The sequence below is a fragment of the Conger conger genome, chromosome 18 (genome assembly GCF_963514075.1).
Source record: "Conger conger chromosome 18, fConCon1.1, whole genome shotgun sequence".
Classification (NCBI taxonomy): domain Eukaryota; kingdom Metazoa; phylum Chordata; class Actinopteri; order Anguilliformes; family Congridae; genus Conger; species Conger conger.
In genome coordinates, this window is record NC_083777.1 from 15353625 (window position 1) to 15425713 (window position 72089).

The 72089-nt window shown below is 45.7% G+C and overlaps 2 protein-coding genes across 3 annotated transcripts; one reads left to right on the forward strand and one right to left on the reverse strand.

The window, feature by feature from the left end:
• Positions 1-2835: 2835 nt before the first annotated feature.
• On the reverse strand, positions 2836-37595 carry LOC133118621 (regulator of microtubule dynamics protein 2). Of its 2 annotated transcripts, none has more exons than XM_061228738.1 (11): positions 37525-37595; positions 35835-36223; positions 22281-22482; positions 22054-22156; positions 21048-21108; positions 9543-9618; positions 8679-8756; positions 7840-7938; positions 5642-5695; positions 5348-5428; positions 2836-4265 (listed from the first exon to the last, which is right to left on the reverse strand). In XM_061228738.1, exons 1-11 carry the CDS (start codon positions 37579-37581, stop codon positions 4212-4214), a joined length of 1254 nt encoding a protein of 417 aa, XP_061084722.1. In that variant the 5' UTR covers positions 37582-37595; the 3' UTR covers positions 2836-4211. The 2 variants fall into 2 exon arrangements, with proteins under 2 accessions (XP_061084722.1, XP_061084724.1); XM_061228740.1 differs by lacking the exon at positions 37525-37595 and adding an exon at positions 37394-37420.
• A 23030-nt stretch (positions 37596-60625) lies between these two features.
• On the forward strand, positions 60626-70298 carry cdc42ep3 (CDC42 effector protein (Rho GTPase binding) 3). Its single transcript, XM_061228549.1, has 2 exons — positions 60626-61186; positions 68471-70298. The coding sequence occupies exon 2, from the start codon at positions 68736-68738 to the stop codon at positions 69666-69668; it is 933 nt and encodes a 310-aa protein (XP_061084533.1). The 5' UTR covers positions 60626-61186; positions 68471-68735; the 3' UTR covers positions 69669-70298.
• Positions 70299-72089: the final 1791 nt, after the last annotated feature.

Sequence of the window (72089 nt, forward strand, 5' to 3'; positions counted from 1 at the left end):
CAATAAAAAAACAGTGACATTTGTGTCATGAAATATGATTGATGATATATTTTGTACTAATTGCTGTACAAATACTTGCAGGAGTGGTATACAAGCCAACGTTACAGCAGTTAGTACTTCTAACAAATCTAGGATGCTTTAGCAACATATGATATCATCAATCATATTTTATGACATAAATGACACTTTTGCTCACCTTGTTACTTTACATGAACTTTGTCTTGGTTTAGCACGAGTGGCCTACATGATATCTGTCATTGAAATTCAATAAAGCACCAGGTGCATCGTGCGAGGGAGGGGCAAAGCTGTTCTCCTGAAAAAGATGCCCGTGTGCCAATTGTGTTAGACTGCGTGCAAACCCCACCCAATTATCTCAAACGAATGCAACCATAAACCTAAGTAACAGTGACGGAAAGCTACATAATGCGTCCCGTCATCAAACAAGAAAAGAAAATAAACTGTTGCAGTGGGGAGAGCCATAAGGTTGATCTGAGGTCAATGCCTAGGTCTATGGCTTTGTCTCAAACGGACAACCACTGCCTGATTCTGAATGTCCTTCTGACATCATCACAAATGAGCTCTGGACATCCCAACAAAGTACAATAAAAATTTAACTGAAAAACTGAAAATTGTGAAAATGCTGCCTTTCAAATGCTATAGTACAGGAAGACGGGCTTAGCAGAACAGGCTGGTTTTAAGCAGGCAAGAGTTGCTCTTATTGCTGCTACTATAGTTCCTCACAAAGACACTCAAACTGCAAATAGGCTACCATGTCTTCAGCGGGTCACAGCTGGGAAGAGAAGGAGGAATTGATTGACAGAAATACATTAGTTGACTGGCAGTTGGTTCCAGATACCAGCCGTGGCAGCAACCATCCCAGAGGTGGATATCGGCCATGGGGGTGACTGACAAGTGATGTCAAGAAAAGACTTAACAAGAAGGACAGGAATATGAGGGACCACCCTGGCAGCCTGAGGGGGGCTGTTTTTGGATATTGGGCGGAAACATAATGAATCTTTCACTCACGGCATGAGCTGGAAGTGCCGAATCCCCCTCCAGTGGCCTTTAGCATAGCAAAGTGTTAATCACAGCTTGAGGTCATTGGCAACTATTTATTTACTGTTGTTTCTATGAAAACCAAAGACAGGAATGCGTAGGAGACAAGAAGGAGTGAGTAAAGAGAGAAGAAGAGAGATGCTACGCCAGCTACACATTCACAGACAGTACCATCACTGAAGTTAAAATATGGTCACGTTGAGGGAGGGGTCATGAAAAAAAAGAAAAGAAGCTGGATGCCCTCACAACAACCCTACGACTAATCCCTATTTATTTTATTTAAATTCATATTTGTTGTGAAAAAGACATTCCACCATTCTATCATCATCTAAACAAAACAAAACAATGTAACTGTATGCCAGTGAACTGTCCAACTGTCTATGATACTTTTACCTCAACCATTTCTACTGCAGTAATCCAAACATCGGTCCAAACATACCTATAAGTCAAGGAGCCATTCACAAAACGTTAATGTATAAAATACACACTGCCTGCTTGTGTTTTATTTTTGTATTTTTAAAAAGGTTTATTCAGTAAGTTCAGTAATAACTTAAAAGAGGGAAGCGGTGTGGAAGATCCAGGTGAAATAATGCTATGGTGCTGTGTTTAGTACAGAACAGAGCGGGGTGAGTAGCAGGAAAGGCTGCCGCGAGGGGGGGGGGGGGGGGTGGAGGAACGCAAAGGAGGTGCTGCAGGAGTTCCATCTCCTCGCCGCATCCAGGCATACTCCCAGCGTGGAGCATGCCAAAACAAAAGGCTAACTGCAGGGAGGGAGGAGGGGGTGGGGGGTCAGGTTAAAAATCGACCCTGGTTCCACCCCGTCCCCTCCCGGCAGGAGCACATTCACCCTCTGAGGTCAGGCCGTGAGTCCAGGTTGTCGGGAACATGGAGGCGGGCAGCAGTATGCAGGGGAGGCCAGACGATGACAGAGAGGCTGAGGCTTCCAGCAGCCCAGTCACACGCATGTTGTGTCATCTGATCAGCAAGAATCTTAGCTTAATCGGCCGCTACGTCTTCTTCTTTTTCAGCTGTTACCGATATGACCCCAATATTATTGTCCACCCCTAATGCCAACACTGCAGTGTATTGTTTGAATTTACAAATATTTGTAAGGGAGAAATCGCGTGTGGTTTTCCATATTTATCTCACGTCTCACATCTCACCTCAAGCCCACTTAAGACCCACATGTGGTTCCAAAACCACAGGCTGCAAAGTCCGAATAATATCAAGAACACCTGACAGACTCCAGCATGGCTCTGACACCACTAATCCACCACTGCGGACTGATAACCAACAATGCATATTTCACATTTAACCGTCAAGCAACGGCCTGCTCAAAACACCTGGCGCTTCTCACATTTGGAGTCCGACCAACAAAATAAATTGGGAAATAAACAGAACAAAATGAGGTTCAGTATTTCACTTTAGAATCGACAGAGAAAGTGTGTGCATTTATTGTTATGATTACTGCCAACATGACATGAATGTGAGGCGACATTGGCCCAGCCAGTGAGCAGTCGTCTGGCAGTCGGAGGGTTGCCGTGTTGATCCGTCTTGGGTGTGTCAAAGTGTCCCTGAGCAAGAGACCTAACCCCCAATTGCTCCTGATGAGCTGGTTGGTCACTTGCATGGCAGCCTATCGCCGTTGGTGTGCGAGTGTGTGTATGAATGAGTGAATGATAAGCATCAATTATACATCGCTTTGGATAAAGGCGTTATATAAATGCCAGCCATTCACTGGCATGCACACATAAACACACATACATTCACAGTCAGTAGTTGTGCAATATAGGCTTTATTGCAGCATGGATGCTTTTTAAAGAAAATGTTTGGTTTTGAAGATATAAAGTTTTGAGCTATAATTACTTTGTAATTTACAATTTCATTTACATGAGTATGCGTACCACTAAAAATACCAAAACTGTGTACATTCATGAACATTCCATTTTCCAACCTTCAAGTATTTCACCTATTGTATTTCGAAACAGTAAAGTAATTGGTCTCTATAAGAGTGATTTACAGGATAGTGCAAACAATAATAACAAAACAGCAATCAAATTAATACCACCCATTCCCCTTGTAACACAATTCAACAGACAGATGTTAAGTGTAAAGTTACGTCAAATTTCACTGACATGATTGCCCTAAAACCCTAATTTAAAATATTAAAAAATATTAATAAAAATCTGCACGACACAGCTACTTCTATTTGCTTCATGCCTGAAATCCAGGAAACATAATCGTCTGTTAAAAGTAAACCCAGTAGGGGCGAATATCAGCGCCTCTGGTCTTTATTTCTATACGGTATAGGCTGCTGATGTTTGACTTTTGTCATAGATGTTAAAGGGCGGGTCCTCAGCGGTTCCCTGCCGATCAGGGTGGGAGGAGGAGAAAAACCCCTCCTTGTGATAGGTCAGAATTCCTGCCTGTAACAAGCTGAGGACTTGAGCAACAAACTCCCCCTTAGTGCTCGCCTCAGTCACAAAACACACATCGACCAGGCTTTATATGGGGACACCGGGAACTGGAAACTGTCACCGACCGATCTTAAGTACCCAACAGACCTAGAATGTCCCTCAGAAGGTCGTCCAACAGCCAAATTGGACTCTTCCGAAAAACAAACAAGCTTTAAAAAAAAACTTCAAATGACAGTGGTGGCAGCCGATGAGACGGAAGGTTTCGCTCCAGCCGGCAGGAACCCACGACCTCCTTTACGATGCTCTGGGGAGCAGAACCAGAAACAGGATGCCATTGTCCCAGGATTTGGAGATAACGCAGACGTGAGATGGTCCAGGGCCAATCTCTCCCCGGCTCTTTCTCTCCTCCTGCCTTTTGTGGGAGCTGTAAATGGGAACAGGCGATGGCTCCAGTTCCCAGCCCGAAGAGCTGACGGAGTGCAGTCTGGCAGAACTGGCACAACCGTGCTTGTGACACCGGAGAAGCGCAGGGGCATTTCTCCCAGACATAACAGATCTTAGAGGATACGGCTGTGTCCATCCTACATTCACTACCCTGCACTGTCCAGTCCTGCACACAGCCTCCTGAAGGGCCCACTCTTAAACTGTTAAAAAAAAAAAAAGGATAATATTCTAAAAAAGATAAAGTGTAGTGTTCAGTAGAGGTCCCGGGAAGGCTGGCGGAGGGGAGACGTGTCCTCATGCACTAAGCGACGGAAGGAGAGAGTTCAGCTCATTCTGCGCCTCCTCATCCTGAGAGAGAAACAGAAAGAAAAAGAAAGAGAGAGAGAGATGAGGGGGTGAGAGTGCAGTACTGTATCCTAATGACTAAAGCACACTGCTCTGAATCTAGTGCCCTAATGATCACAGCACACTACACTGAGTATAGTGCCCTAATGATCACAGCACACTACACTGAGTATAGTGCCCTAATGATCACAGCACACTACACTGAGTATAGTGCCCTAATGATCACAGCACACTACACTGAGTATAGTGCCCTAATGATCACAGCACACTACACTGAGTATAGTGCCCTAATGATCACAGCACACTACACTGAGTATAGTGCCCTAATGACCACAGCACACTACACTGAGTATAGTGCCCTAATGATCACAGCACACTACACTAGTGCTCTTGCTCTGATAACTACAGCACACCGCCCTCAGGGTATTGTCAAAAAGACTGCAGCACACTGCCCTGAGTGTAGTGCCCTGAAGTCTGCCGCAGAATGCCCCGTGTGCTGTCCAAAAGACTGCAGCACAGTGCCAGCATTCCCCCACAGAAGCCAGGAAATCCCCCACACACGTCAAGCTCAGACTTGTCCGTTTGTCTCACCTGCTTCTCTCAACAACAGCAGCAGGATCCAGCGCTGTTGCACGCTTAATTACAGTCATTTCACAATCAGCAGTGTGAATCAGCGCTCGGCACTGCGGCAGCTGTGTTCCTGGAATATGGACTGGGGCTACGGGGCCACCGCTGTAGCAGTATGTCCAGGACTACAGCTCACAGGCCAGGCCAGCAGCCCACCAACAGCGGGGCCTGGGATCCAGATCCACGCCTGCAGCTAGATGTAGGCCAAGTGTAACCGAACCCAAAAGTCAACTGCGTCGACGGTTTTACAGGCATTTACCTGGCTGGTCTCGTTTTAGGACGGCAACCAAGTGTTCTGCCCGACCACTATTGTGCCAACGACTGAGCTAATGTTTGGATCAGGGTTAGGCCTTAATTCTGGTCGAAATTAGGCCTTCACCCCCTGACCCATCAGAGGAGTAAGCCTGGGTTCCACGTTCGGTCCCTTCGGGCTTCCAGGAGTGAGAGCTGTTACTCACCTCTTTAGAGACGGTGCTCATGGACGATGCCGCGTTGCACATTTCCAAGGCCTGCCTTCTCTCACCCAAGTCTTTGTAACACTGAGGAGAGACCAGACCACAAGCCTTAAACAAGGAACCAACAAACAGAGTTGTTCACTTTGTAGGGTGACTTTCACATGCGAATTTCATGTTGCGATGGACAGTAACAGTATGTTGCATGCGTTAAAGTATAAGTGTCAGGTGGGAGTGGGTTTGTGCCCACGCAGGAAACAAACTCGGCTGACGCAAGTGAAAGTGGAAGGTCCCCCTTACCTTGGCTAAAAACACGTAGTTGCATTTGGAATATTTTGGCTGGATTTCCTCTACCTGGAGGACACAAACACAAACACAAACACAAACTCAAATGAGCAGAAGAGACTGTGGACGGACCGTAAAGACCCATAACAAAGGAAACCCTGTTTCTTCATTTCCGTTTGACAGAGCGCTGAAGGGAATGGGACTGGCGGGGGCTTTCCCTGGGCTCTGGGCGCAGCGGCAGGTGTGCAGAGCTGCCAGGACCAGAGGAACGCTATGCCAGATTAGCATGAGAGAGCAAATCCCCACACGCACGCATGGACACGGACACACAAACACTCACACACACATACATACATACACACTCACACATATACACACAAATATACATACGCATACACACACACACATACACATATACATACACACACATATATACACACATACACACACACATATATATATATATATATATACACACACATAAACATACACACATAAACATACAAACACACACACACATATACATACATACACACTCACACATATACACACAAATATACATACGCATACACACACACACATACATACACACACACACACATATATATATACACACACATAAACATACACACATAAACATACAAACACACACACACATATACACACATACATACACATATACATGCACACACACACTCACACATACACACACACATGAATTCCTCATGACCTCTGTGGTGGACGTGCAATGTTGCACAGCGTGCGCTTTAAACAGGAGGCAGCACAGGGAGGGTAAGCCATAGGCTGCTCAGTACAGTAGCAGGAATAATGACAGGACAATGAAACATTACACAAGCACACCAGCTGCCCCTACAGACCCCCTTAACACTGTAACTGACCCCAGACCAGGCCCCCCCAGCAGGTAACAGCTGAAACGTGGGGAAGAGAGGCAGTGAGGGTTAACACAGCAGCCTGCAAGCCATCGGCAGCCTGCAGGCCACAAACACAGCCTCCTCGCCTGTCAACGAGACCCCCAGAGGGGGTTCTGCTATTCCCCCACAGCACAGACCCCCACAGCACACTGAGTCCAGCTACTAATTACAAGCATTCTAAATACTCAGTGCTTGTTAACACTTTGCACCAATAGGAGGAAAGAGGCTTCACGGTTCGCAACATATTTAAGCATGTATTTTTTTGCCCAGAGACTGGCTGCATACATTTTTATTTCCTTATCATTTCAATTTCGTTCAGCGTAAATCACGTAAATCACCAAAGTGGTAATTTTAGCTTCAGCAAAAATGAAAATAAATAAATAAATAAATAAAACTACTTATAAATAAATGCATTAGACTTTTTTCACAAGTTAGATTTGGCAACTTGGGGTTATGATTTTAGTGATCACAAATCTCATCAAACTGTGAAAGACTGCATCAAAAGGCAACCTCGGTTACCACAGGGCACCTTGGTCCAAACACGCTGGACTTTGACAGTGTGGCTCATTAAGCTACAGCTCATAGAGGGACAGCATAAACAGAAGTGTGTGCCGCTAATTTCAGACCCAGCCCTGGGTGCAGATGTTGGACAAGTCACCGGAACGTGTTTTCTGAAGCTAGACAGCCTTTTTTCAAAGTCCTCAGGCAAGGAGCAACAAGTCACAACACAAACCACTTAAATAAAATTGATGGGTAAAACATACGAGTTGTGAGCAAAAGTCTTGCATGGGAATCCTGGCCAGGAACGATCTAATTCCTCTATATAAACAGGTAGGCTGGGAGAACAAAGTCTGAACCCTCTGTAAATAGCCGGGGTTTGCTTTCAAGCCCGGTGGCTGGCACACAGCCGGGCACAGAGCTCAGCTGCCAGGGAGGAACATCTGGACGGATGACCCCAGGATCCAGAAGGTCACCGTATCCAGGTGTGCGCTGAGAGAGGAATGACGGTACGTACGCGAAAACAGATGCACACACACGCGCTTTTGCGTGCGCACAACAGGCCGGCCATGCATAACCATGCTCATGGCTTAGAGCTGAAGAGAAGGAAAACACACTCCACACTGAGCCCAAGAGTACAGAAGGCTAAAAGCCTGCGGTGCTAATAACTCAATATGTTGCAGGCACACAGTATTCCAGGATACTGGCACACAGTAGAACAGATAATAATTCATACGTGTCTGTGTGTTTGAGACTGTCCTGTCAGGCAGAGCACGGCAGTACCTTCAGGAAGTTCCTCAGAGCGTCATGGACGCTGGCGCTTGGTGGTTCTCCAAACAGGGTAGTAGCAACTTTCCTCTCCAGCCATGACAGCTGAGCGACCTGCATGCAACACAGAGACACAAATATTGACCACAAATGACCACTGCTCCACTGCTGCTCTGAACACTGCCCCACACTGCTGCTCTGACCACTGCTCCACACTGATCACTGCTCCACATTGCTGCTCTAATCACTGCTCCACATTGCTGCTCTGACCACTGCTCCACACTGCTGCTCTGACCACTGCTCCACACTGATCACTGCTCCACATTGCTGCTCTAATCACTACTCCACATTGCTGCTCTGACTACTGCTCCACACTGCTGCTCTGACTAATTTCTCTCTCTTAGTGGTTAGAGAACTGGGCTAATCACTCAGAGTCTGCAGCTTAAAATCTAATGTTGGGCAGAACTGCTCACCCTTAAGCAAAGTAACTTAACCCGCAGACTTGCACATCCATATAAAGGGAAAACACAATAAGGGGTGTAAGCCACTCTGCTATTTCAATGAAAACTATTTATTATCAAAAGCCTGCTTTCAATCGACCTTCACCATAAATGCAAATGTTACCAACTTTTCTTTGCAGTTAATGAGTGGATCTTGATTTGAGAGTATGCTGGCCAGATTGTGAGTGAAGAGTTAAGTGTGCTGAATGAATGTAGGTCAGACTGTTGCTGTGTTGATGGTTGTTGTGGGCTTGGCTGAGCTGTGGCTGGGAGACACGGGTACGAGGCTGTGTGAGCGCTTATTAAAGGAGCTGTCGTAAAGGTTAGCGCTTAGCGCTCGGCCCTGTCACTCACAGCGTAGCACCAGCGGCCCAGGAGGTAGTAAGAGAGGGGGTCCTGGGGCTTCAGCTCGATGGCTCTGTCCAGATGATCCTGAAGAAGATAAATAAGAGAGGGGGGGGTGTTACTGTCCGCCACAAGACGTCTGCTACTCTCTGACCCGTTCCACCCCGTCTCTCAATACCCACAGCTATTTCACAAGCATCTCTACACACACACACTTTCATAATAATGACCCACTTTCCTTCCCTCTCCTCATAGTTCTGTCACAGTGCTGCGCAGGTGAACAGGAGGTTCAGAGATATCTGACAGGTGAGACAAACGCTTTGTGCAGCAGCGCACTGCGGTGCCTTTGGCCCTGATGCACATGCTACACTGCCCACTGCCCACTGGCACAGCGACAGCCCTCCAATCCCCCAGTGACTCAGGTAAAAAACCCTCAACCCCTCAATTTCAGTTCCACTGACCGGGCTAAAGCGCTAAAATGTAGCCTGTACAGAGGATGAACTGCCTGTTCACTCACGGAAAGGCAAAGGCAGGACCAATCGCGCTTCGATTATTAATATCGCAATTCTGTAGCCGTGGGCAAAGCCGCCCTCACTGGCTTTGTTTGCAGGTGTGCTGTCGTGTGTCAGAAACAAGCGATGTGTTGTGTTTTACAGAGGGGCTACTGGAGCCATACCAGCGTGCGCCTCTTACAAACAAGGTCTTCCGACATGGAGGAGCAGGGCGCTCATTTGGCACTGTTGACGTTTCGAGACGATTCATCCTTTTTGAGGAGGTTGTGTAACAAAAGGCCGGGGAGCTGCCCCGGGCCCTAAGTGTGCTGGGAAAACCCCGCCTTACCTGCACTGCCAATCAAACTGACAAAACGCACACCTTGAAGAGATAGCCATTCTTTATCTTATTCTGCACGCTCTCGTACTCCGACATGAGCCCACATAATATGGCATACCTGCAATACAGATGGAGGGAGGGAGGGAGAGAGAGAGGGAGGGAGGGAGAGAAGGAGGGAGGGGGAAGGACAGAGAAAACAAATGAGGTATAAGGATAACATAAAAGCCATGTTTAAGCTGGGAGAGGAAGAGAGAAAAAGAAAATCAGGACGAGGTGGAGGATTCCATTTAAAGCCAGGTTTAAGTTCACTCACGGGCATTGTTCTGTGGAGAATATGAATGGGAGACATTGCGTAACACAAACACTTTGGCACACACTATCAGAACAGCACTGGCCACGGCCTGTACAACACATGGGCTAATGCACTGACAGGAAACTCCGTGTCTGTGTGTATGTGCTTCAAACAAGCTTGTGGGACGCATGTGTGAATTTCGAGCCTGTGCGAAGTGCTGAAATGTGAACAGACTGAATTATCCCACCGAAAGAGAAACTGACATCAATCAATAACAACAACCGCGTGAGCCGGTGACAAACGAGCACCGAGGAGTCACTCTGCCGCTCGGTCTGAAAACGCACAAACGGCCTGTTGTGTGATGCTAACCTCCGGGAACACAGGGCGCGCCGTGGAGCACGGGTCAAAGGGCAGAGGTCACAGGTCGGAGCTACAGGGCGCAGTGTGGAGTCGCAGTCTCCACAGATCTCCGCCCTCACCCTTCATGTGTCCCAACACACTTCCTCTTTGTGTAATAATTTAACATGGCTGCTTTAGCGTCGTGCCAGCTCGCAGTAATGAATCTGATTTGTGCGAGGCGTTTTAAAGAGGCGCTCAGCGTGAGGCCGTCGCTGCTGTTGAGTGATGCCCGCTGTAAGAGAGGAGGCGCGGGCTGATCAAAGCGCTCTTCTCCTCACAGACGCTAATCCTGCTGGTACTCTGTGTCAAACGGCAGAGGGGCACAAACACCTTTTATACAGAGATCGCGGGGTGAAAAGGTCATTATGGCAGGGGAAAGGGTGTGTGTGTGTGTGTGTGTGTGTGTGTGTATGTGCGAGCGTTCTCATGAGTGTGTGTGTGTGTGTGCGCAAGCGTTCTCATGAGTGTGTGCGTGCATGCGAGCGTTCTTGTGTGTGCGTGTGTATTAGGGGAATAAGAGGGGCATAGTGGTTATGCTGTCAAAGCTTCATTTGGCAGCATATGCTAACAATCTGGTATCTCCTTTTCACTTGGATGAACACACACAAATCCAGTGTAAAACGAAACAAAGAAATGTAAATAATAATGCATTTAGTGGCTTAATGAGTGTCAGCTTGACTTTTCCCCTGAGCGTGTAAGACACATGCAGATGACACTGTGCTGAGTGGAAAAAGGCTGGCGGTCCTGAGCGCACAGACAGGTGGGAGAACGGCTCTTCGCTGTGTGAAGAGTATTCCCCCGTGCCCCGTCTGCGCAGTTCAGCTGCAGAGTGAGGGGTAGAGGCAGCTGACAGCACAGGCCCTGGACAGCGTGATGGTGGCACGTTATATTCACCCTACCCTCATGAACGCACAAGAAAAACCGCGTACACAAAACAAAAGCAGACCATTTTTCTATTTTTGGATTCTGACAGTGCCCCTTATCAATACTTCAGCGAGCTGAAGTACAGCACAGCAAATCATCAGCACCTCACTTCCTGCACAATTCCTTCTGACTCTGAACTCATTTTCAGATGGGAAGATGGTGGCTGATTTGTGTTCCAGCACTGGTTTCACTGTGAGCAATAATAAAATAAAAACAACACAGGACTAACCTTTGTTCGTACGTTGTACGTCACTGTATATAAGAGCGCCAGCTAAATGCCTTGGAATGTAATGCAATGTAACCTGGGTCCGTAAGAAAGGGGGAAAACCCAAAGTGACACGCACTAGCCTTACAGGAAGGCTATTTGAAAAGGCTGGGACTGAGGTGCCGTTGTCTGGGGACTCTAGTTCCTGGAAGACAGAACTCCTCTGTTGGCTTTTCCTCCTGTCTTTGTTGAGGGCCTCGGTTGATGCTCGCCGCTTCCCGGACGACACAACGGCCTCTCTGTTGGGCGAGAGAGGCGGGACCCAGGAAACACCAAAGACAGATCCGACACCGCGGAAAGAACCGGAAAAGACTGCCTGGTCCGACTCGCTCACTCAGAGAGAGGCTGAAGGAACCTGTCAACCAACCAAACTTGGTTGCACAATAACGCAGCTCACACAGGAAACACCACCGAACAGAGAACCCCAGATGCCAAGTTGCCCACGCTGACTAAAATGCAAAGAGGCCTGCATAGAAAACAAAGAATGTTAATATTATCGAGCGCATTTGCAGCTGCACATAAGAAGGTGGTTAAAAACCCAGCGTGGGGCAACTCCAAGAAGACATACCTCTCTCTACAGCTACAACAGCTAATAAAAGAAGTATGCAATTTGTACAGCAGGCCTGTATATCTTATTTGACGTCACGAGGAGCGATAAATCAAGGGAGACAAGCTTAAAAACAATGGACATGCATTCCAGGGCGGCTCATAATCACGGCTCGGATCCTCATCCCAGCCGGAGCAGGCCCTGACTGGGACCGCGCGGCATTCATGTGGTCTCTTCAGGAATTCTCTTCCCTGGAAGTACTGTATTCAGTTCCAGCAGGTATTTGGCTGTTCCTGGATCGCTGGCCGTGGACCCCGAGGTCCCGGTACGGGCCCCAGGGCTGAGAGATGATTGCCTGGCCCGTGCTGTGCCAGGGAGTCCTGCCATTCGCCTCTTTGGCACAAGCACTGGTGAAAACAAACTCAGAAAGTACTTCAGACCCTATCCGGGTTGTTTATTCACTGGATGCGTATTCACGTAAGGTCTCCGCGTAGTGATGGAATCCTTTAGGGGGTCCCTCTGCGGAGTGGCCCCGGCTGACCCCGGATTTAAAATAAAGTCTAATATTCTGGAAGATTCTACCTCGTCCTCTTTATTGAAAAAACTCTCCACAACAGGCCTCCGCTTAGTGATGGAAGTCCTTCACCGCACTCCTGTGTGTTTATACTGCCAAACCCTGACATCCTATGGAGCAAATTAGATCAATGCAATATATTCTTCTTGATGCCAGGAATCATTTTTTTTGAGCTGGCTGTTTTCAGGTTTAGTTTCGCTATAAAATCCAGAACTAAAATCGGATTGGCTATTGTGTAGAAATACAGCAAGTAATAGTTGGATTCATTTTAATCACAGGCTGAATAGAAAATACCCATGTTAATGTGTTATTCTGTGAAATGATATATCACTTAGTTTAATAAAATGGCATTTTCTTTAATAAGGCAAAACATAATAGCTCAGATATCAAAATAAACAGATAAACGTTTGAGCTCAGTGCTCTCTTTTATGGATCCATTGTTCTCTGTTTTTAATTTGTGCATTAAAATGATTAACTTTCACAAGGTCCAAAAAATGAATGGGAGTGAATTGGGAGCATGACAACCAGCTAACGCATTGCGTAATGTTCTATCGGGTCGTCCTTTCGGGTCAGTGCGTATCCCTGCCCAAATCCTCACCCGATTAGCCAAACACAAAGAGGGTTAAGAGTCAAACGTTTGGCAGGGATTCAAAACTTCAAAAAAGTCGTACTTTTTTTTCTAAAGAGAGAGGACTCTGCTGAGGCCAAGCATTGTTATGCAAAAAGGGGAGGTGGACTTTCATTTCAGTGTGTGTGAATGCACACCAGAGTTCATGTACAAGACCAAAACTTGAGATTAAAGATTAACTGCCATTGCCAGGAGCTCTTCAATGGTGCAATTGGTGAGCGGTTTCCAAGGTAACGTCAGGCATCCTGGAGCCTTGCATTACAAAGCACAATTAGCGAGGACACAAAACAAATCCATAAATAAATACAAGTACTCCGCCTACAATCATGCTTTCCAGAACACATCAGCATTCTCCAACAGAAAATGGCTTCCTCCAGGACAGGAACAGATTATCCTCCATAATCTGGGGCCAATTTACTTCAACAAGGGCTACTTTACTGGGGATCCCAAAGAACTGAACTAATTTAAATATCTGTGTGGAAGTGCCCGTTAATATAATATTCTTTCTCACAGAAACTAAAAGGATGGTGACACAGTCAGGCTATAGACTTTATCTCCCTTTCATTCCTTTTCATGTTGATTCACATTGACCCATCCGATGAGAAATCTATCCCCTTAATATTTGGGGATGGGGTCACATTGACCCTTAGTCAGGTATTTGTGGATAATTCAAGGACGGCTAAAATCAGTGTGGGACAGGACATGAGGATCAGAGAGTAAGCATACAGATTAACACCCCCTTCAGATCTGAAATCAAACCTGCAGTCTTCCAGAGCCAACTGTATCCATGTAGACACACGGTAACACACACACTCTCTCTAGTTCACTCCCTGGGGCAGTCAGAAGGTCACAGAGGAGTGGTCAGCTGCATTTTCAGAGAAGACATCGTGACCTGATACCGAGAAGTTCATTGTGGAATTTCTAGTGGCCCGCCCCCAGCAAAGTATCCTCTCACTGCACTGGGGCATCAGTTTCTGCCCGCTTTACAATGAATACTGCCCCCTACTGGCACACTAACACTCCTCAGCCCAATTCACATTCAACCCTATTCACACTCAACCCTATTCTCTCCTTAGCCCTATTCACACTCAACCCTATTCTCTCCTCAACCCTATCCACTCAACCCTATTCTCTCCTAAACCCTATCCACTCAACCCTATTCTCTCCTCAACCCTATCCACTCAACCCTATTCTCTCCTAAACCCTATCCACTCAACCCTATTATCTCCTAAACCCTATCCACTCAACCCTATTCTCTCCTAAACCCTATCCACACTCAAACCTATCCACACTCCTATTAAACCGCATTCATTCAGAACCACAATGGGGCGTGAGTTCTGGAGAAGCAGTTCAATCAATCACCCAGAGGACGCAGGGGTTAACCATGCCTTCATAACACTGATTCTCATAACTCATCTCACGCTTGCCTTCTTGCCATTTCATTCCTCCAGCGTACAGAACCGTGTGCGGAGATTCCAACCGAAACGAAAGTGGGCACACCCTAAAGCACCAAATCAAGCACAGCGTACCTGTCCTTCAGTGGCAAAGCTCAACGGACGCTGGAAAGCTGCAAGGCTAAACGCCCTCACGTGACAAACGAACTAAAGATCCTCAGAGTAACACCCGGTGCTAACCCGCCCTCGGCCAACTAACCAGCTCTTAAATTTTACAGTCTGTCAAAGAATGTTGGAGGAGAGTTTAAAAGAAAACCACACTGGGTACATGATCTGGTAGAAAGGAATGAGAACTTAAGTAATCTTCAGTCGCCAGTTTCACAGAGGAGAGCTTTAAAAGGGTTAAAGAGCGACGGTGTTTGCTGTAGCGATCACACTCTCCGCTCACAGTTCTGTGACATTGTGAAGCTCTCTGCCCTGCTACATCAAAAGGCGTCTCGATACACGGAGACACACTGGTGATTTTCGTTTGGAGAGGGAGGGAGGGAGGGAGGCAACGTTTGCTGGAGATGAGATGAGAGCATCTAGAGTCTGAGGTTTCAGAAAGGAGTTTCTTTCAGATGCTCTCAGAAAAAAAGAAAATGTCCCTTTTTTGATTTACAGATCCTTGACACTATTACTTTAGTCTATATTGCACTGAATAGCTTGTCTCACAAACAGGTACACCCATGATATACAGTAGAACCAGTTCTACTATGCCTCCATGTACCAGAGTGTCAAACACGCATGGCAATGTGGTCTGTAGAGGGTGTCACCCATTTCATTTCGGAAGATTTATTGTGAAAACGCCGAGTGATCTCCTGCACTGAACTCTCACGCCCCCTGAGGCTGTAATTGTTTTGTGGACTCAAAGTGAAAAGATTTTAGGCCTGCGAGTCATTATTTACACAAAGTCCCAGCGTGGCGATCATCAATCAAACAGGCTCTTTACTGCCTCTTCACTTCCTGACTCATTCAGCTTCTTCCTGTTTCTCTTCACACTAGACATGACAGTGGCTGCTTCCAAAATCGCATACTAACTTACTATTTACTATGTCAAAATACTACATCCGAATCCATAGTTGCGTAAAATAGTATGCTAAAACTACCAGGATGTCATCCTATATTTGGTTAAATATCATAGTATGTGACCAATGGACAATACCAGTATCCAACAATGAGTCAAGATCTGAGTAACCAGGAGGGCAGTGTTCGAACCAAAGTGGTTACAGTGCATGAAACTCTAAAAACCTAAACATCCACTTACTGCCTAAAATGGATAAATATATATATATATATATATATATAAATGTTAGCCTAAATAACAGCACAGTAGCAGGAATCCTAAGTTACACATTACACTACGTTAGGCAGACACCTAGAGAGGAGGCCGAAGGGAGCCAGGGAATAGCATGTAGAAAGTGCCAATAACCTTCCCGTTATATGAAATACTACCCTGAAATATGATCAAGTGGAAATGTTTTCTTGAAAGCAGCACTGTGAAATCCAACATGGCCAACAATGCCTTTTCGGGCTCCAAGCCAGCAACGGCAATATCAACAAAAATACCTGTGACTCAATATAAACATTGTTTTACTACCTGACATTAAAAAAAAGAGTTGTTATGTCAGATCCTTCAAGACCTTTTCTGACGATTTTATGATTTTTTTCGCACTCATATATCATAAATGATAGCGTCATAGTATCGCATTAAGCTGTGAAATCAGGACATGGCAAGCTACTGAAGGCCTGAAGCAGAAATGAGAAACCAAGCTGAACAGTGTTCCCACACAGTAACGGGGCGTGCGTCTTCACCCCGTCAATCAAACACCATCCCTCCGCCCCCTTTCCCAGCTTCCCCACCAGATATCTCCGGAGACTGATTGGCTTGGTCACCGTGGTACATCGCATTACAGTCAGAGCAGACCAGTCCACCCTGTGCTACTCTACTGCCTGTATGGTGTGCTGAATTGTGTTCTGGTGCAAAATAGCAGCAGGTGGGTGTTACACATGGATGGAGGCAAATGTTCCCCACTTCACTGCAAAGCACCTTATAATCATGAGATGAAAGGCACGATAGAAAAGAAACGTTCCCAAAACGTACACACACACACACACACACACACAAGCAAGCAAGCACACACACACACACACACACAGTCCTGAACATCGTCCTGGCACCATCCTGCGTTAAACAGAGCGCAATCCGCACTGCAAAACAGTCGCACACATCCACCACCAAAAAATCCACTTTGTTCACCCCCTCCTCCCACGCCACCCCAATTTTCACCGCCGTCCCCCCGTTCCCTCACCCACCCGGATGCAGCAACACAATATCATCTCTACTCAACAACAACACGCGCAGCAACAAGCCATTAATCACGCGTGTTACTTACATGTGGCCGTCAGGCTATCTGTGGGAGTCCCTGCTGGCTCACATTCCTCAGGGGCCCGAGATGCTATCAGGGGGCCTCGCATGCGAGAGGGGGTCGGGCCCCGGCGGAGAGACCTGCGCTCCAGGTGTTCCTGATAAAGACGTCCCTCAGCCGGGGCGGGGAGGGTTACGCAACGGGCCCCGCGATAGAGAACGGAGCGTGCGGGAGAGGGAGAAGGAAGCCCGACTGCAGCATTAATCACGCCCGGGTCAGGTTTCACCATCGCCTTTATTGTGGTTCCAAGAGGAACATTTGGTGTGCCGGCTCAATCACGCTTATTTACGTGAAAGCTATAGGCGCAGAAGAGAGGACCAACGGATGCTCTCGACAGGCAGGGAAGCAGAGCGCAGAGCGCTGCCAGCTCGCAAAGTAAAACAGCGTGTGGGCTCACAGCCGACGACTTCTGGGCCCGCAGCGTGTTCACCAGTTCCGCATTTGGAATTGGACTAAAGGACCAGTTACTCAGTGTAGGTAGTGATCCCAAAGGCGTTATGCGCATAATTTAATAGATTAAAATGGCGATTCGGTCATAATGCAGGGTGCAGTGGTCAAGCCTGTGAGTCCGTAACCGGAAGGTTCCGGGCCAATATGGAAGACTGTGGCCGACCCCATAGGGAGAGGCCTGAATCTTTGGTTGTATGAATGGAGTATATTTTTAAAAAGCAGGGTGCAGTTCTGCAGTATGAACCATACCAGCAGGGCACAATGTGATTGGCGGTTGCATGGCCGAGGGGGGGGAGGGTCAGTCAGGGCCCTGGCTGCGTCATGGTGGGAGGAAGGCATGCGCTCATATCAGCAGTGCAGGAAGCTGTGGTAGGGCCCCGGGCACAATCAGACCCTTTTGACACTCTGCAGGCTTGCCCCCCGCCCCCCCCTTCCTGTCACTAAAGCCAAGGGAGGAATTGTCTGTTTGAAGTGTGCTCCGCCCCCCCTTGGAGACGATGGTCAGCTAATGAACGGTCTCCTCCCATAGCCCTGCAGACCAGATGCCTGTTCAGGACAGACCAGAACCAAACGACCGGACTCTTCTACCGTGAAGCCCAGCCCTTAACCGCGCACACACCCCCGCTCTGCTCGAACCAGCAGTCTCCACTGCGTGAACCATGCCCTGACACACACACACACACACACACACGCCCGCTCTGCTCAAAACGGCACAGTCTCCACTGCGTGAACCATGCCCTGACAGACACACACACACACACACGCCCGCTCTGCTCAAAACGGCACAGTCTCCACTGCGTGAACCATGCCCTGACACACACACACACACACACACACACACACACACACACACGTGCAACCACACACATTACATAATATCCTGCAAGGGTCTGAAATTCATCAAAAGCTCATATGGCATTAAGAAGTTCAAGATAAACCCAGAAACAACACTTGGGCGGACACACCAAACACGCTCTATAAACCAATTTCCAAACCACACCGGACATCACCTGACCCTTGAAATTAGGCTGCGATTGGATATTCAAGGTAAAAGACAGTGGTAAATGCTTGGCATTCTGACATGATACTTTGTTATGGTTCTCTCACTGACTGATAACCAAACATAGCACTTGAAGTGCTCAAAGAGTCCAGAGTAAAAAGACCGAATAACATTTTTTGAAAATGCTTTAGAAGTACAATAGGTGAGATTTTTTTGTTAAAACATTGTTACAAGACCATTGTAAATCCCTTCCTATCATTGAAAAAGGCTCACTGACATGTTGATTCAACCTCTGCCTATGTTTATAGTCCTTTTCAAAGTCAGCATGTTCACAGAGAAGGGCAGGGATAAACAGTGTTGTGGTTTGAGGGTGTTTGTTGCTGCGATTCCTCTCTTGATCGTTAGAAGTCCCATCTATTGTACCTTTAATGCTTTAATAAAATGTATCATTATTATTAATAAGCGGGGCAGATGAAGGGTTTCTTTCAAGGATTCTTTGTTCTTTTTTTTTTTAACCGGGCACTTTAGCTCTCGAGGAACTGGAGAGAAACCCAGTAACAGGACCAACCGGCTGGAGCACGCTGTCAGATGAGAAACAATCAGAGACAGCTCTTAACAACAGGCACTTCCTGTAGAATGTGTGTGAGCTGAACACTGTAACACACACATACGTCCTGTAGAGTGTGTGTGAGCTGAACACTGTAACACACACATACGTTCTGTAGAGTGTGTGTGAGCTGAACACTGTAACACACACATACGTTCTGTAGAGTGTGTGAGCTAAACACTCTTACACACACACATCCTGCAGTGTGTGTGAGCTGAACACTATAACACACACATCCTGCAGAGTGTGTGAGCTGAACACTGTAACACACACATCCTGCAGTGTGTGAGCTGAACGCTGTAACACACACATCCTGCAGAGTGTGTGAGCTGAACACTGTAACACACACATCCCACAGAGTGTGAGCTGAACACTGTAACACACACATCCTGCAGTGTGTGAGCTGAACACTGTAACACACACATCCCACAGAGTGTGAGCTGAACACTGTAACACACACATCCTGCAGAGTGTGAGCTGAACACTGTAACACACACATCCTGCAGTGTGTGAGCTGAACACTGTAACACACACATCCTGCAATGTGTGAGCTGAACACTGTAACACACACATCCCACAGAGTGCGAGTTGAACACTGTAACACACACATCCTGCAGTGTGTGAGCTGAACACTGTAACACACACATCCTGCAGAGTGTGAGCTGAACACTGTAACACACACATCCTGCAGTGTGTGAGCTGAACACTGTAACACACACATCCTGCAGTGTGTGAGCTGAACACTGTAACACACACATCCTGCAGTGTGTGAGCTGAACACTGTAACACACACATCCTGCAGTGTGTGAGTTGAACACTGTAACACACACATCCTGCAGTGTGTGAGCTGAACACTGTAACACACACATCCCACAGAGTGTGTGAGCTGAACACTGTAACACACACATCCTGCAGTGTGTGAGCTGAACACTGTAACACACACATCCCACAGAGTGTGTGAGCTGAACACTGTAACACACACATCCTGCAGTGTGTGAGCTGAACACTGTAACACACACATCCCACAGAGTGTGAGCTGAACACTGTAACACACACATCCCACAGAGTGTGAGCTGAACACTGTAACACACACAGTTCCTATAGAGTGTGAGCTGAACACTGTAACACACACAGTTCCTATAGAGTGTGAGCTGAACACTGTAACACACACAGTTCCTATAGAGTGTGAGCTGAACACTGTAACACACACAGTTCCTATAGAGTGTGAGCTGAACACTGTAACACACACAGTTCCTATAGAGTGTGAGCTGAACACTGTAACACACACAGTTCCTATAGAGTGTGTGTGAGCTGAACGCTGTAACATTAGCCTGCGTTTACCCTTTGCCCCTGTGCGTGTTTACACTTACACGCATTTGCGTGTCCGCGCCTGTGTGTGTGCGTGCGTTTGCGTCTGTGTGTGCGTGCGCGCATCTGGGAACGATGCCAGACACACCACTGGAACACTGACAGGGTGACTTACATTAGGGAACTAAAATAGAGTCTTTTTTCCTTTAAATAATAACAATGCAATAATGGCATGTCAGACAGAAACCCACATCACGCATGACATCGACATGAAAGAAACTCAGAGGTGAAAAAGACAAGGATTCATTATTAAATCATGCAACAGCGTGTTTCTGCATTTGACTACACATGTTCAGCATTAGTAAATCATTTATGTTAAAAATAAAGTCTAAAACAGAAACATGGAATGGTTTTCTCTAGAATGTGCTGTTCTTTTGCAAACATATTGTACAGAGAAACGGGGGGTCAGAGAGTCTCAGAAAAGAGGCCTGTGTGCTTCTGGACCACTGGGTGTTGAGGACCAGATCTAGCATGCACTGCTACCTTTGGCTATAGAGTCACAAGAAATTTCAGGTAAACTGGCACCACTGCATTGAACAGTTTAACCCCCAGCTTTTACATTCAAAAGATGAACTCAGATGTGCCTCAAGGGACACTGAAGTTCAAAGGTCAGAACCTGAGATGGACTCACCACTGATGGCTCTCTGCACACATAGGGTTCAACGTGATGGCCTCCGCACCCACCATCTTACCTGTGGGGGAAACACACCCATGCACACACGCGCACGCGCACACACACACACACACACACACACACACACACACACACAAAGGTTAAAGGTACATCAAGTCCATACAAAACAAATTGTCAAAGCAGGAACCTGAAGGATTAGTTTTATACTAAACACGTGTGTCATCTACATTTGTTCCATTAAAACATGATTCAGCAAAAATGTTTTTTTTTACAGTGACACAGACAAAAATGTGAGGCTTGGCATTTGGATGACTTTTAAATGTGCTTCAATCTAGATAATTCTACCCACCCTTGGAATAATCTAAGCTTTGGGTGTACCAGGTTCCTTTCCTTGGAAAATAGGGCTAGGGATAGTCCTGGCCGTTATTCACAAGCACCATTTACAGAATGTATTTTGGATGCAGGGAGATGGGACTCAATGCCCCCAGGGAAGAACAGATATGGGGGGATGACAGCCATGGGTTCTGGGGGAGAGTGGAGCAGAAGGGAACCTGTGTAGGTGTAATAGCTACGGGCGGTCACATGACCTGTGAGACTGCAGTATCAGTGCTCAGAGCATGGCCTTCAGGCACAGCCCAAGAGGCAGTGTGAAACAGGGATTAGTGCCGGTCGCAGGTAACGGGGCCTACAGGGTCAGTGTGCGTGGTCTGCGCGTGGTTTTTATGCACGGTCTGTGTGTGGTCTGTGCACGGTCTGTGCGTGGTCCGTGTGTGGTCTGTGCACGGTCTGTGCGTGGTCCGTGTGTGGTCTGTGCACGGTCTGTGAACGGTCTGTGCGTGGTCTGTGTGTGGTCTGTGCACGGTCTGTGCACGGTCTGTGTGTGGTCTGTGCACGGTCTGTGCACGGTCTGTGCGTGGTCTGTGTGTGGTCTGTGCACGGTCTGTGAACGGTCTGTGCGAGGTCTGTGCACGGTCTGTGTGAGGTCTGACGGGGCGTGGCTTACCAGCCTCCGCGTGGCTCTTCTTGTCACCGACATCGGTGGCCATGTCGTGTGCGTCCACGTAGGCCCGCATCAGGCGCCAGAGAAAGGACGTATTCAGCCCAAACTGCACACAAACAGCAGGCCACACCGTGAACGACCGCCCCCGGCACAATGCTGAAACTTCACACCACCGACTGCTTCCGGGTCAAACGAAGGGGTCATGGGTAACGCGGTCCTCTCTGCCCTACCTCCTCCTTCTTTCCCAGCAGCACCTGGAGCCCCTCCCTCTTCTGGCACTCGGAGCCCTTGTTCAGGCAGTCTGCCTGGTCCAGCAGCAGCGTGAGGTCATCCTTCTCCTCGCCGACGTCGCTCGGCTGAACCGCGTCTCCCCCGCCTTCGCCCTGCTCCTCCTCGTCCTCCTCCTCCGTGTCAGTGTGTGCCGTCACATACCTGAGAGCAGCCCAAGGGGAACACACACATTTTCCTGTCATTTTAAACACCATCTTCCAGAAAAATAACAAAACATCACTTCCTACTAGTAATGCAGGCAGCTGCATAGAGAGAGGCAGCTCATTCCTGGTACTTCAGACAAACTTCTTGTCTGTACTTCTTATCGGCTAAGAAAATAAACAATATTATATAACTGCTCCGAGCAGCAGGCTATGCTACGTTCAAAGCGCTGATCTGAGATCGGTTCAAAAGGTGAGACTGCACGGTGAAATTCCTCGAGCAAAACTTGACTCTGAAGTTTTTTTTTTATGCGTGCAGGGTTTTTAAAAAAGCAGACACCTTTCCAAAAGAGATTTTGACAGATCCAGTCTGTCATGAGCTCAGGCACATCAAACAAGTAAACAAGTGTACTTGTCTAAACGTATGGCTCAGTTCTATTTGCACAGGGTGCTAATTTCACATCTGATAAGACCCAGTGACGGCTCATAATTGACACCTGAGGGAAAGCCTTGCACTCATAGAGACTTGTTTACTTCTTCTGACAGACAACCCCACCATGCCTTCATTAAATTTTACAGTCTCAGAAGTCCCCTTTTCAATTATGGTAAATAAGCAATAACCTCCTCAGATCACACCGGTGAAAGGTGGGGAGCAGAAGGTGGTGGTGGGTAGGGGCGGGTGGGGGGGGGGGGGGGGGGATGTATTAATAACACAGTCAAGTAAATGAAAGACTTTGGGGGAAATGAGAACATAAAAGGATCCATTAAGTCTTGGCAGTGGCTCCATTTGCGTCATAAGCGGTTGAGGGAACGCTTGAGACTGGAAGCGATGGGTCTGTTACTAAGCAGAGGTGTTGAAGCAGACTCTGCAGAACCAGGCAGCTGGTTAAGGGGGGGCGGCCTCCCCTCCTTCCTATCAGCTCTGCAGGAGAGAGGAGAGCGCATAGCAAACGTTTGCCTCACCCCAACCGACAATTAAAATAGTCCGGCTCACACCGGTGGGCCAATAGGGTGAGCTTTCCTCGGTGGCAACCAGATGACACAATGAGACAACCTCACACCAGTCAAGCAACGGAATGAGGTCACCACACCGCAGTGAGCCAATAAAACTAGCCTCTGCGAGGTGATGTCTTTTGAATACAAAGTGCTCTGCAACGATTGTGCATTTTGACCTCGGATAAACAATGAAAATCACAAAACACAGAACAATGTAGTTTAATGCAGTTAAATAATAATAATTTAACTAATAATGCATTCATTAAATTAAGTAACTTTCTATTTCAAATAGTTATGTTTTAAAGTAAAGTATCTAACATTAGGAAGAATTAGCTAGGTTTTGTGTCAGCTAGCTGCTGCAGATGTGAACCTCTCCGTTGATGCATATGCTGTTAGTGAAGTTACTAGCTACCTATATCACTAGCCTTTACACAGGAATCTAGCTATGTACAGCAATAGCTACCAAGCTACCTGCGTTCTGAGCAGATATCTGAGCCACCATCTTAATTTCCCTGGATTTATTAACTGATCACACAGCTGTACATCTGGGCAGTTTACAGATTATATTATTTTAATTTTTAATTTTTATATTATTTTAATCCGCCGTAACACGGGGAAAATACTCTGAGAACACCGCGTGTTAAATCAGAACAATCCTCTCACCAGCACAACATGGCTGTGGGAGTTCATCATCGGTGGGGGTAATCTATGTGAGCGAAACCAACGGGCAAATGAATAGAAATAAACAGTGCACCTTCCCCACGGTGTATCAGGCTACAGGGGAAGTGCCCAGATCTGTTTTTTCCTTTTTTCAGCCGGTTTGTTGACAGGGTATGGGAACACTATCCTTTGAATGAGGGAGAAGAGGATTAGGCCCTGAAACATGCAGAGGCAGAGACAGGCTCGAGGACCGCGAATGTTTGCGCGAGAGCGTCAAGCAGCAGTGACCGTCACCAAAGCAAAAGGCTTTTTCACAACACAGCGGAAGAATAGCTGCCATGCCAACAGGCTCTAGTCCTTCACGCATTCAGTTCAGCTTATTCACCTCCCTCGTCGATGACGCACACAAACACACGCAGACGCAGACACACGTGCACACACAAACACAGTGTGTAATTAAAGTATTGCAGACCGGCTCCAGGTTATTATGAAAAGTACATACAGTTCACCTTGATCTGAAAAGGTAATGACAAGCTGCCCAGTTGGGCGGCCCCATCTTTACATGATCCTCGCCTCCCCACGCTTCCTGTTGCTACTGAGAATAGAACCCCATTACCCTAACACCCCCCACCCCCCGGCTGCATCCTGTCCCCCTGGCACCCCCAAATCCGCTCACAATAATGTCCCTTTGTGCAGGCCTCCTGGGGTATGCCTGCCCTCCCCTCAGCTAGCAGCTTTTCACATGATATCACACATGTGCACACGCACTAAGGTTTACTCAGGCCATAGGGCCTCCACCCAGGGAGAGAGAAAGAGAGAAGAGAGAGAGAGAGAGAGAGAGAGAGAGAGAGAGAGAGAGAGAGAGAGAGAGAGGCAGAGAGAGGCAGAGAGAGGCAGATGGAGGCAGAGAGAGGCAGAGAGAGGCAGAGAGTGACAGAGAGAGGCAGAGAGAGAGAGACAAAGAGAGACAGAGAGTGGCAGAGAGAGGCAGAGAGAGGCAGAGACAGAGAGAGACAGAGAGAAAGAGTGAGAAAGAGAGAGAGCAAAGCAAAGTAAGCAAAGCAAAGCAAGATTTTGACCAATGGGACAAAGACCAAATTGAAACCCTGCATGCAGAGTTTTGTAAAGAATCTCTCACAAACAATGCATGCAGGGCAGAATTAGGCCAATATCCATTATTAATCAAAATATAAAAGAGGGAAATCAAATTTTGGAAACATCTACAAAATAGTAACTCCAACTCTTGCCATTACAAAGCCCTGCAATGCCAAGAGCTGAGCAAAGGAAAGAGTCCTCTCACACAGCTGGTCCTGAGGCTCAGTTCACTAATCACCCCTTAAAGCTTCAGGACTGCATCACTGTGACTGAAATCAAAGATTAAGAACTACTTTGACGAAGTATGGGCTTAGTGAGATGTCAGCCTGGCCATGCTGACATCGCCAAACATGGCTTCCCAAGGAGGAAAGGCTGTGCAGACACTGCCAACTCAATGAAGTCGAGACAGAGCTGCATTTTCTCACAAAATGTGAAAAATCGAAATATGTACTTTCCCAAAAGTAATCAGACACACCCATCTGCCAGATAAAAATAAACTCCCCTTTCTCTTAGGAGAGGAGAAGAAGTGCCGCCAACAGTGGCGTAGTGGTTAAGGTACATGACTGGGACCCCGCAAGGTAGCCACAATAACAGCCGTTGGGCCCTTGAACAAGGCCCTAAACCCTGCATTGCTCCAGGGGAGGACTGTCTCCTGCTTAGTCTAATCAACTGTACATCGCTCTGGCTGTAATGCCTGTAATGTAATGTAATGTAACATCGCTGCCTGCCAGCATCTTAGAGACAGGGAGTCTCATCCCATCAGAATGGATAAAAAATGTGATCTCAGTGACTTTGACCATGGAATGATTGTTGGTGGCAGACAGGGTGGTTTGAGTGTCTCAGAAACTGCTGATCTCCTCAGATTTTCAGGCACACTAGTCTCTAGAGTTTGCAGACAGAAATGCCTTGTTCATGAGAGACGTCAGAGGAGAATGGCCAGACTGGTCAAAGCTGACAGGAAGGTGACAGTAACGCAAATAACCACACATTACAACAGTGGTATGCGACATGGCTCAGGCAGTAAGAGCAGTAGTCTGGTAGTCGGAGGGTTGCCGGTTTGATCGCCCGCCTGGGCTGTGTCGAAGTGTCCCTGAGCAAGACACCTCACCCCCAAATGCTCCTGAGGAGCTGGTCGGCGCCTTGCATGGCAGCCAATCGCCGTTGGTGTGTGAGTGCGTGTATGAATGGGTGAATGAGAAGCATCAATTGTACAGTGCTTTGGATAAAGGAGCAATATAAATGCCAACCATTTACCATTTACCATTGACCATTTGGTATGCAGAAGAGCATCTCTGAGCACACAACACGTTAACCTCTAAGTGGATAGGCTAGAGGTTTGGTTTCCCTTGGTTTTCCTCCTACCTCTCTGGTCGTTCTTACCAGGTGACTTGGAGGGGCTCAGAGTCTCTGACCCTCACCCCCTACAAACTGGAGTCCCGCAGGGCTCAGTTCTTGGTCCTCTCCTCTTCTCGCTATACACCATGTCTCTTGGTTCTGTTATCTCTTCCTATGGCTTTTCTTATCACTCTTACGCCGATGACACCCAACTCTTTATTTCCTTCCCCCCTGATACCCAGGTCACCACACAGATCTCTGCCTGCTTGGCTGATATCTCTGCGTGAATGACTTCCCACCACCTGAAGCTTAACCTTGCCAAAACTGAGCTTCTCTACATCCCTGCTGAGTCCTCTCCGACAATCGACCTCTCACTCACTGTTGAGGACTTTTTAGTTTCCTCCTCCCGTACGGCAAAGAATCTTGGGGTGACTCTTGATAACTGCCTCACCCTGGCTCCACAAGTATCCTCCACTGCCAGAACCTGCAAGTTCTTTCTCTACAATATACGCCGTATCCGTCATCTCCTGGCAGAGAAAGCCACCCAGCTCCTAGTCCAGGCGCTCGTCATTTCCCGCCTGGATTACTGTAACTCCCTCCTAGCCGGTCTCCCAGCTTGTGCCATCAAGCCCCTCCAGCTGGTCCAGAATGCTGCAGCCCGCCTGATCACCAGTCAGCCCAGGTCGGCTCATGTCACCCCGCTCCTCATTGGCCTCCACTGGCTTCCTATTGCCGCACGCATCCGATTCAAGGCCCTAGTGTTGGCATTTCAGCCTGCTAAGAGGACTGCCCCACCTTATATACAATCCTTAATCACTCCCTACTATCCAGCTAGACCACTCCAGTCTGCCAGCTCTGGTCTCCTTATCGTTCCCTCTCTATGAGCACCTGCCGGTCGAGCTGCACGTTCACGCCTGTTTTCCGCTTTGGTTCCTCAGTGGTGGAATGACTTGCCTACCACTGTCAGGACAGCAGAATCCCTCCCGCTCTTTCGACGCAGACTAAAAACACACCTTTTCAAACTGTACCTTAGTCCTCCCTCCCGATTTCCCCCGCCCCCCTTTCTGATATCCCTATCCCTCTTGTCTAACCCCCCCCCCAAGAAAAATAAATAAAAAATTGCACTATATGTTTAGAACAACACTTCATGTGTATTTTACTGGCTATGGATGTCATGCTTTAACTTGTGGAAGAACCTATGCACTTGTAAGTCGCTTTGGATTAAAAGCGTCTGCTAAATGACAAAAATGTGAATGTAAATGTACAGCAGTAGACAGCTAAAAATAAATCAAATAAATACCTAATAAAGTGCTCACTGAGTGTATATATGCTTTGGCAAAACAAGCTGTAACGTTATGTCATGCCAATAAAGCAACTTGAATTGAAAAAATGGAACAGAAAGAGACAGAGGGGCCGAGCTAAAGGAGAGGGGTGCGCTACCTTCAGTGCATTTTTGGAGCAGTGCTCCAGCAATGGAAAACAGCAAACTGCGGGCCTCCAAAACTATGCAAGGCACCGAACAAGGACATTCACTGTGCAAACGTATAATGTAATGACTTCTGTCAGAAGGAGGAGGGGCCACGGGCGATGAAAGGATCATGAAAGAGGTTTGTTGTTTTGCAGGAGGCGTTTTCCTTTTACGAGTGTTTGCGAAGCAGAGCTAATTAGTGAGTTTTTCCTCAATGGCGTTCCCCGCAGGTGTGAGAATCGATAAGTGATCCTGCCTCTCAGGGGAGGTGGGGCGGGGGAGGGGCTTGCAGGCCCTTTTACACACAGCACATTATGTTTTTGGCCAGAATTCCGCTCGGAACAAGGAGCACCTTTGTTAGAAAGACATCGTCTTGCTTTAATAAGTTTGCCAATAAGCCATTAGGCAAGATCCTCTTTCCAACAATTAGAGAAAATGACAGAGGTGGGAATGGTGAGGGATCATCTGAGGTAATGTTTTCCACTGAGAAATCAGCTTGGCTTCAACACTGTATCTGTATATGCGGCAGCAACACTACACCATACGCCATTCCACTGGGCCCAACAACTAAGGCTGTCTGTTATCACGGGGACACTTATGGGTAAAACATGGACAGACTACGCTGACCATACATTACATTTTCATTTTAAGGGTCAAAGGTGCAAGGTGCAAACCCCAGTCTTAAAAAGCAAGCATTATTATCACTTTACCACAGCACTGAAAAATAACCGACCACCAAGGGCAAATACAGCATTCTGATTGCCCGAAACGTGTCACGTGGCTGTGCGTTATTTTCGTATAACCTTGCTAACGAGAACAGATCGAACAGGTGCAGAACTTTACCACAACTAGAATATACAACAAATATCAATAAGCTGCTTTGCGGGACTGACTGCAAGAACGAGACATGCTAGCTGATTCTGACAGCCGCGCTGTAGAACTCAAGGAAACATTGAGGTCTTTCTATGCTTCAGTACAAAATGGGAAGGGCTCCGTTCAGTTGCATGGCACTGAAGTCTGGAATACAGCGTCAATTTTTTATAAATTATTATTATTTTGCGAGCTAACATTAGTTAATAGCCTAAAGTCTTATTTCCTTTCAGCGAAGGTGCGCGAATGAACTTTTCTTCGGCGATGATGCAGTTGCCACAGCAGGCAATTTTAGGCTGTGTGAAGATTTTTTTTCTCAGCAATAGAGACTATTTTCCTCCCGTTCCCACTGCGTGTTCTCTTCTATGAATACATCAGTTTCTAAACTAAAAATTAATTGTCCATAACTACACTACTTTGGCAAGTTAGCCGTGGTATAAGGGGGATAATGCCCTATGAACGAGTCAATTATGAGGAAATAATTGCACTTCAGGGTGGTGATCCCTATCGGGCAATTATTTCCTCATAACTGACTTGTTCATAAGGTATTATCCCCTACTTAAACAGGACTTTGATAAATATTGTCTATAATAACCGGTCCATTTTTGGAATACAGCTTCCTTGGGGCCTGAAATACCTCAATGAATTTTGCTCCACTGGGAAGCTGCAGGACTGTTGAGGGAATTCACAGAATCATCAGTGAGGAACCTCCGGTGAGACTGAATCCAGGCACAACTGCACTTCACACTGAGGGGGGGGGGGGGGGGGGGGGACATGTCCAGTCAGGGAATGTTCTGGACACATTTGGGCAGGTGCTCCTAACTCACACCCCCCACCAGCAGCTTTTTGGTGAAGGGGATTAAAAATGTCCCATGGTGCATAGCGCTCATGCCCAGAAGCAAAAACCCTATGTTATCACAATGTTATATCTCCCTGCCTTAAGCAAGGATCCAACCTTATCGCAATGTTATATCTCCCTGCCTTAAGCAAGGAGCCTACCTAATCGCAATGTTATATCTCCCTGCCCATCGAGAAGCCACCCTGTCTCCCTGATGTCTCTGGAGCCAGACAAGTAGAACAGGGTATAAAACAGACTTACACTGTACACTGAGCATTACTGGAGGATAGTACAGGGCAAGATAACTACTTTGCTTGGCAACTTGTAACAATGGCTTATAGGAAATAAATGTAAGAGAAGATCTACTGTTTGCAACTATTACTGCACTGAATCATGTCGATCTGTCACTCTCACTATCCTGGGAAATTCCAGGTTTGACGGACAGGTACCTGAAAACATTTGAAAACATTCTGACGTTATTAAAGTTCACATAAATTTTCCTTTCAAAAAGTATGATGTTGCACAATGTTTCCACTTCCCAGAATTTTTTTTTTTCAGTCTACTTTTAAAATGAGTGAGTTTGCAGGGCGGGCGAATCAATTCACTGGGCTGCTTTAGTGTCATTCTTTGCACTGTCAGAGAGAAGGGGATCTGTTAACAATCTTATTTTACACAAAACCACAAACGCACCCCGGCTAAACATTAAACAGAGAGGTACCTCTACTTCAGTTAGTTAAATACTAGATAAACTGAACTCCGTCTCACTGTAGATGAATTTCTGGCCCCTAAATCCAGCCCTGCACTCACATGAGAAGCGGATAGCAGCTCAGATGCTCCTCATTAATAAGCAGAGTCAACTCTCAACAACTGCTTATGGGAAAACCGCACAAACTGCACTGCATGTTTTACCGCGCAGAATTCATCTGGTCTCCATTTAACCCCACTGGCCCTGGGCTACTCTGTCCCCTTATTTGCATGTTCTAGTTTAAGAATGTAATTTTACCAAAGTTCTGGGCATAGGAAATAATCAAGAGTCAACAGAAAGCAAGAGACAGCTTTTATAAACCTTGACACACTAAAGAAGAAGAACAAAATCTCATACGGTTTTAAAAAACTTTTTTCGCGTGTTTGGGGAAAAACAAATGAAGTTTGTTCTGCACATGGCACACGTGCATCTGTACGTAATGTACAGACAGATGTGTATTTAAAGAGATAATTGTATAAAAGTTTGTATCATTAAAACACGTGAAAAGTGAAAAGTCCCGGGGGCCAGAGTGAGCAATGTGCAGAAGTCGGAATCGTAAAAAGGAATTACAAGTTCCTGCAGGACGCCGGGAAACTGATGGTTTGACGGTTTCTGGGCAGCCATGCAAAGAGGATGGCAAGATTTATGGCCCCTTTGTGATTTGGGAGGGTGGAGGGCCAAACAGCTAAGGGAGATGGGGGGGAGGTTGAGGTTAGGTGTTTTGACAGGTGAGTGGCAAATGATATGAAACTATGAACGTTACACTCTGGTAACGTGGCTATATGACACTAGCCTAATTGATTCAGTTCTCCTGATTAATTGATCTCCCTTAATGACAGTCAGACACAGTGAGCTGACGATGAGCCTAAGTCAGCTACACAGAGTGAGAGATCGAGGAAAAAAGAGGGAGAGGGAGACAAAGGGAGAGTGAGAAAGAGATATAGAGAGATAGAGAGCTTTTGTGCACAAACTAATCCCCGATATATTTCATGGTTACATACCGTAGTACATGAGCTAGCGCAAATATGCCGGAGCCGGTCACAGTATGCCAGTGTCTAAGTTATCTGCAAACACACAGACAAAGCTGGCTTATGAAAGTGATGACTGCGGCATTCCTGCAGTTTTGTGAATCAACGTGTGAGAGAAACGTGCAGGACTGACCAAGGCAGGACACACAGAGCAGGACACACCGAGCAGGACACACAGAGCAGGACTGACCAAGGCAGGACACACAGAGCAGAACTGACCAGGGCAGAACACACCAAGGCAGGACACACAAAGCAGGACACACAGAGCAGAACTGACCAGGGCAGAACAAACCAAGGCAGGACACACAAAGCAGGACTGACCAAGGCAGGACACACAAAGCTGGACACACAAAGCTGGACACACAAAGCAGGACACACAGAGCAGGACACACAGAGCAGGACACACAGAGCAGAACTGACCAGGGCAGAACACACCAAGGCAGGACACACAAAGCAGGACTGATCAAGGCAGAACATACCGAGCAGGACTGACCAGGGCAGAACACACCGAGCAGGACTGACCAGGGCAGGACACACAGAGTAGGACACACAACGCAGGACACACAAAGCAGAATTGACCAGGGCAGAACATACCGAGCAGGACTGACCAGGGCAGAACACACCGAGCAGGACTGACCAGGGCAGAACACACCGAGCAGGACTGACCAGGGCAGAACACACAGAGCAGGACTGACCAGGGCAGAAGACAGAGCAGGACTGACCAGGGCAGGACACACAGAGGAGAACTTCCCGGGGCAGGACACACAGAGGAGCCTACAGGCCTGTGCAGTTTTCATGGGCTTTACAAACTGGTTATGAACCTGGAAGCAGCATAAACGATTATGCCATTTCATGCTCAGTGCACAGATTCCCTTTGTTACTGTCGCGGAGACAAAAAAGAGGATCAAACGGAAATGAGTCACGCCTTCTGTAAACAGTACGGTACAGTACGTATAGTACAATACAGTCTGCATGGAGACACTGACAGGTGCATTTATTCATTAATTGAGCCTGACAGCCTGTAACCTGTAGCCTAGTGGTTAACGTTGGTTACAGGTCATGACAGGGACCCAGAAGGTTGGTGGTTCAAGCCCTGGGGATAAGATCTGTACAGCTGTTGGGCCCTTGAGGAATATTATAATTATATGCTGTTTCAGTAGAGCTGGGTGCTCAGAAGATACCACTGCTCCCCTCTCAAGGATCCCTCACAGGAACGGTCCCAAGCTTGCTTTGACCTCGCTGTTCATCACATGTATCCCACTAGAGCTTTCATAGCTGTCAGCTTCTCTGCAACTGACGCATGGGCTACGTTCTTAATGTCATAAACTGACAGTTTCAAAATATTCCCAAACCACTACAGGTCACAAGTGCCGGTTAATAACCAGCTTTGAGTTTCTTTTACTGATTAAGAGATCACGGCATAGGTAAAACAGATGGATTTAGGTAATCTCTTGGAGGTGATACAGCCAGTCTAATTTCTGATCTTCCCACAAGGATGCCTGCAGTCTCACAGATACTGCAGCCGCTACCTGGGCAGGTTTCCACAGCGTTCAGTCTGCGGTGGCATAACGCTGGGATCTTTAGCCCTAAACAACATCCACACGGCCAACCCCATCGGGTAAAAACATTGCAATACACGGACTGCGCATTCCAAATTTTCTCAGGATTTCAGGACAAACACACGGTGAGCCCTTGCTGGGAGGTTTTTGGTGAAGAAAGCCTCCCTCCACCCAGGCATTGTGAAACGTGGAACAAACAGCGCTCACCAGGAACAAAGCTGCAGAAAAGGTGGTAGACGGCGAGGGCTCTTTAAAGGATGCAGGGATTACGGCAGCGTTTCATCGTGCTGGGTCAGGGCCAAGTGAACACCACCCCCAAGGGCTACATTTCCCCATCAAACAGAGGCCATGACGCAGGGCGAGGGGGAGGAGTCTGAGGATTAGTGCCCCAGATCGGATTGGCTAAGGATGATGCTCACGGCAAAGGCTCACGCTCTATTGTCCTTTATTACTAAAAGAAAATAACACTCAACTTTAAAGGAAATCATTTTACATAAGGGGAAAAAAAGACTTTAAAATCGTTTAAATATCTTTTTTTCTACAGTACTGTGTAAAAGTCTCAGGCACCCTAGATTTTTTTTTAAATATAAATTTGGTCCTAGATATTTTTATAATTAATTTCTGTTTTCTGCATTAGAAAAGAGCAAACACTCATTCTCCAAAAAAATCTATGTTACAGTCAAATTGTAGCATTTTGTTAAATAAAGTAACATTAAGTAATAGACCACTTTTCAGATTAAAAACTTGACTGAGCAAACAAGACAGGCAAAGTCTGCAGAATAACCCAGCAATGTGTTCAATGTGTTTGCTACAACCAACAGCCCATTTTCTTATAAAACTGCAGGACAGTGCACCTAAGAGAATTCATGCAGTGGGTGGTCAAAACAAATATTGATTTTATCTGTTCACAGTTTTTTTGGCAGCAACCTATTTTTGAAAGCATCTTTGCATTACAATTTTTTACAAATATATGAGCGAGGCCTGTCGAGCACCGTCCACAAGCTCTCCCCACTGCTCTGTCCGATAAAGCTGAACAAGCCCAAACGAAAGTTACAAATGTCCTCCTTCCAATAGCAGTGCGCTGAAAATGTCAAGACAGAACTTTGTGCATGGGTGCCCATTGTTGTTCATATCATCGCTACACAACAGTGATAATCATCATCATACGACCAGTGAATGCACTTGCAGATTAGGAAATGAGCAAGAAAATACACAGACACAGGACGCAAAAGTTGTACATGCCATTCACTTAGTCAGAGGACTAAATCTGAGAGAGAGAGGGAGGGAGAGGGGGAGAGGCGGGGAGAGAGAGGGAGAGAGAGAGAGAGAGAGGAGAGGAAGAGAGAGAGAAACAAGCTTGCGCAGCACTTATCAGCAAGCAAACATCGCATACAGACACTGGGGTTTTTTTTTTCCTTGAGAAAACGTCAGACATCCATGTTGTTTTTACAGACTGAACATTCCGTACTCAGGTGCTTACTTAGATCTGTTTTTTTAATATTATTATTCTCCGAAAATCAAATGCCATCTTCCATGCGGTTGTTTCCCCATGACAGGTGTATGAAAGTCTGGTAGTGGTTGTGATTAAAGTATTAGTGCTGAGGATCTGTGATCAGCCCACACTGGCAGCGCTTTAATGAAGTGCGTTAAGCACAGCTTTCAACAGCAGCAAAGAAACCTGCCGGTACCCCCCCACCATCACCCCCCCCCCCGTCACCCCCACCTAACCCCAGCCCCCCTGCTCTTCACCTCCCCCCCTCCAATATCAAAAAACACTGTGAAATTTCACAGCCACATTTTAGAATGAAATAGTTGCTAAGATACCTAAAAATATAACAGACGGGCGCAGTGAAAGTGGTACTTGTGAAATAAGATGCGTAAGTGTTAAGTGTCACGCACGCAGCACGCACGTAACCGCCGATAGCCGCTTGTCAGGAAGGGGGCGCTACAAACTTTCTTCTAAACGCTCATCTATTTAGAACAGTCCATGGGCCAAACTGGCTTATCTGTCATTAATTTGTCAATGCTTCACTCATTTCTGTGAGGTCTAAGGAAGATGGTGAGAATATAACTGGTCTTCAGTTTATATCAAGGCCTGAGGCCTACATTCCCCTCACTAAGTACTGCATGATGCCTTATGTCGTTCTCTTTCTTTAACTTTCCTGTAAGACTCCTTTTATCCTGAGCAGGAAACACTGTATTTTCCTGCATTGTATTTTCCTTTATTTTCAAGCTATTCGGGTAAGTACCACTGGTTCAACAGCAGACACAAACGCAAACGCAGACACACACGCAAACGCAGACACACACACAGGGTGTTCTGACAAGTTTCACTCATCAGGGCAAAAAACTAAAAAGCAAACGCTGTGCAATGTTGATACTGATACAATGGCAATGGCGGCTGATTGCTCTGCAGATGACTGAGAGCTTATGATCACTCACTCAACGCTGATGAGAGCTCACTCACCAACACCTATTCAATAAACACTGATGGACAATCACAGGGCTCTGATGAGCTATTGCTCAACGATGAACACAACACGCTGCCAAAACGGAGCACTGCCAATGAGTCACTGAGTACCAATACCCACACAAAGTCCATGAAGAGGACTTTTTACTGTTTGTTCATTCGGGGAAAATGAAGTTTGAGTCCTCAAACAGATCCTCCCTTGGACAGTCATACTGGCAATAATGGACAGTATGGTTTTAAAAAGGGCGGGGTACCAGGAATGATCCAATGACAATAAAGGGGGACTCACCCTCCCTCGCTCTCCGCCTCCTCGGAGCTGTGGCCCTCGACCCTGGCGGGCCCTGCGACTCTCTTCCTGCGGGGGGTCCTGGGCGGCGCGCGGAGCTCAGCCCGCACCTGCTCCTGCAGCCGCGGGAGGGCGTCCTTCAGCGCCCGCACCTCATCCTTCAGCTCCGACACGCACTGGATCAGCGCCCCGAGCCGCTCGGCCACCTCCGCCTGCCGGGCCTGCAGGGCCAGCGCCGAGCCCGCTCCCCCGCCCCGCCGCTCCTCCCCGCCGCCCAGCCACTGCTGGCCCCTCCGGGTCCGGTACCACACCAGCGCCAGGCTGACACCGGCCGCCCCGGCCAGCGCGCTCAGAACCAGCACCCGGCTGTCCGTCTGGGCCATCCTCCCGGGCTGCAGAGAGGAGGAAATTGTTAGAGCCAACATGGCTGACATCTCTGTCCGTAAATTGTTAGAGCCAACATGGCAGACATCTCTGTCCGTAAATTGTTAAAGCCAACATGGCAGATATCGCTGTCTGTTAACTGTTAGAGGCACCACGGCAGCTATCTCGGTCTATGTTATTGTTATACTGCTAAATGTTTATATTAGCATATCAGCTGCCATAGCACAATTTCCCTCTCAGCCACCTCAGTAACAGGGCTCTAGAACTAGATGTCAAATACTACAGTTTCCATTCATAAAACAGTTATGCTTCTCCTGAATACAGTCCAGGTCTAAAAGTGCAGCTGTCCACCCACACGGACAAGTACCTGCATGCCCTGGCGCCTTGAACAGAGCAACTTTCCAAAGATTCACATATCTGATTGTAGTAGTAGTAGTAAGTAGGAATAATAGCCGTCATACCTATCAACATAATGAGCTGCACTGTGAATTATTGGTTATGGAATAAAGCCTATTAACCCAGAGGTGGCTGGTTGAATTTCAACCTGAAATGCATCAGTAAATATTATTTTGAGCAAGATAACATCTGCAATAAACAAAGCACAATCAATAAGTGCAAAAAACGTGTGGTAGTCTACTCTGCAAAGATATCTTGTCAATTATAGTGTTTTTCTGCACTGTGCATCGCTGGTGACGTGCGCTGGGCTAATCACGTCTGCACTCTGAACGTGTGATCACGTGCCTTACTGTAAGATTAACACGTTCTTAGGGCAAAGGGAATTTGCACCGCAAACGTTACCTTGCAGACACAGACGTACGCACAATTTCAGTTTGAAACCGAGAGGGTGCACTGGTCTGTGCATTAGTGTATTAGCTTAGTTTAACTGGCTATCAAACTTGCTGGATATGTATGTTACCTTGGATGAACTGTGGCAAGCTACCAAGGAATTCAACAATAGCTGGTTACCAGGAAGGAATATTTAAACATTACGTTACCTAACATTCCGAGAAATAAGGAATAAAAGCATGTACAAATCTCGTTTGCAAGAATTGCAAAGCGTCACAAACTATAGCTGACTAGTGGCGAGCCAGCAACCTTGGTAGCACTTTTGCTTGTAAACTATAATATTAGCTTCGATTAGCTAGCCAGCTAGCTAGCCAGTCTCTGTCATGCCCTACCCTGTATTTCTTTCTGATGCCCGAACAACACCATTCTAGTCGATGAAGAATAAACGAACACTACAGAACAGCAGTTTTCTTAAAAATCGTAACTGAAGATAAAACCATTGCGGTGTGGGGTTGCGTTGTACCTGTACTCTCGTAGAACACCTTTCAACTGACAGTTCACGGTGCAGCACTAAAAACATTCCCTGTCTCAACGTTCCCCTTGTAGGCACATAAATGTTCCGCCTATGCTTCAGTTTTTCTAACGTCGCAGTTTTCGTGCAATTCATTAATAAAACACTAAAAGAGAAACAGTACAACTATAAATCATAGTAAATATGTCAGTTTTACATCTATCACGTAATCTCTGATTATATGGCGTTCCCAAATCTGAAAATCACATGATCAGGATAGTCTTCGTGACACTGAAACTAATTTTAAAGATCATAAAGGTGTCCGAATCAATTTACTTGCCAAATATTGTGCATACAAGTTAGAAGGTGTATACCTTGGAAGGTGCATGCCATGTATATACTAATAGTAGCTGGCAAATAAGATGTTATAACCCAGGACAACCTCCTGAGTAGTTTAAGGCCAGGCATGCAGGCTGGGCACTACAGTTCTTCCTGGAGGAGGACAGAGCATTGTTCTAAAGACAGGTTTGTAGTTTATTCTTGTATAAAATTAGTTATTTTTTCAGTTTGTTTCTCCCTTTCTGATCACAGTGTATACTCTTCACCCCATTAAAAAAAGGTTCATAGAGCCATATATAATAGTTATCTATCTGTTGATACATGTATAGTGTTTACATTAATGGACCTCAAGGTTGAATGTTCTTGCAGTGAATTGCACGGGGAAGCCAAGGTTTTTAACGACACAGGCCTGGGGAATTTCCATCATAATGATGGCAGGCAATAAGGCAGGCGTGTTCTATCTCGAAGGCGTCATAATGCCACTGCATTCAGCGAACATTATTATCTTCATTTTCAGTCTCCGAAAGTCATAATGACACTGCAGTCACAACTGAACAAGCAGGAAAACACCACAACATAAAATAATTAGATTTTTCTCTCCAGATGCTGGCTGATAATTTGCTCATAATTTACTTTATTGACCTGTACTGTACAGGCATAAACATTGACTGAGTTTCATAACTTTTTTACACAGTTTCCTTTTTATATCAAAACAAGATTTGGCTTTAGCAAATAATATAATAAGTAATAATGCTGGACCTATTCTTTGCAAAACAGAACAATAACAATAACCACTGGTTCCTGTGGCCATTACTTGTTTGTTGTATAAAAGCAGTGCTGGGGACAGCAGAGTGTAAATAAAGGCCAGGCATTGGGTAGTGAGACAGGGCAGCAGTTGATATACTCAATATGTATGAGAAGGCACCAGGAGTAAAGAGCCAGGTAGATAGACATTAAAAGGTCCAGTTTAACAGTTCAGCTCTAACAGAGTACATATGAGTCCAACAGGGACCATGTCTACTCTGTTGTGAGCTGACATAACACTGAACATTCAACTGTGCAGGGAGACTTCCCTGTTCCATCAATGAATTCATTTTAGCCTTTAATGTCACAACAAATCAGAGCTGCAGAAAAGAAGATCATAATAGCCAAATGGAATATTGTACTGGGGCGGTTACGTAATCTGGAATTTCCAGGAATCATCACGATTTCCTTGTTCCATGCAGTATGCCGTGTGAGGGGCTTTTCAAAGATCAGATCGCTAATGAACCAAAAAGCAACACAGGAAGAAACCAAAAATGGCTGTATACAGTGCAAATAGGAAAGGTGGCATGTAGAAGGCTCAAACTTACCTGAATGTTGCTGTGTGAGTAGTCGTGTTGCTTGTTGATGGCCTTTCTCCCCAAACACACTGCGGGCCTCTTGCTCTTGTGCTGTTTCATAAATATGTGTATAATCTGATCGGCCTTGAACTATGGAGTCAGCTCAGACAAGGCTGTTCACTGGCTTCTCTTTTCACAGTTGACTAAGGGAAAGAGCACACTGAACCTCTGCATTTATGTTGCTGTTTTTGTTGCCTACCCTGCTGAAAAAAACAGCTCAAGTTAGGTTTTGCTAGATGACCAGTTAAGCCAGCGGGTAGCTGGATGACCAGTTAGACCAGCTCTATTGTTAGACCAGTTAGACTAGCTCTCAACATGGTTTGACCAGCTCAAGCTATGTTTTGAAACAGCTAAACATAGTAGTTCAAGCTGGTCATAGCTGGATTTTACACCAGGGTAATACATTAATTGGTTTTGTTACTGTTATTGCATTTTTGGCAGTGTACTTATATAAAGTATCTTACATAATAATTAACAATCAAGGAGAAAGAGTAACATACAGTATTTCAAAATAGGCCAACACATCAAACAATAAAGCTAGCTCTAGCCAGCCAGGGGACTGTAGAAAAGTGCTAATTAAGTAGAAGTGCTAAGGGCTAACAATTCTGAGGTCTGATCCGAGGCCAGTCTGTAGAGGATAGCCTTCAGAGGGACAGGGGGACTGGTGATGAATTGCTTTATTATTATTGAATAGTCTATTCAAACATGGTGCCATGCCAGCAGTTTCCTGCCTTTAAATGACAGTTTACTTGGTCACCATGACTAAGCTTAATCTTAATTGGAGAAGCGTCACTTCGGCATTGAACAGAAGTGCCTTGTCTGAGGGACTGAAAAAAACAAAACGTGACAAACATTTTTCATTTCATTCACTACAAGAAAAAAGAGAAAATGTGAATAAATAGGTGGCACGGATGGTGCAGTGGGTAGCACTGCCGCCTCACAGCAAGTAAGTCTTGGGTTTGGATCCCCGTCGGCCGGGCCCTCTCTGTGGGAAGTTTGCATGTTCTCCCCGTGTCTGCGTGGGTTTACTCCGGGTACTCTGGTTTCCTCCCACAGTCCAAAGACATGCAGGTTAGGCTGATTGGAGAGTCTAAATTTCCCGTAGGTATGAGTGTGTGAGTGAATGGTGTGTGTGCCCTGCGATGGACTGGCAACCTGTCCAGGGTGTATTCCTGCCTTTTGCCCTATGTATGCCGGGATAGGCTTTGCCCTGCGACCCTGTTCAGGATAAGCGGGTTAGGATAATGAATCAATGTGAATAAATAAATAAAGAAATCAATAAAAAGTGAACAGAGGATTTTTTTTGCAAAGTTTACCGAGGACAAGTCAGTGCTAGGCTAATTCAGTCTTCTCAAACAAGGTGCTAGATATTATGTCAATACTGTGTGTTCAATGTTATTCTGCAAATGAACCATCCTTTATTAGTTTTACAAGTTTTTATTTTACTGCATATATGATGGTTAATACAGAAATCCATTGCAACTTTAATTATGATAACATCATTCTTGTAAATGGTCTTCAGTGCATAAGGATCAGAGGGATAGATGGGTCTTACATACTTGCCAATCTCACATACAGGCAGACAAACTGACAAGCAATGGGTTCCTTCTAATTGCAATGACAGGACAACATGTGATCATTACCATAGCGATATTTTCTTTATTACTTATATATTCTGGTTTCTACCCCCCCAAAAAAATGATTTATTGCTAGAGTTACTTTTTTCCCATCACAGTTTTGCAACAGCAGAATGGGTAGCAAGCACGCAGGATGCAGTGTGCACTGTGGTGAAATGTAATAAAGTCCCTAAGCAGAAAGGCTCTCAGCTTCATCAGTAATCTTGCGTGCAGTTCTCTCCTGTCACAATAATGGCTCACTTCCACAGGACCGCCTGCCTGGCACCTAATATCTCCACTGCATCACACTGATGAGGAAGTTCGCAGAGCTGGAATTCCCACTGACCCACAGACGCAGTCACGCCATGCAACGGTCACTAGGCGATGACATTTAGATTCTGAATAGCTTATCTAACATGAAATAACATAAAAGTTTCAAGAGCCTTTGGGAAGACTGTGGTTAGATTTGTGGTTAGATGGCACGCTGAGAATGTCCATCAAGCAGAATATGCATGTGTTTTTTCAAACAAAGACATGAAAACATTTGATGTACAGTATGTCACGTACGGGTAGCATCCTTAGGTTCTTATCATTTAGTTATCAAAAACCAGAGGATGTCGGTAACTTTTCAAAAATGTATTCCTCATGTAAGTATTACATATCTAGATTAATAGAACTTTCCCTGGAAAAAACTGAAATCACAAAACCTAATGCCATGTCTATAGTTCCGTATGACTTAAAAATAGCATTCACAGGACATCCAGACATGTGGCATGTACTTTATTTGGAAACATTTACCGAACTTTCTGGAAACGGTCTCTAAAATATGATAACATCTTATTACACTATTCATGTATTCAGTATTGGGCTTTGAGGAACACTTAACAAAAATAAAAGGAGCATGAAAATAGAGAAAGCACAGAGACAGCGTCGCCTGATAAGCGTCTCACGTGTTTCGGTTAGGTGGAGTTCCAGGAACAGCGGGTGGAATAGAACTGAGCCGCAGCCAACGGGGTCACTGGGGCAGGTTGGCAGTCTCCGGCAGTGCTACGTGCAGTTTCTTGGATTCCCTGGCGTCTCAGAACGGGCCGCATTGTCTCCGGCCCCCAGCCTGCATTCTCTCAGGAGAATAAGGGTGCGTGCGTCTCAGAGAGGCAGTGTCAGGAACGCCCCGCCCGTGGCCCACGCCAGGCTCCGTGGGGCCGGGGGGTGGATGGGGCGATAACAGACGTGCATCCAGCCGTGACCCCCCTCCCCGATCGGGTCAAAGCCTGGAGATAAGGGCAACCCCAGCACAAATAGATCATCAAACAGCCCCAGCTGTGAAAAGCCTCCAGCCGTGAAACATCAGGCTCGGAGTCGCCTCACACACTGAAACTGAGCTGTAACAGTTGTCAGACTTTCCTTATTATTTAAAATAAAATAAGACTGGGCGTGTTTCAAATCAGTCGAGACTGTAATCTGATGGGAACATGAATTTTGAGTGAGTGGTTTTGAGCGGGTATTTTCGTTCAATTGCATAAGGTTTTTTCTCCCACGTACTAGGAATTGAATTAAATGTGATGCTTGTTGAACTATCAGTTGAACTAATTGTGATACTGTTCAGCAGGAAAGCCCCATTCAGAAATAAAATGAAATGATAATAAGAAAGGAATGAGGGATCTTCCGTCTAATAGAACTAGACATTTCATGGCCATCCACTAAAGCCAATGGGAACTGTATGCATCTCTTCAAAACGGACAGTGTATAAAGGGTGTAATGTTTACCTTGTAGTAAATGTATTGTATCTTGGACTTCCATCCTACTGAGCATTGTATATGAGAACGTTCCTTACTTGTCTAGATGGGTAGATCAAATCAAGGTCAACAACCTTCGCTTAAATCCACAGAAAATGAATTAAATTGAATCAATCATAATGAAACTGGACTGTGTTCATTTTGGAATATGTGTGTGCATGTGTGATTGAGTTGCTGTGTGTGCGTACAGCAGTGGGCAAAAGTATTTTTTGGGAAAATAAATGTTTGACAAACAAAATTTATTTTGTCTACTGACACACTAATGCAGAAAATAAACTAATAAGTGGAAAACCAAATTTATATAAAAAAATGTAGGGTGCCTAAGACGTTTGCACAGTACTGTATGTATGTCTATTTGAGTTTGAGTGCATGTCTGTGTAGAATGGAGAGCTGTTCTACATAGGAACAGTTCTCTGACATTGGGAGCTGTTCTGAAAGAGTGAGATTACTGAAACCCTAGCACAATACTGCCCCTCAATACTGTGTGGCTATCTGTGGTATTGCACCTGGAAAGTTCCCACAAGGGTTTTCTTCCCAGGATGGTTTCCCCTCTGCTTCTCTCTACTATCCTCTTATTTAGCACACAGACACCTGCTCTTGATCCATCATATGTATTATTCCCAGAAGACCTTCATCATTTTGGCTACTATCGTGTAAATCATCTATAAAATTCCTGCTTCTCCCCCCCTGCTCCTTGTGTTACATCCACCCCTTAACTGTGTGGGAGGAATCTGTTTAGCCTTGTCTGAATGCCTGGTCAAAGACCTCCCGCTGAGACTGCAAGATTGCATCGAGCATCGTGATCATTTATCACTGCATGCTTTCACAGTCTCCATCCTCACTGGAATTTAATGAATGCTCATTTAACTCCCTGTGGTGCGGCCTGGGAAAACTAACACATGTGAAATTATCAAGGTAATATCAGCAGTTCACACACAGGTAAACATAGATTGAAATGAGAGAATAAACCTTTAGCATCCCTCCCTGGTTTTTATCATTGAACATAGTAGAGCAAGTTGTGGCTTTGGTGCCTGCGTTGTTCTGACTGGTACCTAATTGTGGCAATGACTGGCATTTAAATGCATTTTGAGCTGTATGTTGGGATTGAGTTAGGTGTGGGTGCTGCAGTTGCAAATTTACAACACTAGGGGCACTGTAATGGTTCAGATGAGTTCATGAAAGGTGAAACTGCAGTGTTCAGTTTGTGTATCTACAAATCCAGAGAGAGAGAGAGAGAGAGAGAGGTATTGTATTCAAAATGTTATTGTAAACCTGGCTCAGGTTCCCAATCGACTGAAAAAAGATCTTGTGACCACACGCAATACGTCAATAAGGGTTTGAAAGGCAATGCGTGTTATAATTCAGTGAAAACTTCTTTATGTGTTAATATGAGGGTTTTTTAGTGAGTGAGTTTCACCAGGCTGCTCAGTGGATGCTTTGTACAGATGACAGGGTCCTTTGCTGCAAGATACAGGTGTTTGGTGTTGGGTGTTTCTGGGATTGTCTGATTCGGAGGTTGTCTGAGAATATCCAAGGCCATTTGGTGACACGTCTTCAGGACTTGATCTCTTCTCTGTAATCTCTTCTCGTCTTTGTTCCTTACCTCACTGCCCAATTTTTAGCAACATTGCTTTAACTCCAAAAACCCTGCTCACACAATCAGACAGGTGTTACACATTGAACTCCACCCCTGGTGTGCTGCTCAGATTTCACATAGTCATTGTGGAACATTTCACTATTGTTTCAGAACATTGTGTCAATAGAGGACAACTTGCCAAGTTTTAATGTCAACTCATATCAGCAGAATGTCAAATTTATTTGACTGCCATGTCTCAAGAATGACATGCGTGTCAGTGCTAATGCTCTGCTTTGAGCAAGCTCATTCTCAATCTTTTAACTCACTGGGCTTTTCCAAGAGAATTGAATAAGCAATACACACACTGTATGTAACTACCAGCCTACAGTCTTACAATAATGCAGCCTGTAACAATGAGTGGTAGCCGAGCAGATGTCTGTGTAAACACAACCTGCTATTTCACAAATACTACAGGTCATTGGCTGTAGAAATGTTTTTGACTTCCCTGCCGTGCTTTTTGGGTAATTATATGGAAGAAGAGCTTCTTGATCTTTTATATACACATAAATACTCTGTAAAGTGAGCCCAAATAATATTACAGGACCCACAAACAGAACACAGGAGGAGGCCGGGGGATAAACCTGAGGCGTGTGTCAGTAGCTTTGTTGTCCATGAGTGAAAGAAAATAAATCAGAAGATTACATCACTATCAGCACCACATCTGGGTCATGCTCAGGAAGAACTTCAGCTGTGAAGAGATTTTGTGAAGATGGCCGCTATCAAAGTGAATAGACTCCAGCAGCGGTTATTGACATTGGCCCTGGGACCCCCCATGTGTGCTGTTTTCCCTTCCAGCCGATCCAACCGATTACATTTAAGACTAAGGTGAATCAATAGGCTCCTAATTAAGTTGTTAAACACACCTATTTACGTTCTTTTATATTTTTTCCTTAAACGTATAAACACAATTCAATTTTGGCTCGTTATCATTCGCTTTGTCTTAGAATTTTTTTTCATTGTCTACCAAATGGTTAGTTTGAGTCCTCATGTTCACATTTTGACAAAGTAGGTGGCTATTGATTTACCTCAGTATTTTATCAAAAATTATTACTTCTCTTTTTGTTATTTGTAATTGCGGAAGGGGGGAGGGGTCTCAGCACCAAACTTAAGAACCTCTGGACTACAGGAACATGTGTTCTGCATGCATTTCATAGGAAAACTATATGTGAATACACTATATGTGAGTATTATGCATGTTCATAATTGCAAGATGAGAAAAATATTGGGTTACATAATAATCCCTTGCACAAAGCTCACCTGAAAACCCACCTCTTTGTATAGTAGTTTGTACAATAATTTGGCAATCTTTTTAAATGTTGGTTACTCTGTACCAACATCTTTATGTTCACTAAAGGCAATTTATAAATATAATATGTTATTACTGCTTGAGTTGTGTAATTCGGCTTCATGACGCACTCTCCTGCCAGTGACGTGGAGTTTCAGGGATGTCCTGGCCCAGACCTGACCTCCTCCCTTTGGCTGGAGGCCCACATGTGAACATTCAAATCTTCTCTGTGCCCCTAGGTTGGTATGGAATAGTACGTGACACTTGGCATTGGCCGTACATACCACACATCAGATAACCATCAGCTCTATCTCACTGACACAGTTTTTATTCTCTCATTCCCCATCTTTCTCTCTCTCTCTCTCTCTCTCTCTCTCTCACACACACATGCACACATACACGCACATGCACGCACACACACACACACAGACCCACACACACATGTACACACATACACACACACGCATGCACACACACACATGCACAGACCCACACACACACATGCACACGCACAAATCGCTCTACCTCTGCAGACATTCTGCCTCTGTCAAGGTGAGGACAGAAGGTCACCTGAGTTCATCTTAATGAGAGGGAGAGAGTATATATTATATTACACATAATAATGTACATGTTCACTAATACAGGCAGCACTGGAATTATTACAGCAATGTTTTGTTATTCCTTATCGTGCATTAATATGCACATAACAGTAATTACAGAACATTTGAACATTTTGTTCATTACAAAATTTCAGTCATAAGTGTTACCAATGGTCCACATAGGTAAATGAGGTAAATGCTACCTTTTAAAAAACTCTTTATTTATGGGAACTTATTAAAATGGAGTTTGACTGCAATGTTATAATTACTTCTGTAGGTTACACATTAAAAAGACTGATAGACACAGAGAAAAGGAGAGAGCGTAATATAGAGAGATAACAAAAGAATGGAAACAATTAGGGGAGAGTAAGAAGGAAAGAAGGAAAGAAAGAAAATGAAAGCATCTGAGAGTGATTAATTCTCAGCAGTGAGTTGAGTTAGTCATAATATCACCAGCAATTTGCAAAGCTTTGTCAAAGCATCACAAAATGTAAACATACTGGCACTCATTAGTCACAGTTTGAAATGGTCAAAAGGAAAACAAGCGATGTGGATGGAATAATGTTGGATTAGAGCAGTTTAAATGATATATTCTACTGAAACACACGGCGGGAGCACTCGCACTAATCATGGGGGAATTATAATGTCTGTCACCCAGCAAAAATGACAAAATGTATTAATTAAAAATGCAGATTAGCAGGTCGAGATGGAAATCTAAGGGAAAATGGCATAGCCTTATGAGTGAAGTGTCACAGTTGTGCCCCAGTTACCAAGAGTGTGAGATAACTTTATGTTATTTTGTATCTGGAACACTGGAAAGATGGAATTGTGTTGTTTTATGTAACAGAAATTCAGCACAGTAGAGCGCAGTACTTCAGTACTTCATGTGAACCTCCTGTGAACATTCTCTCTCTCTGTTTCTGTGGCAGCAGCGCTAGGCTCTCAGCGGGGAGCTGAGGCACACTGACCAAGTGCAGAAATAATCAACAGGTGGCGCTGTAGCTCACCATTTCAGAGCAGAGGTGGGAAGGGAAAGTTCTATTCGTCCCCTGTGAACAGGGGAAGACAGTGGGAAGTAGCTCTGTTTGATGGTTTGTCTGGATGTCCTTCACACTGCAGTAATCTGTTTACTTACAGAACGTGTCTGCCTTACTTTCAGACAGAATGAACTGTGCAGCTGCTGTTTTCAGTGTTATATACAGTAAGACACAGGGGTCACAAATGATAGAGAGTCGGAGCTAGACAGCTTGAGAACAGTTGTGGGTTTCAGCCTCAAGGCTGATACAGCCATTGTACCCCTGAGTAAAGCTCTCTGACTATACCCAGCTGTGTAAATATAATGTAAAGTGGTGCAAAATGTACAACAACATGGATATGAGAGATTGCTAGACAACTCATGATGAATCAGACCACCATCAATATTTTTACATTTCTTCCGGAAATTTCTAGCCAAATACTCATTATTCTATTGGTTACATAAAAGTGTAAATGAGTGACACTTTTCTGTCTGTGTGCATGCATACGTGTGGGTGTGTGCATATGTGTGTTTGTGAGGGTTTAAGGGTTTTCCATGTTTTAAAAACTTTACTGCCTTTTGATTTTAATACTACAGTCTTATTACACTTTGTTCTAATGTCATCACGGCAATGTTGAGACAGCATTAAGTGTAAGACAGACATAATCTTTCCCTCCCCTAAAATAGTGCTGGCAGTGTTCCCTGTCACTCCTTTACCATAAAAAGGTCAGGGGAATTTCACAACAAGCTGAATGGGCTTGCTATGAACTAATTTGAAATGATTATGGCTAGTGCCAATTTGATGTAGTGCATCTCTGTTTACCAGCTTTAGCTGTGCCAACAGTTTGACAAATTAGTCTATTTAAAGCCTCGGTGATTGGTTTTCTAGATTGCTGCTATTTATTTATTTGCATGGTATAATATTTCCATCCAGAGTGACAAATAACCAAAATGGCTGCCACTTCAGTGCAAGTTTTTTCAGTGTCAAACATGATTAATGTGTGGTTCTGGTCATCTACAAATTAATATTAATACTTTGCTTTTAGTTTTAGACCATGATTCATGAACCCTGACTCCTTTGTGTCTGGTCCAGTTGAAAACATACACTGAAATTGTATGGTAAGAAAACAATTCCTTAGAATACCCCACTCAAAAAAAACCTGTGCTTAAGTAATGGTGCTTGTATGTTTATTTGGTGTATGTATGATTTAAATAGCTTAGTCCCCAAACCAAACATATCTAATCTTAACTTGATTTTCATATTTTCCAATGGCCCACTGTACCATTGTGTTATGGCATCTATTAACCAGCAGGTGGCACTAGATTAAACAATATGGAATTACATCAAAAACTCACCTGATAATAAAATCTGGTATGTAGACAGTTACTTTCTTGGAAATAATTCAACCTTTATAACCTCCCCTCTCAGCTCTGCACATACATGCCGAGCCGCTGCAATCGCGTCATCGTAGTTTCCTACATATTCTCAGCGTGTGTGGAAAAGATGAGACAGTTATGGGGGCGATCGGATTTACAGCTCCCCCAAAGCAAATAACGACCGTGTGGTGGTAAACGCGCTGATATCGCACACGAATGGGGAGGTCTCGGTGTCCTGTACCGTGCGATTTAAGTGATGAGTCATCCCTCCCTGTTACGTCCCTCCAGACCAAGCGTAAACACAGCGCTCTTACGCATTACAGAATCAGACAACCCCAACACCAAAACATGCAGAGTTTCATAAAAATGCGCGCACCGTGTTAACACCCAGGACCACACCTGCGGTATAACGTGAAGTCACGTCTGCACGCCAAAACCGCTGGGCGGCCTCAACCCCACCAGGGAGAATGAAAAAGGAGTTTTAACATTCTAACTAGCCTCTTCATGTGAAGACAATATTTTAAATACACATAAATAGATTAACTATTTGAAAAATACGATTAAGAATATCAAACAGCATTTGGGCCCAATATTGCACAGTGTGAAGACGATTACTGTCAGTTGATGTTCTGTATCTCCAATAAATTAATACTATTTTGTTTACTGAAGAAGAGACGTTTTATCAGATGAGTCCTGTCCTACCAGCGTTTGAATCATAACAGTATAAGGAGCCGTGCTCTCACCCATAATGCACCTGGTCTCCCTCCGTATTGTGCTGCTATTGGAATGAGCATCAAGCTCAGTGGGTGGCTATGAAATGGCAACTTCCAGCAATGTTCCTTCCTGTTTTGACATGTCTTTGTGTGCCCCGAAAAGAAACATAACCAACACACTTGGCTGTTTTTCATCTCTCTCTCCCTCTTGCCCATGATATATTTGTCTCTATTTTCCATCACTGTCTTTCTTCATTCCCTCTGTCAGTGAAAACAGGCCCAGAATAGCGGAGGGTAGAGATGGGCAGCGGACACATGTGCGCTCTAGCGCTCAGAAACCATATCCTCGCCAGTGGAACCGAGCCTGCTTCCTCATGCATGCCAGTGGTCAGCGTCTGGCTTCCCCTCCCTGGGATATTTTTGTCTGCAAGTCCAGCCCAGCTGTGTGTGAAATAGATATATGAGAGAGAGAGAGGCGGACAAAGAGAGCAAGAGAGAGAGAGAGGTCGAAGTTATATATTGTTATAGTATTTCATAGAATTTATTGATGTTTTAAATGTATTTATCGCATAAAAGTTGCAGATGCAAAAGGTCATTTTTGGAGAAAATACGATGGAGAAAATAACTTTGAGAAGATAAGAAGGAAGGAAGCTGACAGCCACAGTGGGTACTAGCAAAACTGAAAGCAGAAAAACATTGGTACAATTAGTGTGCAACCTAGTGCTTTATTTACATTATCCATTATCCTCACAATTATTTACAATTATTATTCAAATGAGAAAGAAAGGGGGGGAGAGAGAGAGAGAGAGAGAGAGAGAGAGAGAGAGAGAGGAGAGGGAGAGGGAGAGAGAGAGAGAGACAGACAGAGAGAGAGAGAGAGAGAGAGAGAGATAACAGAATAATGAAATCTTTTAGCAGAATAATAGGGAGTGGAATGCCATAGATGATATCTAGATGAATCATGTTTATGTGTTTATTGCATATAAACAGGATATATTTGCAATACATCATATCTCTTTCTGAGACAGTGGTTTGGGTGGGAGGGGGTGGGTGGCTTGGTGCCTATGCCAATGTCTGGTGTTTGGGGGCAACACCAGGGCAAAAACAAAGAGATCTTCACTCTGCATGTAGTTACATTGCAATAGGAGTGAACTTCAAAGTGTGGCAAGAGAAAAGGATGAATTTAAATGTTGTGGAACTCAAACGCTTAAATGTAACACAAAGCACATGGTGGAGTGCAGCTCCTTATGATATGAAATATGAAACATGAAAAATGTTTTCAATGGAAATCTGCCGGTGACATACTGTAGGCATGTACAGGCACGCACGCACACACACACACACACACACACAGCAAAAACCTAAAATTACTTTTTAAATGCTTGAACCCAATAAAAACTGTGTAGTAAGGGGGGTCACTGAGGGACCGCTTATGTAACATGGACACATTCCTGAGGGTGTTAAAATGTGCCGCACGGTTTTGAAAAAATACAGCAAAATGTAAAGTGAACTTTTCACAATATATCACGTCACTCCTTTTCAACACGGATACACTGTGTCCCAACATACATGAACACACACACACACACACACACACACACACACACTGATTTCATATGTGACTATAGCCATTCTATCTGCCCCTTTTTAACCATTTGTCCTGTGTGTGTATGTGTGAATGTGGGTGTGTGTGCGTATGTGTATGTCTGTGTGTTTGTGACTTTGTGTGTGTGTGTATGTGTATGTGTGTGTGTTTGTGTTTGTGACTTTGTGTGTGTGTGTATGTGTATGTGTGTGTGTGTGTGTGTGAGTACTTGTGTGAGTGTGTAAATGTGTGTGTGTACGCATGTGGTGCGTGTGTGTGTGTGTTTGTGACTTTGTGTGTGTGTGTGTGTATGTATATGTGTGTGTGTTTGTGACTTTGTGTGTGTGTGTGTGAGTACGTGTGTGAGTGTGTAAATGTGTGTGTGTATGCATGTGGTGCGTGTGTGTGTGTGTGTGTATGTGTGTGTGTTTGTGACTATGTGTGTGTGTGTGTATGTGTATGTGTAAATGTGTGTGTTTGTGACTTTGTGTGTGTGTGTGTGTGTGTATGTGTGTGTGTGTTTGTGACTTTGTGTGTGTGTGTGTGAGTACATGTGTGAGTGTGTAAATGTGTGTGTGTACGCATGTGGTGCGTGTGTGTGTGAGCGTAATAAAGTCTTTAGTCTGATGACTTGTTCTGAGCCTCAGATAACCATCCCCAGACGGGACGGGTGATCTCTCTCCTGAAGATTTACTTACGCCTGTGTCACAGCCCCATCCATCCTTAGGGGGGTTCGACGTACTATAACCCCACACCCGTCCCCATCCACAACCCCTTCCAGAATAAACTCAAACCACATGAGAGATAGACATGCTTTGATCTGAATCCACATGAAAATGGCTAAATTCTGCCGAGGGTTTGTTTCCAAGTGAAAATGGCACATTCCGACTCACCATGCCTGGACACAGAGGTTACAGGAGAAAAGGACCTTTTGCCTTTTAATTTACTATCGGCCTTAGAAAACCGTCACAAGGGGCTTGAATATTTACTGTTAGGATGGAGAGAATGGTAGCAAAAGATTCCTTTATAAGCCATGCACACATATTGCACAATACATGTAGCTCTGTTGGTTTCAAAATCTTATCTTTCTTTCTATGTTCAGGAACAGATTGACTGTACAGAGCATGCTTGCTCCAATCAGTCACCCAAGTCAATAGTACCAGCAAGCTGAAAACAATGATAAAGACTCATTATAGAGTTTCTTGAAAACTAAACAGAAAAGCATTTGAAAGCATTGCACATCATCGTGAGCTGAGAATTAGGAGGGTTTTAAATACAACATCATACTCTCAAACAGTATGTTTGTATAAAACACATACATACTGTATATTTAGTGCGCTATAAACAACATTTGTATGACACAAACTCGTTTTCTTTTCAAAAATGTCAGTTAGAACCTTCTGATTCTCAGCTCACAATGTCATAGAGAGCTCTGAAAAAGGGTCACATTGACTGCACAACCAGAATGTATTAGAGCCCAGACACAGTGAAGTAGACAAAATAAAATTCACCTGTGAAATAGACATGACATTGAGCCCACACAAAGCCAGAGTCTCAACTGCAGGGCTGGGCAAAGCGTGAGATTGTGTTGATGTGGTGATCTCACAGTGCTGTATCAGGAGTAAGGGAATTAAAAAAGAAAAGAAAAAAAACTATTGAGAATGTAGGTTAGGGGCACTGCCTTTGTACACTTGAGTAAGGTATGATTGCTAAATGACTAAAACATACAAGGTTACACAGAGGCTCATACTATCCTTGCACAGTCTTGTTATCTTGTTAAATGTTATCTTTTGAAATGATGCCATCAATCTGAGCCTCCCTGCCAACCCCCCTTCAAAAGACCTGCCTCAGTACTTATTGTATGTCACAACATGATTTACTGCTGTTTCACGAATCCATTACATCACATCCATGACGGCACATACAGTAAGTCCTGCTGGGGTGTTCTCCACTAGCATGGCTCTGAGCGTGCCAACCCCACATCAGTCCCCAGGAGGGGCACCATGGACAGTCAGCTATCGCCAGGCTGGTGAATGTTCGACACCACCACTCCCACCTCTGTCTTTTCAAAGGAACGCACCGTACAGACGTGTGGAGTCCGCTACCTCCAGGAACACACAGTCAGGACTTTAAAGGTGTTCAGGTTATGCATTGTAGGGGCAGTGTTGGACTGGCAGCCCAGCAGAGTGGTACATCACAGGTTTTATAGGGTAGCGCTACCCAGGGAGGAAGGGTTTCAGTTCCCTGGTTTGTACTCATGTCTTTTCACAAAGGTAATAACAAAAGTGGGTGAATCTTCATTCATGAGATATGTATTGCTGGGGAAACTCTTGGTGAACTGGAAGGGGTGGGGGGGTGGGGGGGGGAGGTTTTGGGGTTGGAGATGACTAACACAGGACAAAACCCTAAGCCAAAACCAAAACCCAAGCCCAACAGAACAAAGTTGATTGATCTGTCCGAGAGGGGGTTCACCAGAGTCCATGTGGACCCCATCTGGGCATGCCCGTGAGTCAGTTACCGGGCCATGTGGCCACAGAGAACGTGTTTGTTTGTCCTCTCCTAAACCAACGGAGACTCGTATAACAATACGATGAATACAACATCAAGCCTATGAATGCATTTGGTTATTCCAAATAGCTGGAGAGAAAATGAAAAAAAGAAAAAATCTGGGTTAAAAGATTTTTGATTCAATGTCTGCACACACACTCCCGGGCCAAAATATCTGTGGCATGTGCTCTTCTCCCACCATAGCCCATTCTTTCACAGTTGAAGCAGTTCAGCTTGCAACCAATACGGCCTAATCACGCAGAATCAGACTTTGACTGAGAGCAGCATACGAAACAGAACCAGTGTGAAAATGGTGAAATTTCACATAAATTCCCATACAGAAAAGTACACAAAAAATATTTTGGATGACCATGTTTCAACGATATTTTGACACACAACAAAAAATAAATGGGGAAATAAATCATTGGCCATTTCAAGTAGTGCAATATAGTCTGACCTTGCACTTTATTAGGAACATTTTTACTTATATATATTACACCTACTTATTCATGTGATTATCTAATCAGCCAATTGTGTCTAAAATATAAGTCTAATAAATACCTAATGAAGTGCTCACTGAGTGTATATACTGTATGTGAGTGCCTCTGAACTTAATCATACATGCACACACACGCGTACATATGTACATGTGTTTATCTGTAGTCTCCTGCATTCACAATGCAGGAACTGCTACCATCACTTTAGTGTTAAATGCTAAAAGACAATTAGCTGCCATCATTTCAGAAGCCAGCATCGGTACTACTGCACATCAGAAGCTGTGTCAGAGACACTTTATCCTGCCCTTCTACGACAGGTCATTTTGATTGAGTGGACCTTTCAGCAGCCTTCGGACAGAGGCTCTCCAAGGCCGGGTGATGCTGAGGTGGTCTCAGGGTGGTCAGTAGCTCAGGTTGGCGTGAGGTCTCTCTCTCTTATCGTGTTCCTCTTCCCAGGGCAGGCTGGAACAGGCGTCCCTCCTCCGTAGCTTTGCGTCAGCGTTCCGTTCAACTTCCAGCCACCGCTCGCGGCTTTCAGCGCGGAGACAAAAGGCCGTGATTCGGGACGCAGCTGTTTGCGGAAGATGGAAAGATTTTTTCACCCCGCTGGTTCAGGGCAGGCCGGGTGCAGTGCGGCGTTTATGATAAGGGGCTGAATACCATCCGGATTAATCACACTGCTCACGCAGGGCGTGCGGAACAGGGAAAGGCCTTGGTGCTCAGGGAAACCCTCCAGAGAGCCAGAGAGCTGCAAAGCTCAAACATTACAGGAGTTGAGGTTGCTGCTTTTAGACAAAATAACCCCTTATAAATGCGGGAATGTTTTTTCCCACAGTTCATTAATGTGGTCCATCTGAAGCTGGGTTAATGTTAAGCATGTAACCCTCATTCAAAGCAGACATCTCCACATTAAAGACATCTCCAGATTGAAATCCTTCAACAGCAGACGCCTCCCACCCCTTTCGGTTTCCTGATGGTCATGACACACTCTGTGTCACTCTAGAACACAGGTGTCTGGATCTAATCCTGGAGGGCTGCAGTGTCCATTGGTTTTCATAGCGTTACAGCATTACTAATTTGGTTAAGAGGTTGATTGGCTAAATAATCCACACGCCTTGATCTCAAGACCTTACATTACATTACATTATTAGCATTTGGCAGACGCTCTTATCCAGAGCGACATACAGTTGATTAGACTAAGCAGGAGACAATCCTCCCCTGGAGCAATGCAAGGTTAAGGGCCTTGCTCAAGGGCCTAACGGCTGTGCGGATCTTATTGTGGCTACACTGGGATTAGAACCTTGCGTGTCCCAGTCATTCACCTTAACCACTACGCTACAGGCCGCCACAGACCTTGATTGAGTGCTGACTGAAAGGAAGCCACGTGTACCTGCAGACACTACGGCCCTTCTCATTAGTAAAGTCAGTGTGTGCATCCATACGCTTCACCTTGTGATGCTCTCTCTCACTGGCACCAGAAGGTTGCATGATCATATCCTGGATGTGGCAGTCATTGTTCCCCTTGAGTAGGATGAGTGCACTGAGGTACATCAGTGAATCTCTGGCACAGTGTACTTCACCCTATGTTCAGTAAGTGAGTGCTGTATAGCTGTGTAAAATCGCTGTGCATATCTAAAGGGGGCACTGGTTAAGTGGATTAGGCACACAATGCTGGGCACTGAGGCTGGCCTGGCTTGCAGCTTTTTTTCTCATGGAAATTTGGCTTGCGGTTGGAATGTTATTTACTTGCAGCACTGATAAACCGGGGCATCCCGGAAATCCCAAAAGGAACGACAAGCAAGATCCTCATAGATTTCCCAGAGTGCATTCTGCCACGAAAGAGTGCAAGAATGTGGCATCTGATAAGTCCTTAGTAATACACTCTGCCCCCATTTTATCATCTCTCACACACATTTTATCTCACTTTTTCATCACTATGTACTGTTCTGCATGTGACAATTTCCCAAGGTACTCTCGCTATGACCAATGTCTGAACTCCAAATTCCTAGATGATGTGAAGACATGTTTGCCTGAGAGAGGGTGTCAGAAAGAATAAAGTGAAGACATAAGTCGAGACATTCATCATCTAACCTCTGCAAGGTATGCGTGTACAACAATCTAGTAAATCATTATGCCACAAGTAATCAACATGTTGTATGTATCTTTAAGTCTAGGACCTAATGCACACAGACTAACGTTGGTGAAATATGAAGATTAATCATTGGGTCTTTATATTTCTTAGTGCTGCTCAGTCTCCAGGGTCTCCTCACTGAAGAGCCAGCCCACAGTTTCAGGGCATAGAATCCCTTGTACGACTGATTCAGGGATGCTGCAAATCATTGTCTTAGTGCCGTTAAACTAAAGTGATTTAGCGAAACAAAAGATTTATTTTTTACAGTAACTGCACTGTATATTTTTTTCAGTGGCCTGTGACCTTTTGCTAAACTTCATTTTTCATTTAGTTTTTTTAACACACTGAAAATTCTCAACCAGCTCTAAAAATGTAAATGTTTCAGAAATAAAGATAAAATTGGCTCAACATAATATATTGGTAAATGTAAGAAAATGAACTCTTTATATTATTTTATATTTTTTAATTTTTTAAAATTATTTTATTTATTTTGCGTGACACCAATGTTTTATAGAATCAGTTCTCTTGTTCCTAAAGGCGGGAAGGTTTATCTCTGTGACATTAGAATTTTCTGGAAGTCTTTGGAAGTGTATATGGTGACTCAGTCGAGCGCAATTCACTCCTACGGCACATTTCTCCCCCTAGCCGCCCAACCCCACCCTCTCCCCGTGGAATAACTCAGTAAATATAGAAGGCCGGGGAGAACATCCTGGTCTTCCGCCAGGATTTAAGAGCTGTGGTGTGGAGCTGCTCGCTGGCTGAAGGCCCGCTCCGGAGCCTCTCTGGGCTCTGCACGGTTATCTCCACTCTGTAATATGGGCCCACTGTGCAGGCACTTCACAGGGAGAAAATAGCCACCCCAGAGAAAAAAAACACATGGTATTTTCATTTTGGGGGTAACTGCAGGGCTGGTTTTTTGCCGGATACCGCAATCTGATTACAAGACTACGGCCCTGCACTGAGTCTACTGAAATTCTGAGCTGAGAGTCCGCCCCGTTCCCCGTTCCTCATTCCTAAAATGACTCTTTCTTCTTCTTTGTCTTTTTTCTCCTCTTTGAGGTGGAGACGTGCCAGACTCAGTGTCACGGGCCCTTTTAGCGCAACAAACAAATGGGAGATGTCATCGCTCAAAAAACAAGTAAATAAAAAGCTGTCAGCCCCCAGATAATCGCACACAAAGAAGGCGTCATTTGAAACGGTGTCATTAGCGTGAACGGTTCTCGCTCCACAACGTGCCTCTGCTCTTGACACGGCAAACCCATCGCAGTGTTCCATCTTCATTTCTTAATTAGTGTGAGATCATTTCACCCTGTGGTATGTCCGCGGGAGCCTCTTGAATGAGACTGCTGTCTTTGCTGTGGGCAGCAGCATGAGGTCCTCAGCCTCAGCTCAATAATCGCTCCTCTCAGAGGGGCTGTGGGCTACGGTAGCAGAGTTCCACCCCTGTGTTTATCTACTCTGATCCTGGAGGGCCACTGAGTCCAAGTTATTATTTTCAACTCTGAATCAAACTCAGACCCCAGAAACCAGATGATGGGAAAGTGCAGTGTTATTTATAATATTAAATGTACAATATACTGCTAGAACGGGTTAATTAAGTGCTGAGTAGCAATGAAATCCAGCAGACCCCGCAGCTCTGTGTGACCAGGGTTGAGAACATCTGGCCTACAGGATACCTGTTGTGAATAAAATGATTACTTTAGGCATATTTGTTGAACGTGTGAATCTATGTTTTCATCACCTCCAGATAAAGATTTCAGATTAATGGTTGGAATGCTGTTTATATATAAGTGTGCTGTTAATCATCTTGTTATCAAATCGGTCTGGAGGGGGAGAATGAGTAAGTGAGTTAAAAATGCAACTTCCTAAGCACAGTCAAATAAGAACAGCAGTACTACAGAAATGGATAACTAATTCTTGAAGAGGGCAAAAAGCTATGCTGACAAACTATCCTTTCTATTACCAAACTAAGTACAACTGTATGATTTCAAACAGCTTAGACATATTTGTAATTGTATTTAACCTTTACAATGTAATAACATATAAGTATCGGAATAAAATGATATTATAATTAATATTATATTAATGGCAGGATTAATGAATATTTAAAAGGTGTGTTGGGACATGTCTTTATTGTGCCTCTCAGTGCACACCACACACACGGTGTGGGACAGGTAGGAGTTACCTGTAGGGATGCATTGTGCATTATGACTTTTGACAGGATGACACCTCACAGCAATGCCCTGCAGGTAGAGATGTGCGGGCATTGACGCACTTGGCATCATCCAGCAATTAAAAAACAAAAAGCATTGTTAACCCCCCGCTCCTCATTCCCTGTTCTCTCCCCCAGTCTGTCCCTGCTCCCCGTCCCCCAATCTCAACACCCCCACAGGTACTGACTCATCCATGAAGTGTAGCCAAGTGCAGCTAGCAGCACGGGGAATGGTACATGTTACACGTTTGTGGTAAATATAATGTGTGACACACATACAATTAAGTGGATAATAAAAGAGAAAGAAAATACTCTGTCCTGGGGGAGATTTCACTGTTATTTTCCAGGCATTCCTTTCAGTCTACTGAAGTAAGTCATTTTATACACCAGTGAATGACTCTCTCTCACTGTTTCTCTGTGTGTGTTCTCTCTCTCTCTCTCTCTCTCTCTCTCTCTCTCTCTCTCTCTCTCTCTCTCTCCGTTTCTCCCTCTCTCTTTCTCTCACCCCCTTGTTTTTTGTTTTTCACCTCTGGCAGTCTGGAAGTGCTAACGAGCTAGTGTAAACTTGTGAGTGTATAAACAGTGAGATCCATCTGGAAACTGGGGCGCTGTAATCTGTGTAGAGCGTCGAGCCAAGAGGCCAAATTTAGAATCAATTCTGATACGGCAAAGAGGTTTCAACGGAAAACATGACGGCACCACTCAGCCTCTCCCCCCCAGCCAGTATCATGTACAGATGCAGGGTTGTTTGGGCTGAGAGTCCAGACAGGCTGACCAACATGAACCCCTGCCCCCAGCGCGTGCAGGCCAGGAGGAAGCACTCAGAGGACCAGAGCAGTCAATGTACAGGGAAAGCAGCCAGGAAGTCACACGCTGGGTAAATATCGTCAAAAGGAAATATAATAAAATTGGATTAAAGGACCCCTCCCCCCACTACATAAAAAGTGTTCATATTGCCAAAAATGACAGCAATGTTCAGATGATGGGAACAAAATGTGGCCCTCTAGGCAGCATGGAATTTTCTTTGAGATGCCACACCGCTCAAATTAAAGGATTTTTAAAAGTTGACAGGATTAAAAAATTTCACAGTGAAGCAAAACAAAGCATCACAATAAGATGCCTCACAGTTCAAATTGAGTAAATATCACATTACTAGCATACTATCTACAGACCACTTCAAACAGCGATAGACTGCTTCCAACAAAAATATTGATTGGTAATAAAGATAATGTTAAGGGTAGTAACACAGAATCTCAATAATGAGTATCTGTATCAGTATGTGTGTGCGTGTGCGCATGTTTGTGCGTGTGTGTGCGTTTGCGTGTGTGTGCTCGCATGTGCGTGTCCACGCGCGTGTGTTTATGTCCGTGTGTGAGTGCGAGCGCGCGCGCGTGTGTTTATGTGCGCGTGTCTGTTTAAAACATTGTTCACACTGCTGCATGCTTTACCCAGGGGGATTCTGGGAGATGAGTGTTTTGTCTTCTCTCTGTACCATATGCTGCCCACATGTGCACTCCTGTGACATCACACCACATGACATCCTGGCGTTAGAGTAAAAGCCGTTCATTCAGAACCGCTGTTTAAATGTCGCCAAATTAACTTAACTAGCGGGTGGTGCTGCAATGCGCTCACAACGCCTCAGAGCACCCAGCTTTAAAACAGCCGCCCTCAGACTTTTCACAAAAACAGTCACCTGTCTATTCCGAGCCATGAAGGACTACAGCACCCGCGATACCACAGTCCCGACTGAGTGAGAAAAGAAAAGAATACAGCTCTGTTCTGGGCAATTTCTTACAATGACACAGTTCAGTGCTGCCTTTCCCAGTTTGCTGCAGCGGGGTTACTAGGGTAACATTGGGACCTGTAAGGGCATGTCCAAATAACCCCACAACCCCCTTCCTTACTGATAATGTTGAGGAGATTCAGTGCTCACCTGTGATGTCAAAACACCGCATGGCTTGTTGCTAAGGGAACTGATTTCAGAGTGAGTACAGGATTAGGAAAAAGGATTTGGTTCACAGGTTTTCAGTCTCTTCAATTAAGGCTTGTGTGCCTGCAGCGGGATTTTGTATATATGGATTTATTTTTATTTATTTATTTTTTATGCAGATAAAGCTTGAGAGCTTTAGGTGTGTGCTCATCCACCAGAGCAATTCTTTCTTCACAATGCGTGAAAAAACAAGCTCCTGTCTCCCTATCAGAGTACGACAGAGGGAAGACAGGGAACTGGGGAATTACCAGCGAAAAAAACAGAGAAAGAAAGAGAGAGAGAGAGAGAGAGAAAGAGGAACCAGCCCACAGCACATTGCCTGTGAAGTGTCTGCTGTCTGCCCACTAGATATACAGAACTACGTTTATCAGATCCAGAGAGAGAGAGAGGGAGGGAGAGGCAGAGAGAGAGCGAGAGAGAAATAGTGTGAGAGAAAGAGAGAGAGCGAGAAGGGGAGAGGGAGAGAGAGAGTGAGAGAGAGGAACAGACAGCGTGAGCAGCAGCAGTAGAGGAACAGTGCAGAGTGTGGGGAGGAAGGGGCTCTCAGCACAGAAGCGCTCTCTCCAGCTTCTACACACATATCCTCCTGCTGGGCTCAGCTCTCTGCCCCCCTCCCCATCTCTGACATCGCCGGATCGTCCTCCACGTGGACAGAGACTCAGAGGACAGAGGAAGGAGACCCTCCTGTCCTGCATCCCACCGCCTCAGTGAGGGCAGCTGACAGACTGACAGGACCAGGTGCCGGGAGGGTGTGAGCCCAAAAGGAATCCCCGAATACAGCTGTCTTCTCTCCCCGGCATCGCGAGAACCCGCCCGCCTCCGGGCAGAAACAACCAGGGCGCCCGGAGCTCCAGGACCAGCGAAGCACAGCCGCACTGCCCAAAACCTGGAGGCTTTAGCACCCTGCACCCTGCTGGAACGGATCGGGGGTCACCCCCAGCTCACTGAGAGCAGGTAAGGAGACTGCAGGCTCTCTGCAGGGGGGTGAGATTTGGGGTGCGAGGTGGAGGGTCACCGCTTTACAATGCTGTCATTCAGCACACGTGGGATATCCTTACAGCAGAGACAACAGAGAGGTGCCAGGGAGATACAGTATCTGTCAGCAAGTGTACATGTCTCGGTTTGCTCCAGCAAAACTGTCAGATGTTTAAAACGCGGAGAGTTTTCAGTGTGAGCTAGGTACAGAATTCTGAATGAAACGATTGAAGGATTGAATTGAACGCCTGTCCGACAGATCAATACTGCAGTGGCACTGAGCATGGATGTGGCACACGTGTAATAGTGCATTCCTGTTTCACTGTCCAGGGCGGATGTGCGGTGCAGTAGAGCTCAGTATTTCACACGTTTCGCTTCCATCGTTTAAAAGATGTTATTTTCTTTGGCACGTCATGCTCCTGGTTTATTTGTGCATTATTTCACCTCCTGTCGAGGAATGTGCAAGCATCTGTTCTCGCGCACACAGGCACATGAAGTAATGCAACCATAATTGGCATGTGCTAAAAAAAACACCGTGAAACATCTTGAGAATGCTTTGCAAGAAAGCAGCGTGTGAAATTTCAATCTACCACCCAGCTACTCTGAGAGACTGGCAGCTCCAAAGTCCTCTAGAATCTATTCCAAACGTCTCTGTTTTTTAAGCCTTCAAGTTTGCAACAAGCAAGCTGTTCTTTTACAGTGGAGAGAAAATTCAAGAAATCACAATTGCCATATTCAGAATTCCTACATGGATATTCTCTGTACCTTTTTTTTGCCCTTTGATGCAATTTCCTGGTTATGTTGAGCCAAGGACAACACCACATTGAGAACTGTACTAGTCTTGGCAGTTGCCACCAAATAACTATTCAGAGGAGAAAGAAATAGTAAAACAGAAACACGCTCCACCCTGTCATTCACCATGGTAGTAGAACAGCGGTTAGATTTCTCCACCACAACCCCGCAGGACAAGGTTGTCTATAATTGAGTTTATTTTTATGAGGAACAAACTTTTCAAACTGAGCTTCTTTTAAAGCTGCTATTACCATTGGCAGTAAGTGTCCCTGCTTTTCCAAAGTCATAAAGAGCGGCTGTTTGTCTATTTGTGAATGCTGTGGTATTTAAAAGGTCAGGGGTTAGAGTGTAAAAGGTACACAGTGCTTCAGATACCACCCATGAGGAAGGTGCCAATCGTGTTACCATGCCTACCGTTCTCAGCCTTCTGGTGTCTGTTGCACGCAGAGAGCAAATAGCCACAGACATGCACTTGGTTATTTGTTAATAATTCAATAATAATTTGTTGAAGCTGTCCAGCTATAACACAAGGTTCCCCACATGTTGTATCGGTGACTTCACAGAACCTCAGCGGCAGTGGGATCACGATAAGCTCAGTGAAATCACGATAAGCTCAGTGAAATCGTAAGACAGGACTGCAGAATCTCACAGTCATGTGTGTGTCTGTTTGTGACACACCAGGGCACTGTATACAGTGAGCCTCCTCTCTCTAATTTAGACTCCGGTCCTGTCACACTAGCCTATTAATACGCTGACCCACATTTCGCGAGAATTTGATGATGGAGAGGCGAGGGGTGTCATATTTGGAGTCTTCCTCTTTGGGTTCCCCCCTCCACCGCCCCTTAACGTATCCTCCCCTACATCCACATCCATGTCTTTTTAATGAACACCCTCACAGCTGCCAGAGTGGGTCACCGCCACCACGCCGTTCCCCATCTCACAGCAGCTTATCCAGGCAGCCGTCTCCGCTGACAGCTCAGCTCCAGCGCGCCACTCTTTCTCCGATTAAAGCCCCAGCTGATCCCCCTTCCCCTGGGAGGGCCTCGGAGCCCCTTCCCCTGGCTGTGGAGCACGTGACACCTGCAGCCGCATTTCACACTGGCACCATCCTGGCCGCAGACACGCGCCAGACAGGCACTCTGGATCTATTCTAAGTGCAGGGTCTTGTGCCTCGGGTCAGGGGCTGGGTGCCTCGGCTGGGGGGGTGGGCAGGGGGTTGGATATTTATACCAGTATGCACCTGCTGGACTACAAACGAGAGACAGCCCCTTAAAAAGCTTGCATTGTGGGTTATGGGTGAGGGTGAACCAGATATTTTTTTTAAAGAAAGTTCCGGTCAGGCCAATTTGATCCCCAGGCTAGATTCGGACAATGGCAAGGTCTGAGCACCATTTTGCGCAAAGTATCTCCGTGCAGGCTTGGATTTCCCACAATACTTCAATAGATCGATAGTCGCATAAACAATGCAGTTGGTCAGACTTCCCAGCATGCCTCATTCCGATGACTGCATAATCACAGCAGGGATCAGCGGGTCCTGCCCTCCCTCTGGAACAGGAAGTCAAAGGGACAGACCACATGTAGCACAATCCTTTCAGCACAATGCTAACCCACAATGTGGCACTGTCTTTAAAATGTGCTTTTAATTCAATCACAATGCTAAACTTTCAAGAGTTTAGCATAACAATAACTTCTAAGTGGAAAAACAGCACTGAGAGCAATAATTTGGATTGGTTTTTGAAATGTGCCAATAAACCCCTGCCGTTGAAATGACGTGTTGTAGACTTGCTTGGCTGAGAGCTGCAGTGTGCAGCATTGCAGTGTCCCCAGCGCGTCTCCTTTAAATGTGTCCTTCAGCACGCAACTCAAATCTGTGGCGTCAACACAGAAACGCAGACAGACAGCCTCTGCGGAAACAATTCAGATTCAATTTAAGCAACGGCTTCTGTTATGTCCTGCATATACTGAAGAGAGAATGTGACAGTCCTTCATCACTGACACTGTAGCGTTTGAGAACCTTAGGGATCAGCTAACATGTTCAAACACAACACACTGGCGTCTGCCTGAACTGGCACTGGCTGCTCTGGCGCATGTAAGCAATCAATGTAAAAGTATGCAAATACAAACACGGCCCCTGGGAGACTGACAGTTAGCCCGCGGCTCGCTATCTAAACGCTGAGCAGGAGAGTGGAAGCAGCCTTCTGTGGAACAGTGCTGCTGCTTGTAAAAGCGTTTATGGGCCGCACTCTGTCGCCTCAGTCTTAATATAGCTGCTCAGAATTATGTGGCATTCCCGGAGCAGCAACAGTGGTGGCTGCTGACTCTCAGTTCCTGGGACCAGAGGCAGTCTGCATTAAATATGCCTTCCGGGCTTAAAATCAATAAGTAGGTCAAATTCTCTGTTTCAGTATCATTCGTCTATAGATAGGACCGGGAATATGCAGTATGGGTGAAATATGTATAGCTCTCTTCCCCTGGAAATGTAATGTATACAGTAGAAATGGGGGGGGGGGGCAAGGGGATGCATATTTGGTGGGGCATTTCATGGCTTGCTACTGGTTGCGGTGTGGATATGCTGGAGATGCTGTCAAGGTCGCTGCTCTGTGTAGCTGGTGATGCTGTAAGTGATGTCGCTCTGTGTAGCTGGTGATGCTGTAAGTGTTGCTGCTCTGTGTAGCTGGTGATGCAGTAAGTGTTGCTGCTCTGTGTAGCTGGTGATGCTGTAAGTGTTGCTGCTCTGTGTCGCTGGTGAGGCTGTAAGTGTTGCTGCTCTGTGTAGCTGGTGAGGCTGTAAGTGTTGCTGCTCTGTGTAGCTGGGGATGCTGCAAGTGTTGCTGCTCTGTGTAGCTGGAGATGCTGTCAAGGTCGGCACTCTGGGTAAGAGGCAGCAGAATGCCACAGCAGAGCGAGCACACTGGGCCACTCAGTATTCTCACTGCGTCTCTCCAAATACTGCAGAGCTCACACATTCAGATATTCATTCACACAGACTCTCTTTCTCACACATTCACATGCTCCCTTGGTCACACTCTCATTCTTTATCTCCCTTTCTCTTTCATACACATTCACATTTTCACTCAGTCATACTCCCTTTCTCTCTCTCACACACACATAGTTTTACACACACACACACACACACACACACTCATAATTGCTTTGTTATTCTTACTGAGTCAGAGTCTCTCACACAAACACAATCACACGTATACCCATGTTCAGCAGCACTGCCATACTGACACACAGACACGCACCTCAAAGCTGCATTCCCACATCAGCATAACTTTAAAACTCCTGCCTCTCTCTTGACTCCCGCCCGTCTGTATCTCTCACACACATTCGCACACACTCATACACTTGTTCTTGCTGTCAACAGCACTGTCATACAGACCCATACCCTCGCTCAGTCAGAAGCACTCCTCAAAACCGCGTTCCAACATTAGCATCCAAATTCTCTCGCCTCTCTCTAAACTCCTTCCATCTGCATCTCTCGCTCACCCTCACACAAACACGCGCACGCACACACGCACACACTCACGCACACAGGCATACACTTGTTATTCCTGTCATCAGCACTGTCACATTGGCACACAGACACTCAGAGGCCCCGTCACGAAACTGCATTCCCACATTGCTGTACCGGCCCCTGCCGCTATCTCACACACACACTAAGTGCGCACTCCCACAGTGGGTGTGCCATCTTCTCACAGGCTATATTTAGCAGTACAGCGCTGGCTAAGTGGCAGGTACATATTTGTCTGAATGCGACCACTTCCAGCATTTTCTGTACCCCTCTAGCAACAGGCAGCAAGAGGGGGGACTCTTTTGGGGGATTCAATCAGCAACGCATTGTTTCAACAGTTGATTAGTGCTCTGCTCTTGTGTATATGTGATGATGGTGTGGCTTTACACAGACACACGCACTCTGGGCAGGATCACCATCAATTCAATGATGGAGGAAGAACATTTCTTCCTTTCCAAGGTTTCCCAAGTAATAAAACTATATAAGGTATTCATGCAGCTCTGTTTCATAGCCATAGTCATTTTTATCTGCAATATCATTCTTCTTCTTCTTCTTCTTCTTCTTCTTCTTCTTCTTCTTCTTCTTCTTCTTCTTCTTATTATTATTATTATTGTTGTTGTTGTTTTGTTGTTGTTATTATTACTATTACTAATAGCAGCAGTAGTTGTAGGAGAGTGAGTGTGCAAGGGTGAGTGTGTGAGTATATACAGGTATGTGTGTGAGAGTTAGTGCATGTATGGTGGTGCCTGTTTTGTCCTTATGGACCATGACCATGTCTTGGCTCGATGGACCCACATCCTGACAGGGCCAGAAGAAGGGATACCCCCCTTCCATCCGGAGAATGGTTCCTCCCGTATGCCATGCAGGGTGTGTGTGTGTATGTGTGTATATGTGTGTGTAAGTGTCTGTGTATAAATATGTGTGTGTGTGTGTGTGTGTGTGTGTGTGTGTGCATATAAGTGAGTATATGTTTGTGCAAGCGTCTGTGTGTGTAAATGTGTGTGCGTGTGCATATAAGTGTGTATATGTTTGTGTAAGTGTCTGTGTGTGTAAATGTGTGTGTATATGTTTGTGTAAGCATCTGAGTGTATGTAAATGTGTGTGTGTGTTTGTGTATATAAGTGTGTAAATGTGTGTGTAAGTATGTGTGCGTGTAAATGTGTGTGTGTTTTTGTGTAAATATGTGTGTGTATATAAGTGTGTAAATGTGTGTGTAAGTGTCTGTGTGTGTAAATGTGTGTGCATGTGTGTGTGTATATAAGTGTGTAAATGTGTGTGTCAGTGTTTGTGTGTGTGTAAATATGTGTGGTGTGTGCGTGTGTATATAAGTGTGTAAATGTGTGTGTAAGTGTCTCTGTGTGTGTAAATGTGTGTAAGTGTCTGTGCGTGTGTTTATATAAATGTGTAAATGTGTGTGTCAGTGTCTGTGTGTGTGTAAATATGTGTGGTGCGTGCGTGTGTGTGTGCGTGTGCGTGTGTATATAAGTGTGGATATGTTTGTGTAAGCGTCTGTGTGTGTGCTGGCTGGCTGTGGGGGCAGGCCCAGCTGGAATGTGGCTGTTTTGTCAGGGATACATATTTGGGTAGACTGGGCCACAGAGACGTTGCGCTGGTGGCTCATTCGCGCGCCTCGTTCTGTCAGCACAGGTCAGCACGAACAGACCGCTCAAAAGTAAATATGTCTATAAATGGGCAAACGTGCCTGCTCAACTCCCTCTGTCTCCCTAATTTACTCTCTCACTTTCACTCTCCTCCTCATCTCTCTCTACCTCTCCCTCCATCTGTTTTGGCCTCTGAAATGAAAAGTGAAGTTATTGCTGCTGTAATACTATCCATGAATTTCCAAATCATTTCTTTCAGCCTGTTCACAAAAAAAGAATCTGAACAGAAAATAAAGCTTGAAACATGATTAATAATAATGCTTGAAACTACATGTTACACAATATCATCCCACAATACATGTTACATTGTTCATACACATGTAATCAATGTCTCCGACTGTACAACAATATCACTCTCATTATTTCATTACAACAGCAATATCTGTCTCCCCTCTCCCCCCTACCTCTCTTTATCTCACTCCTGTGTGTCTAGACATTTTTCCTCTATAACTTTTTCCACATCCATCTCCCCCTCCTCTCTCTTTACACCTCCCTTTCACTTAATCTCCCTTTCATTCTCTCTATTCCTCACTTCACTTGACTATACTCATCTATTTTTAGCCCTCTCCTTTAATTTCTCTCCTTCCCTCTCTCCACCTCTCTCCATCTCCTTCCCTCACTTCCCTGTTTTTCTTCCTTCTGCTCCTACTCTGTGTGTTTCAACCGTGTTTCTCCGCTGTGGAAGAGCCATGTTCTTATCCCCATAAACACTTCAACTCCCCTCCTCCCTGGGTATCCATTAGGGCTCAGCTGTTTCATATTACTGCTTGTAAAACAGGAGCCAAGGGCTTCATGTGGATCCATGAGACACCCAATCCCATGATGCCTTTGTATGAGCCAGCGCATTTAATGCGTGCTCTCGAGTTCTCCAACCTGGCAGCGACAGAACGTTTTCCTGTTCACACATTGCAGGCTCACATCACCAGCATCGGTTTGGACAACAGGATTCCAAAAAAGCTCTTATAAATCTGTCAGCAAAGCATGTTGTTTTTTTTAAATGGAAAAACATCCTCCACAGTCAGGAAGGACAATTTAAGAGGTTACTTAGGACATGGGATAGGAAGGAGTAAAGCCCTGTGGTGAAGGAGTATTCACAACATCTGCGTCTAAACCTGCAAGCATTCCTCAGGCTATGAGGTGATAACAAATCTTCAAACCTGGAAAGTTTATGAACGATGTATTCCTGAGTGTGATATAATATTTTATACGCATTAATAAAATTTAATATTTACAGTTCAGTCATTTAACCCAGCTGACTATAATATCCTCTCTTTCCTCTCTCTCTCTCCACAGCAGGCCCTGTTCTTCCCCGCCCCTCCTGCCCTGTCCTGCTCTTGGTCCTCGGAGCTCCAGTGCCGTCTCTGGGCCCTTGAGGGCAGCGACAGGCCCTCTACTTCTGAGAATGTAACAACCCACCCCCTCCACTCCTCCTCTGCCCCCCATCCCCCCCTCAGAGCCTGGTGTGAGGATCTGCTCAGCAGGTAACGGGTCAAAGGTCACCCACCCCAGTTTTAGGAGGATTCCTTCCGCATCACGTTTGCGTCTGCCCGTCGCAGCGATGCCAGCCAAAACACCCATCTACCTGAAATCCGCCAACAGCAAGAAGGGGAGGAAATGCCGTCTGCGGGACATCCTGTCCCCCGACATGATCAGCCCCCCGCTCGGAGACTTCCGGCACACCGTGCACATCGGGAAGGGCGGGGAGCGCGACGCGTTCGGCGACATGTCCTTCCTCCAGGGGAACTTTGAGCTGCTGTCGGGGACGGAGCGGGCCCCCCTGCAGCACACGGGACACAGCGAGTACCTGAGGGCCAACAGTGCCTCAGAGGCCTCCTTCACAGAGACGCCCTCCCCCGTGCTGAAGAACGCCATCTCCCTCCCCTCCATCGGGGGCTCCCAGGCCCTCACGCTGCCCCTCATCTCCGCCATAGCCTTCCCTCCCCACCCCGACCCCTACCACAGCGCCGGTCCCCCCGCCCGCGCGCCCCCGGAGGTGCAGCACGGCGACTCCCTGCTCCTCTCTCTGGACGTGCTCCTCCCCGACCCCAGTCCTCCCACGGAGCCCAAGAAGAAGACTAGCTTCCTGTTCGACGCGCCCGTCGTGCCTGCTCAGACCGTGCAGCTGGAGAAGTCGCCGGAGAAGAAAAAGGCGCAGGAGAAATGGAAGGATGTCAACGGGGAGAACGCGCACAACGGCAGGACCGGGAAAGCGCACATGGGCCAGAACGGCTACGACACGCCGCCGCCCGGCTACACCAATGGCAACGGCGGGATCCATCACATGACGGAGACCCTGGAGCGCTACGCCAGCTGGCTGGACTGCGACGGCGTCCGGGAGAGCCGCATCTGCGACTTTGACTTTGAGCTCTCCAAAGGGAAGAGCCTATCGCAGGACTCCATCTCCAAAATCACCGGCTCCCTGCTGTCCCTGGAACTGGACCTGGGGCCATCCATCCTGGAGGACGTGCTGAACATAATGGACAGACCGTAAATGGCCAGAAAGGGAAATAACAACAAAAAGACTCAAATCTGTAAAAATACAGATTTACAGTACGTCCAGATAATTAACCCCGAACCACAATCCTGTCTCTAAGCGTGATCGTGCTGTCCTTCCATAACCGTAGCTGACATCCTAGCTTCAGTGGAGTGTTTCTCATTTATGTTTTCATTGCTGTGACGCTTGGCATGCGAGATGCATGTAATCACATAACAGCAACTGCAAAACATGGCCACTGCGCCTCCCATTTTGAGACTGAATGAAACTGTTTTTAGTGTACTGAGAAGCAGTTGAAATATTAGATTAGTAGGCCAGTAATGCTAATATCACAGCGTACTGAGGGTTTTCTGTGCTGTGAATTTGATGTCTGTTGCTTGTTCCTCTAATATTATATATGCTGTGTATTTTCCCATTTGGTCTTCAGAGTAACATCCTGGCATTATCTCCTTTTATTTTTGAAAGAAGAGCGCGTACACAAAGAGACACTGTACATTTCTTCGTCCTATATTTATGATCCCCATTGCACCGCCTAGGCCCAGAATAACATTATATATATCGTTCTACATAAAAATACTTATATGTTTTCATCATTCTTTGAACATAATAAATGCATTTTGTTTTTCATGCCTCCCTCCTGCTGGTTAAATGGAAACACATCTGTACAAATGTTCTGTGCTGTCTTATTATATACAGATGCATGAAGAAACATCATTCTCAGACTGAAAACTGAAATGGAGACTGCCATGTTCTCTGTCAGGCATTGCAGATCTCGGATTTTCCATGCGAGGCTAATTATTTGAATGTGTTTACCCCTTTAAGAGCTGGAGAAGATAGATGGTGGTTGAAGGTTTATTTTATGTGTGAGTTCTCAGGTTGTATCTGATACTTTGGACTGTGCTGGCTAGCACTAATAAGACATTAATTCCAGGAAAGGAAGATGCAGGACGAATTGGGAATAGAGAGACAGAGAGGGAGAGGGAGGGAGAGAGATAAAGAGAGAAGGAAAACATTTTGAGGGTGAGGGGAGAGAGAGAGAGAGAGGGTGGGGGAGGGAGAGAGAGATAGAGCGACAGTTTCCTGCCTCTGCCATTCCCTGCATTCTCTCCGGTGGGCCAATCCGGCTCCTGAACGAGCCGCTTGTTCCGTTTGTTTGCGTGCGGACGGGAGCGGGGCAGGCTGGGCTGAGGGCTCTGCATGTGGGGCGGGGGGGGGGTCCTTAAAATTCCCCACATTCCTCTGGTGAAGCACTAATGTAAGAGCGCAGCCATAAATCAGCTGTGGGGGGGTAGAGGGGGGGTTTCAGACCGGCTGTCTGTCCCAGCCACCGCCGGGCCAGTGAAGAGACATTCACAGCCCAGGGCCAACTGCGCCCGGGACAAAGAGGGGGAGAGCCCTATTCAGCACTGTCTTTTGTGATAGAGGGGCGATGACCCGGCCGTGTTTAAACAGCCGTCTAACAGCCGGACAGCTGCAGCCTACAGAGCGCTATGGAGAGCCTGCTGGTTACAGACCTCGGCTCTTCAACACCATTTCTACCACAGTCAGCGGCGGCCATGACACCCCAGGCCCCCAGTCCCCATTGGCCACCAGTATCTTTTCCGGGTGATTTTTTTTGGTGATGGCGCATTGGTTGCTGGTATCGGTGTTGGTGTTGTTGTGCTTCCAGAATGTGCTGGCCCATAACCATCAACCACTTTCTCTGGCTCAGTCCAGTTATCGGTGCTATTGTTCTTGGAGGTGGGTTGGGGGGTCTGGGTGTTTTCCTAGAAAAGTTCTGCCCCAGAGCAATGACCTTGAATTTTAGGGGGTTTTGTTTTTTCAAATAATTGCTGAGATTAGGATAAGTGTTGAGTAAACTTTTCCTGGATCGGTTATTACTGTTCTGGCACAGCCAGTTTCCATGGTGATCTCTGAGGACTGAGTGCTTCAAGTGGACTTGTGTTGCAAATCATTGTTGCAAAGAAAGTTTGTGTTAACCATTTAATACACACACACACACACACACACACACACAAACACACATAGTATTGGTCCTCTCTCCTATTAATCTCAAAAAGGGGTTAATTCTCCAAGCTTAGCACCGAACGTCGCCCCAGCTGGGACCATCATGCTAACGTAGCACTGTGGTTGAGAGAAGTGTTGGCCTATGCAAACTGTGAATGCTCTTCAATGGCAGCTTCAGCCACAGACCCTGTAATGGGCACTTTGGTGCTGCCTTGTGATGCTGGGGCAGGTTTGGGAGCCAACAGGTGAGTCACTTGCATTTGTTATGAAAGGAGAAAACTATAATTTCTGCACCCTGTAGTGGAAAATGTGCAGTATGTGTGTGTGTGTGTGTGTGTGTGTGTGTGTGTGTGTGTGTGTGTGTACGTGTGCGTGTGTGTGTACGTGTGAAGGGGTCCCTACCCCTCCTTA

Excerpts from the sequence above, each read along its gene's own strand:
- LOC133118621 (XM_061228738.1), bottom strand. The coding sequence starts at position 37,581 with ATGTTTTTAGTGCTGCACCGTGAACTGTCAGTTGAAAGGTGTTCTACG. Across the intron at positions 22,483-35,834 it reads GAGGCGGAGAGCGAGGGAGG|GTATGTGACGGCACACACTG; the intron begins GTGAGTCCCCCT and ends GGCTGCTCTCAG. Across the intron at positions 9,619-21,047 it reads TGTGCAGAGAGCCATCAGTG|GTATGCCATATTATGTGGGC; the intron begins GTGAGTCCATCT and ends TCTGTATTGCAG.
- cdc42ep3 (XM_061228549.1), top strand. The coding sequence starts at position 68,736 with ATGCCAGCCAAAACACCCATCTACCTGAAATCCGCCAACAGCAAGAAG.